Here is a 72,089-nt window from a genome sequence, read left to right on the forward strand (position 1 = left end):
ATTATCGTTGATCTTATAAATTTAGTAGAGTTATTTTGGAAAATATGAATTTCGTTTAACATATTTCAAAAGTTAGTGAGTTGGAAGTCATTTTCTGAATTACAAAATCACTTGTCATATTTACATATCTCTCGATTGTAAAGGATTTAGGATCTCCACATCAATTTTCCATAAATAAATTACGGATTACACTAAATACTTACAATGTAACAAAACTGTATATAAGAACTATTATTTCAGTATTCATTGATACTAAATAACATATTATCTTCCTTATCTTATTATCCTTATCTATAGCATATTAATATGACATTAACAATTAAAATTATTTTCTTATTTATCAAGTGTAAATAGTGGTGTAATGCAAATATGTATTTATTTATGTACTTCATTGATTTAAGTTTATATTTTTAATTTGTCTTAATTGTTTAGACATATTATATATTTCATAATTTATTACGATTTACACTTATTACAATTATATTTTGTTAATATCTAGATATGTAAGAAAAACGTAAGATTTTGTTGACTTCTCTCATTGGTCTGTTATTCCATATTTTCATCATAAATTTAAAAAAAATAATCTCTTCAACAAAAAAATCCAACGAAGTATTTTCACTAATTATAATATTTTAAAACTAATAGCGGAAGACCTATATTTACGAAAAATTCTTGACGTTGAATGTGATAAAGAGCATCATTTTGATCGTTTTATGTTTCGGTCAAATTTTAAAGTACATTGCAAAACAATTAGTTTCTGAAGTAAATGATAATATTCAAAAATATACTTATAAATAACTTACATAAAAATAAGAACTAAACGGTAAAAGAGTATTAAAAATGAATAGTGAGGAACATAATAATGATTTATTCTATTAGGAATATTGATAATGTTCTTCAAATTTTACAAAAATTTTGAGTGTCTAATTGTAATAACTAATAAGTAATTGTCAGTTCACAACAATCAACATATATTAATTACTATTTTTCACCACTTGGGTGATAAACAAACGTACAATGAGAGTTATAACATTGTCTATTACTAATAGACAATGTTATAAGTTATAAGTAATAGTAATAGACTATTACTATTAGTAATAGAAAACTTCTTTTCTCTTTGATACGGTGTGATATTCAAAAAAGGAAAAATCCTAGAATAAAAGAATAACTTCTTTCCGCAGAGGAATTTGGGCGTATTAGGCGTGTCAGAGGTATTTCATCTCAATCATCTCTCTTTATTAGAGTCCAACCCACTACTACCCTCCTGAGAATATATCTTGTTAGTTTGCTGATGGCTGTTTTGGCAAAGTAGAATTGCTTAAGTATACCAAAGTTAACAGCTGAAGGCACTGGAACAATATTTTACCTCGATATTTCTTTTTTTATACATTAAAATTTTCTTACTTAGTGATTTTCTGATCTACTCTCAAGTTTTAAATTATAAGTGAATTCCGAGGTTTCCTGAAATTGGATCAGCCTCCTATTTGTGAAGCCTAATATGGAGAAGCTCCGTCGTAGGAACGCCCCATCATTACTAGAATGGAGTAGAAGTCTTCGATTTACTTTAAGTGATCCGAATTTTAGCGTTTGTCCTGTTTCAATTACGTGGGATAATCCTGGATCATCTCGGAATGCCTCTTCGCTTCTATATCTTAAGGTAAACGATTATTAAATGCATTTCTGTACAGTGTGCAAACATGTCGTTAACAAGGTTTAGAGCTTTAACCTAGAACTGCTTTGGCTTGAATCCTCAGAGTTGCTCTCCGGACTACAAACTCATTACATCTCTTTTACCCATTTTCATATAATTCAAATCATTTCACTATTAAATTTGAAAAATAATACTACAAAATATAATTAAATACAGAGGCGTCGTTTTATTTTTTTGATATATTTGAATACATTTTTTCGTATGTAAGCCATATAATTTTCTAATTTATATATATAAATATTTTCAATTTATGTTTGATCGAAAATAATGGTAATTATACTATTTTCAAATTTATATTCATCCTTTATTTAAATTTAAGTGAACTTTAGTGTATACTTTTAATATAAACTTTAAATTGATTATTAAGAAAGATTCTTGCTTCTTCTAATTACTTTTTTATATAATGTTAAAAGGATATCTTATTACAGCATGTTTTGTCTCTCTCCATAAAGGTTAATCCCGATTGAGCTAATTATTTATCAAAAATTGAATATTTAATGAATTGATTTTGCGGTTTGTTCACTACAAGCCTCTGCCAATCAAGGCTAGGTTAAATAGTACAAGCAAGAGGTGTTTTAATATAACAGGTCAGTAATCTCGGTTTTGTTAGGGATGGGCGGCTTGGATTGACTATGTATCATTCACTATTAATATAACGATAAATACTATTACGAATATTTATTGATGTCATAGTCAACCCAATTATTGTGTTAATTATTATAATCTTCTCAAAAGTGCGCAATAATATATTCCTTATTATTTTATGTACCAAAGGCTTCATGCATTAACTTAAATATAATTATATTAGTTAAATATAAAAATTGGACTAATATATTTCTATCAATCTCCATCACTTTATCTGCATTTTCAAACAGATTCTCTGCAAGCATAGCATTAAAAAATATTAGCATATTAGCCCTCACCAACTATATACATATTTTGTTGAAAACTTGCTCAACAATATTGTAAGAAAATTTTGAAATTGCACCTTAGGATAAATGCCGGGGCTTATTTCTTGCTTACAGTCACTTGCATATGGTCAGATCCTGTCTCTTTTACTTTTTTAAATCTTGGGGTTGTAAAGCTGAGATATATTAGAAGAAGCAAAAATCCCCTTCTACCCTATACTTTCATTTATTTTGTCAGATTGTATTTTTATGTTTTTGAAATGGTTTTTATTTTAGGTATATATTGCAATTGCACTGTATAGATCAACCATAATTATTTATTATTGAATAACTATATGTTAATAGTTTAGCATTCTCATAATTAATCAATTTTATAATATTTGTTACACAGGATAATCTATTCTTATGATTCAAATAAAGGATTCATTGTCAAAAATTTGTGTTCACTTCATTAATCATATACCTTCTTCAGGATATGTGTGTGTATTTGAATTTTATTTGTTTAACGCTATACTTCTAATACAAAAATGGGAAGAAATCCTCTTCGTGGAAATTTACAAATTTTAATTTGTTTCCTTTTTCTTAATTAGAGACAACAGCTTTTGTATGATTGGGAGGAGAGAGATCTGGGCTCAAACAGAAATGTTTGTATGTTTAAACCTTTATATTTCAACGTTCCTATTTCGGGACATGGTTTTCTAAGACGATAGATAAATCGAAAGAATAAAACATATACATAATACTGCTTCTTGAATAGTGCCGTAGATAATGTTGAAAATAATGTTTTTGATGTTATCGATTCTTTTTCTTTAATCGAGGAAATATGTATTCTTGAAATATATGAAAAGGGGAAATAAATTATATTTATTTTGTTAACTCAATAGGTAATTTCCATCCATTTATTTCTGTGACCTTGAAGAATATATGTATAACACTAAACAAATTATATATTTTAAGATTTGTAATATCAGCTGTATTTAAAAAAATCTTTGTTGAGAGAATTTGTGTCAAGATTTTGAACTCAAAATAAGTGGTAATACTTTACCTAAATTTAAATGATAATAAAGTTTTCATGTAAAACAGCTTACAATTCTTACATATTGTGTTTAATTTTTAAATTATTAATATGATATTTAAAATTCCATAATGTTATAATATTCTTTGTAGTGGCCATTAGAAGTAAAACAATTTCTCATCTGACGGCTTTATTGTTTAACAAGTATATGCTTATGTCTATGTCTAGATTCTAGCCCATACACAGAATGAGATGCTTCACTTGTCATTTTGACTGCCCTTTCAACAGACTTAGAATGTGTGGCAGGTACGGTAGTTTAAGTATTAAGAGAGCCTCTCTAATTTATTTATCCGTCAAACTCTCAGAAAGAGATGGTTCACAAATACCTTGTTGGGATAAATTGATTAGATATGATTAGTGTTCAGCTTCTGTAACAATTTTTGTAATCTTTTTGTTGGTGGATTTTCTGATCTGAAAAAAAAATAAGGAAGTATTAAGAAATCAATATGTAAGAATAAATCTTAAAATAAAATTACAGTGTGTGTTAATAAATCTAGTAAAAACACACATTATCGACAAAAATTTTGACATTGCAGTTAGTCGGATTTCTGTCTTATCAGATTTCATGATAGAATAAAGCAGCATTATACTTTAAACTTTTAAAAATAAGTTCTTTAACTTCTTTAGACTGAAGTTTTGTCCTCTGTATGGATTTGAAAATGTAAAGTTGCTGGTTATGAAATTTATTATCCAATTTAATTTCCAAACCAGTTGACTGCGTAAACCTCTACAATATATTTAACAATTTGATACAACTTATCATGCAGTTCTGAGGGGTAGATGTTTCTGGTCCATAACCACATCAACCTGATTGACAAAGCCAACTATCTGGCATTATTTAGTGATCCTATTTGTGCAAGTTTGATATTAGAAGAAGAATCCCGGATTTCAAAAACGTAAATTCAAAAACTGGTGATATGAAGATTTTTGTTTTGGAAGATAAGGTCTTAGAGAGAACTAAGGATATTTTGGACTATTTCTACTCATAATTTCAGAATAATCTTGGAGGTCAACGAAGCAATTTTCATGGGAAACGGAAATAATATGACATTTTTCTATTGATCACGTCAGAAAATATTTTGTGTTATGTCAAAAATAGTTATAAAAATAATAAAGCACCGGGATCTAATGGTTTAGGAGGAAAAAAAATTTACTTCCTCCCTGATGTCTTTGTTCTGTTTTGAGTTTCGATGGAGAAGTGTGGGAAATTATCTCCTTCTATAACTTGTTGTAGAATTGCACTCATCCCTAAGAAAGGAGACTGTACTCAATTGGGTCATTGGAAGGTAGTAACAGTTTTGATCAAAACATATACAATCCTAGCAGGAGCAATTTCAAAATAAATTGAGCCTATCCTAAAGAAATGGCATAAAAAGAGGAAAATAACGAAAATATCTAAAAAAATTATGGCCTCCGTTGATTCATTGAAGGAGAATAAAAAATTTAGAGGTAATCTTTGCAGTTAATTTCCACAAGACATTTAATTCTATTAACCCATTAAGGACGATGCGTAGATATATCTACGTTCTACTTTTTTCTGATGCAATATTAATTCTTGCGAATATAATTACATTTTCCCCCTTTGTGTATGTCTTTATACTGTAACAAAAGATAATAATTAGTTTTTTACTTTTGATTTAATGTATTCGTTTAATTTTTAAGTCAGTTTGTAATAATGTCTAGAAGGAAAACGTCTCTTATCAAAGTGATAAATATAATTTATATTTTTTTTTTTCAACTTATAGGCAATAAATCTGTCATCGAATTTTTTTTATTTTGATTTGTTTTCTTCTTACATTTATTTCCAAAGTAATTTTTCATGTAGATATATCAACGCTCCGGTCGTTTGTACATAAAAAAATAACAATGTGTAAAAATATAATAGTATGTTAAAAAGTGAATAAATATTATAATTTTATTTATTTTTAACTGGTAGTAAATTTGCAAAAAAATATATTTTAAAAAGTATAAATTCCCAAATATGTCTCAATTGACGAAAGTATCTGTATATATATATATAAGAGAGATTGTGTGTGTAGATGTCCTTTTTACGTTTCCAAACCATTGAATCTAGGAGGGCGACATTTTGCATGAGTCCCTCTTTAGAGCTTGGACAGGCTAAAACGGGGTTGTTGATCTTTGGGAGGTGTTGTAATCTTTTTTTTGCAACTTATAGAGACTAGATAATGGGGTGAGTTATTTATCAGTATGAGATTGGCGTTTCAAAAAACATCTATACGAATAACTACGTTTTCTAAATTTGTGCAAAATCAAAAAAATTATAGGTTAAAAAAGATATCGGTGAAAATCACTATTTCGTTTGTTTCAGGTCCAGAAAAATGAACTTCCAATGGAATTTGGGATTAGTAAATGGAATAAAGTTTGTTGAAATTTGTCTGGAGATTCATTTGCATATAAATTTACCAATTAAAAATTGATGTTTAACTGAAATATGTGTCCTTTTCTGAATTTTTTTTTTCTTCATTTTTTCACTAAACGTCAATGTGATTTCCCTCTCACACCTTAGCCCGAGCAATGCCGAGTAATCCTTAGCTAATGATCCCATATTTTGGATAACATTATGCCAAGCAATATATGCGAGGTGCCCATAGGATTTGGTTTCAAAATGTGGGCAATATATTCGAGCAGTGGTTATCCTCATTCTTTTGATTTTTATCTGGGTAAGGAACCACTCATTGTAAAGAAGAATGTTGCAAAAATTCGCTTAGGAGTAAAAGTTGTTTTAAAATTGATTGAGAAAGCAAAATTTCCACCAAATAAAAGACATAAAATTATTTTTGACCACTACTTTACTATCATTTATTTAATGGAATTACTATTATCTAAAAGATATTTAGCATCAGGCACATGTAGGGACAACCGTACAGAACAATGTCCTATAGCTATGATATTCGTTCATCAGACAACTTTTTGCTTCTTGGTTGGAAAGATAACAAAGAGTTCCATATTTCCAAACATTTTTTAGATTTGTCTACAAACACTTGTCGAAGATGGGATAGAAAAAAAACAAAAACATAGATATCCCTGAATCTGATTGTATCAAAAACATAACCAGCATATGTGTTATGTTGATACGATGGATTGGTATGTGGGAACAAATCGAGTAAGAATGCTTCTTAAAAATGGTGGTGACAAATATTTTCCTATTTGGTGTCATCGACAGGCAATAAAGCTTATCAATTAATGAAACTAAAATCAATAAAAATGATACCATAAATGAAATAATTAATTAAATGAATTTATAGAAATATTAGTCATCTATTATTGCAAATGTAAAGGAACACCAAATTTGCAAGACAAACATCTACCATCAAAAAGACTGGCCTTTCCAGATTTGACAGAAAATATTACTAGATAGTCACACACAGAAAGCAAAAGTTAGAAAAGAATGCAAAGGGAAAACTCCTTTTATTTGTGTTAAATATGAAGTTGGTCTGCATCAAAAATGCTTTAATAATATTAGATTCAATAGAAAAATAAAATAAAAAACTTATATAAATTGGTTTTAATATTTGGTGTATTTAGTTTATGTATACATATATCTATATATGAAAGTGTAGTTTGTAATACACTACCGAAAGTTTAAGCATAAGATAAGAAAATACATTTTTCACTTTAGTAGTGTGATTTTTTTATGTCTGTACGGCCGATTTGTAGATATATCTACGTGCTAATATTTTGGGAAGTGATTCAATTTTGCTCAAAATTTAGCATAAAATATTTAGGAATATTAAAAAAAGTAGTCAAATTTTCGTTAATCTCGGACCATTTTTTAACTTTCGCCCTTAGGTTAAGCAAGAGCCATAAACTTTGGGCTCTCAAAAGTTTTTTCAATTCTATAATAGTCTAGCTCTTTTATGAATAATTTAAAGTTGAGATCAATGGTTGTCTAAGTGAGCCTATTCTTCTCAAGAGAAGCTGCAGGCAAGGATGTTCCTAAGCACCTTTTTATTTTTTGCCGAAATTGAATAATTATATAAGTCTGCGAAGGAGATAAAAGGGCTTTGGAATTTTCTTAAGTAATTCTAAACATTTACTTGATAGTTATGCGGATGATTCAACAATATTTGTCGAAGCTAACTCTGAACGTCAGTTGTAAGAAGAATAGAATTGATTCTGAAGTCTTATAAAAAATATTCCCACACATCTGGAAAACTTTGGATTCAAACCGTACATAGCCAAAATTAGGAACCTTCAAAATATTCTGCCTTTAATGAACTTCATTTTATCTCCTCTGATTATTAAATTTAATCTGAGGACATTTTTTGCCGTAAAGATCCTAACATAGTCCGAAAAATATTGATAAAATATGTAATTCCATCCCAATTTCGAAATCTTCTTCTTTATTACTATAAATCAATTCCAACACTTAGATCCGTAGCTTATCTTTCTTCATCTCTGGTCCTTAAGCATATATATATATATATTTTTAAATTGCATTACGAGCTTTTAGATCATTCAAACAATATATTCCTTATAATGACTTAACATGAAGCTGGATCGACCTCGTTTAGCCAAAGAAATAAATGAAAGTTTTAATAAATGAATATTTTATAAGCTTACATTTGTGGATGTAACTGAGATTTAGTATGAAAGTCGATTCTAAATTGTCGATTCAAATTTGGTAAGGGATTTAACAATTTAGAGTACTTTTGCTCTTTAGTATTTAAGATTTTTTTATTTTAGGTACAAATTTCACTTTATTTCACAAAAAATTTTACATTTCACTGCCTATGAAATATTATTACCAACAATTATATTCAAAAGTCTTACGTATTACTGAATATACAATTCCTTATTGTGTTTTTTAATTTTATATTGAATGATTCAAATTTCATTGAAGATATTGATCATGCAAAAATATCTTCAATTATCACAGTTAAAAATTAAATGTAAATTTGTTTACTTATGAAAGTGATTAAAAACGGGAGACGCTTTTCGATCAAATTGATAAGGGAGGACTTACTTGTCCATCTGATGTGATATTTTTAATTTGCACTTTTACGTTTGAATACTTTTGGAAATCAAAAAGAATAATTAAATTTTAAAAGACATCCTTCAAAATATTGTAACAAAAATGTTATACATTTTTTTATGAAAATTATAGAAGACGTTATGTTTTTCACATTCTGGAATCATCCCTTTCACCATTAAATACCTGTTATAAGAAGTAAAATATTTATTTGAATGGCCCAAAATTATGACCCAGAGGTTAATTTTAATACACCTAAACATAAAAATGTCACAGATAAATTAAATTGAAGAAATAAAATAGGAAATAAACAATTGATGGTCTTATTAAAAAGTGAATTCTAACCCATTAATCAATAAAAAGTCTTAAAATAGGAAGGAAGTCATTGAGGATAATGCTATTCGCTGACGACGTCTCTGCATTTATTGCTCGTTAACGGAACGAAGTAAAAACTACTTTACGAGAAATAGAAAGTCCAATTCCGAAAGGAATCTGGATTAAATGTCAACTTATGAAAGACTCAAGTACTTACATCTATGGAAAATGTACTTATCGAGGAGTTTCCTTCATATTCATACGTTGACTCTACATCACTTTTGGGTATTATAGTTTCCTGCCATAGCGAGAAAGAAGCATTACACGAAACGGGGATAAAATGTTAACCCTAATTACCAAAGCAGTCGAGGGGTTAGTCCCATTTAGGATAAACAAACTTAATAAAATGTTCATATGGAACTAAAAAAAAATTACCAAAATTGTACATCTTTTGCGATTTTCCCCTTTCACAGAAATCATTTGCAATATAACCACGACAAAGGAAGATAAGTTTCTATGGGAAGGTCGAAGGAAGTATATTTCCGAATCGAGGTGATTGCTTCAACCTCAAAGTGGGGCTTAGGACTTTTCAACCTGGTTTCCTTTTTTGTGGGGGAGGGGGGGGGACCTCGAAGATAAGCTGGCTCAAAAGAATTCGTACAAGTAAAGATTTTTTGGGCGATATTAATTAAGTCAAAGTACAAATAAACAAGATGAAACACTTTCAAGGAAAACATATTTAAAAGCTTAGTTGGTACTGGAAAATAATGTTTCAAGGGTGGTCAAAAACCTTTGTACAAGTTAGCAAGATCCTAGGCCAAGAAGAATCCTTGAACTATAACCCAAGACTGGATAGAAGGAATAAATATTATTCACTCCTTAATATTACTACTGCTGGAGAACTCACAGGAGGACTACTTCACGTGTCCTCAAGTATAAAGGAACTAGGCGTTTTGGACCATCAACTCCTTTATTTTTTCATAGCTCTGAAGACAATAAAAAATTAAAGAATAAGAACGGAACTACTAGGTCGGGGATGAATCTCAGCAGAAAAGCTGGTAACCAAACGTTTGGACGGACTAGGTCTCCTGAGGGTTGACTTCGATACAAAAATACTATTTAAAACCCCTTTTACTTCATCAAAGCAACAATGGCTCCACTACAGAATCGCTGCCTCATCAACTTAAACGAATAAGTCGAATAACGAGGATGAGAGTATGAACTGCACATTCTATAGTAAGAAAATAGAAACGTCAGCACATATTTTCTACGAGTGTAATAGGGCTAATCCTTTTGTAAGGATGTGTCGGATAAAATTAAAAGAAAAACTAAAAGTCTCGACGTCAGAAACTGATTGGGTAGTGGCCACCGATCCGAATCTTCCGAGGCCTTTTAAGGTGGAGGCCATCATCAGTAAAGTGCAAATTATAATATATTATTGCAGATGTAACAGGAAACCCATAACAACAAATTGGGAAGGTGTAATAGAGAAAGAATTCAACGTTTTAGCTAATTTTTCCGACAGGGGTGTTAATTCAGACTTATGGGTACAAGTATGGAAGGGAAAAAAAATAAAAGAAGCTGTGATTTTTATCGTCGTTTTTCTTCTTATTATTTTTTCATTAACTCATATCAGTTATATGTAAGGAGTGTGTTATATTCAATTAGAATATTTGTTTTTGTTTGTCGGAATTGTAAATGAAGGTATGCCTATTGGGCTTTAATAAAAGCAAAAAAATAAAAAAAGCATTTGAGGTTCAAAGGGTAGAATATTCTTTTTTTTTTTTTGTTATATCATATCGATCAATAATAAGAGGTAATAATAAAATTTTATAAAAATATTATAGGAACCATTTATTAAAATCTGTGATCAAATTATTTGTGTAGAATTCTTAAGTCTTGACAATGGTAACATTCCAATATGGTGATAAACGATTAAGCAATCCAGACTCACTAAGTTTTGAATTTTGAATGACATTCATATTGTCGAATGACATGAATGACTCACAAGTAGTAAGGAACTAGAGAGTAATGCTTGAAGAGTCTAGGATGTATTGTAATAAATAGCACGTACACAACGAATTCATAATCATAAATAAAATTGTAATCAGATGAGTGTGGTGGAGATAATAAATTTGTTTGCCAAGGACACTAAAGAACGCGAATCAAATAAATATTCCTTATAATAACAGACGAAGTGGAATTGACTTAAGGAGGAATCACGTGGAGATTTAATTAAGGAACTGTGGAGGGAGGATGGACCCGACTGGTGTTATTGATAATTGTGATTGAGCACTTAGCTATGTTCTACGATGCAAAAAGTCGTCTCTACAATGAGTGTATCTTCCATAATTGGAGGTGAAATCCACCTAGAACGGCATATGATCGTCTTCATCTCAGCTACTGCAAGATATGTTGCCTTCTCTTTGAGGGTTCTGGACGCCTCTGGATCAGGATTTAAATGTGGTTTCAAAAATATTATTTTACTAAATTGATGTTTCTTAAGTTGTGTCAATGTAACTTTTTTTTTTCTTTTCAAAATATGAAATGCCCCTAATTTCCTGAATAGAACCACTTTTTGGATTGAAGGAAGTAAGAGTTGATGTTATTACAAATAAAACTGAGTGCAACTTCGAATTGTTCATAGAAATATATTTGTTTATAGAATTAAATATCGTAAAAGAAATTTACTTACTTTTATATTTTTATTTACAAATTAATGAAGTTAAAGCCAGATTATCTTTCTAAATTGGACTGAATGAATATATATATAGAATTGTAATATTCATATTTTTTTGTAAATATCACTGTGCACAGTTGTAACAAATCAAGTTAAATATTCAAATTCCTTATATCATACTAGAAGAATACACTTTAAAATGATAAAATAAATAAATAAAATTTGGATTCTAGTTAGATTACATAACAGTTTTGATGATATTTTTTGAGGAAAAGTCCATCTGTAAAAGCTGTCTTTCATTACGCTTAACGGTGTGGTAACCCATAAAGGATACACAAAAACTGTATTATAAATATACAAATGATAATCCTTATCACTATTAATGATGTATAAGCTGTAAGGGTTTAAAGAAAAGTGTCGTTTTTCATCATTTTTCAGTCTAAAAATGGAAATATAACAAGTTCAAAATAAGGTACAGGATTAGTAGAAACATTTTTTTCAGTATAAAAATCCCTTTTATAGCAGTTTTGTTCGTCGTGCTTCAATGTGATGATTATCTTAATGATGAAAAATGACCGAACGATAATAGTTCCGAATTACTATAACCTCAAGATATTTCTGAAACCTGACGACCCAGATAAAATCTGGGATCAGTATTGGATTTTTTACTCGAAGAAAAGTTATATTCTTGGTTTCATTTTATGCGTAGAAATTTTGGCCCTATAATAGTTCTCCTGTGTAAATGATTAAAAAGAATTCATGAGCACTTTTTCCGTTTTAATTGCTGGTGTGTTTGTTGACTTTTCATATATCAAATATTATTAATTTATATTACCTATTTTTACTTTGGTTTGAACTCAAATTGTTTAATAATTTCAAAATATGAATTATTTCTTTCAACATTGTGAGGATCTGTATAAATTATTTTTTATTAGTATCGTAAGTATTATATCAGGACAAGGCCCTCAGTAATATATGTAAAGATATATATTAAACAAAATAAATAAAACTTTAAAAACAACTTATTAATTTTGGTTGCATGTGAGAACCGTCGAATATAAAGTATGTACTGTGTGACATTGGCTTGGGGAGTATAAGAATTTTTTTTTATAAAAATATTAAGAATGTTCTAAGTAACGTTTGGCTAATTATTTTATAAGATGCTTCATGACAATCTCTGTTATCAATGCATCATCTTTAATGGTTGTAGGAAAATATTTTAGAAATTTTGTTTACAAGTACTACCCTATTACATGCTAAATAGTCTCCCTGGATCGCCATTATCATATAGGATATAGATATTTAAATCAAATTACAGTAAAATATCTAGAATTGCCGAATCAGATGTTTTTTTAAAACCTTTTTATTAGACTTAGGATTTGTAAGCAATCGTTCAATCGCTCAAAAATTGCTCTCTTCGACCTTATTTTGTTTGAAAATGCCTTATTTTTGAAACTGGTATGGAATAAATAGAGCTTAAAAACAGCTTTTGATGATATTTTTCAGGAAAAATCCATCTCCAAAAAAAATTACTTCATTAGGCTCTCTTTTTGGAGTTGAAACTATGAATATGATGCAATCAGGGTTAGGAATACATGATTGGATATGTGATGGAGCCAGATTCTGACAACAACCAGTGAGAGGAAGGGGAAATTTGGCCCAAAAATGACTATTGAATAATCCCTCTTGAATCTTGAACAAAGGAGAAATACTTTTGCACCAAATATAGAAATCTTGATTTGTTGATGTAATACAAGGTTATACCATAACGTGTTTACGACTGATGTTTGACTTCCACCACGCTTTTAATATTGACGTCATAGTAAAGAAGTGGCTGTATGTTATGTCAAAATCTGTTTTTCTTGCCCAGCAGTTTGTACAATAGAGCAGATTGAAAATTCTAGTAAGCCCGATTACACGATGATCTAACCTTGGATATAATATATTAAAATTTATCAATAAATTATGATAAATATAAAACAACACTATTTACTTTACATAACCCTTATAAAACTGTAATTTTTTTAGATAAAAATTGCTCTATTTTGATATTGTTGGTCATCATTTTTCAAAAAGGGGGGCTTCTCGTATCGTCAAGAGAATATTTAAAAGACTGGGGCTGTAAGAAATGATAAATGTATTAGGCCTTAAATAATACTTAAAAACAAATTATCATATTCCCATCAAAAATGCTTGAGATATCGATTTCTCTATTTATTGAATATAATTATATTCTGTTTCATATTTTTATATTATCTATTATTGGAGACCTCATTAAATTTGTTTTATTTTTGGTCAAAAGTGTCTTAAAAATGTTGTTAAAATGGTAAATTATATTATCCGTGAAAAGTACGGCCAAGAACTCAACGCTTTGAATTGGATAGTAGCAACGTGATCAAAATACAAAGAAAGCCTGAAAATTTAATATATTTTTTCAATAGTCCAAGGGATAATATATCGTGTTAAAAATAAGCTTATGCATATTCCACAAAGGCTGGAAGAGTATGTACCCCATTCAATGGATGTCCTAGAAGCTGTCCTAGTCTGAGATTACAGGTGCATGAAGAAGTCTTGGATTTATCTTTAATGATTTTCTACCACATTATATTTATTATTTGTTTAAATTTAAATTTTAAATGGTCTTAATTGTCTTGGATTTGTTATCCTGACGCCAGATCCAATAACAGGTTTATTTTTTCCCACGTTACACCCCTGGTTGTTGTAAGTGAGGTCTTTAGTGTTATACTTGAAAAACAAATAAAAAATAATAGAATGGATGGACATCTGGGAAAGAGGGAGGGTCAAAACTATTTAGCCCAGAATTATCCAAAGTTGTCAAAATACTTTTTGTTTCTTAGAGGTACGGAATAAGATACCGTCCTGATACCAAATATACTCTCCATTGATTATGTGGAGAATTAGTTACCCTACCACTTTTCTTGTATCCACCATAAACTATTGCAGTATAATTACAGAATGAACGTAATAGGTATTGTGGAGAGGAAGAGAGGAACTTCTGTCATCAAATCCATTAACTCTTGAAACAGAAACTTACTATGAACATAAGTAGAAATATATTGTACAAACTCCAAGATTTTTTTAAATCCTTCTTGGAAACTTATTCAAACAGTTATATCGATTAAGTCGAGATACCTCCCCTTTTATTCCCAACAATATATTCCTGGCATTGCTAAGTTATTACCAAAAGGTTGAGATATTTGAATTTCAACTGTCCGCTGTCGCTTTCTCTAATTTCGAGATGGAAAGAGAAAGTATGACGTGCAGGCAAACTTATACGATATATATCTACCCATAATTGTATATTTTTATAACCTGTCCAAAAATTATTAAAAAATAGGAGTAATATATACTTCTAATTCTTACCTAGGGTCTTGCCAGAAAGTTGGGTCTAAAATTCATGGCACTTCGAGGAGGAGCTGTGTACTTATCTACAGAAGCTTTTTACTTGGAAATCAAAGAAAATGGGGAAGAAATTCTTCATATTCTTAATCCAGAATCTATTGAAATACTTCCTCGAGGAGGAGATTTGGTAGCTCACTTGAAAGGATTAATGGAACTTAAACCATCCAACTGGAAAGGCTTATCTACACTTCAAGATGAATTAAAAAGTTAGTATTTTATGAAATATTTTTAATTAATTATTTATCCTTCTTCATAGGTATTTTAGGAGATGATTTAATTCCTCGAGTAGGTGGTACTCCTGCTCAAATTCGCTTATTTGATAATTATACAGCTCTATCTATATTACCACAAAATAATCATTTTGTATTAAGAATACGAGATCCATTTCCATTAGCCGAAGAAAAATTAACAGAGCTTGGAAAAATTTGTGGTTTTAATTTGTTTGAATTAGTTGGACCAAGAGGAGGATACCTTATGGATTTGATTGTTCCAGACTCACCACTGTTCATGGTAAAGCTTAAGTTGTATTTATTTTCTGCTAGTCATTATAACTATTAATTTGTCAATGATTTAGTAGGTACTAAAGGGTAATTCAATGATTTAGTAGGTACTAAAGGGTAATTCAATAAAATTTGAAACACTGACAACCCAATAATAAGGTTTGGGATGAAGCTAGTAAAATATCTCATTAGCGTAACTATAAACTTTCATAGCTCCATTTGCCCCGGAACAACTACGAGTCTTTGAAATTAAGCCTTAATTTTCTGGTTAACATTTATTTCAAATAAAAAAATCAAAAATGCAGAACTTATCTCCATACGTATTTAATGTACTCTAATAATAATAGTATATTTATTATCTAAATATACTTCAGTTTCAATTTATTATTTAAATATACTTCAGTTTCAATTTATTATTTTTATAATTTTGAATAATTTTTCTAAAAACTGTTTTTATATTCAAAACGTAAATCTCATCACGATCATCAATATAGCAAAAGTTTTTCTAAGTATAATAAAATGCATTATATATCTTTGGACATAGTTATTTATTTACCAACAAATTTCAAATTTTCATTATAGTAGTATTTTAGCTGTTGTTATAACTCCTTACATAGAGGGATTGCATAATGAGAAAAGAATAAAATCTCAGCTTATTCATATCTCCTAGAAAAATAATGTTAAATTAAAAATCAAAAACTTTAATATATTTAGATATATATAAATATTTTTCATAATGGTGTAATAACTTACTTTTATTGATTATATTTAATTATTTATTCATTGTTAAAATATAGTCCAAACCCTATGATCCTCCGATTATTATATATCTTAGTTTACGAAATCTCAATAGATTATTATATAATTCTATATTTAGGAAGTAAATCTTCAATAGTTATTTGAGAAGGCGTATTTGAAGGTGTTATAAGAAGTCTTTAAATTAAGCTTATTAAAATTGTCATTTTTTGTACAAGTTTACTTTTAAGTTATTTCATCAAGCTCAAAACAGGATATAACAATGTATAAAACTTTTGTTAAACTGTAAACAAAAATTTATATCATGATTATTTATTCAATTACCATTAACTATCATAATACTAAAAATATTATGTTTATTGATAAAATAAACTTTTGTAAAAGTGAGATTCGCTCGAGTATTTAGCAATAGTAAGTTATTCTTATTATGACGACAGATTTTTTTTAGACTAAATGTACAAATATTTAGAAGTATTTTATTCCAATTGACTGCACTATGTAGTTTATGATAGTTAATAATGATTGTGTTATATTCAATGCTTACTGAGGTCTTGAGGGTGTGATTATTGGAGTGGTAGACTTGTAAAGCATATTAAAATAATATTTTGCCCAGAATTATCCAAAGTTGTCAAAGTATTTTTTTTATTTACTTTTCTGGAACATGTGGAATAGGATACCGATCTGATAACTAATATACCGTTCATTCATATAATTTTATTTGATCCAGCTTAAGATAATTTCCTTCCCTATCCACCATATCGGTGATTAACTCATCCAAATCATCCCTTCTGAGATATCTTGACTTATTTTATATCTTTTCCCACCTATTTTATTTCATCATCTTTGTTTTGTAAGTGTATTTAAACTCCCAGTTAGGATTTACTTTTACATAATGGACAAAAGGACGTCAACTAAATCAATGATTATTTGCCCATGACATTTTTTACTTCTTCATCACGAGATTGAATAAAGCGAACTACACCTTGTTAAAAGCCTTAAGTTTTCAAATGATATAATTTTCAATTATATTGATAATTATAAAGGGTTTATAAATAGCAAAAACACAAGGGGGAAATCGCATAGCTAATATAAAGAAACCATGAAAAAATAAGATTCAAATATATTTTTGCACAGTGTAATTAGAGGTGAATGTTTATAAAATATAAAAGTAAAATAATTAAAATTTAATAATGTATTTCTAAGATTCAAAATTATTGTGCTGGTGCATATTGAATAATCAAATATGGATTGACCTTAATTTAGAGTTGTGAAAAAAGTCGATACAACACTATAGAGACTTCTGTGATATATTTTGTGAATTTAACTTCTAACAATATTTGTTTCATTTCCTTTTTCGACTATAGTGATGAAAAAATAATATTATTTATAATTTTAAGGATGTGGACACTCTTTAATATTAGTCGCTCATTTTTTCTTTTTGTTACAGAATCTACCTGATCAAAAGCATTGTTACTTTTTGGCACATCATTTGCATGGTACATTCCTAAGTTGTGTGCCATTTTCTGATAGTTCACAAATTCCAGGAATACTTTCTTTGTTAAGACAACAAGCTCTATATAACTCATTAATATCATCTTGTGCTAGTAGTGGCATCAATCAACAAACATTAACCAAATCGACTATTGTTTTTGAAATTTCAAGTTTAAATTTGAATCAAATTACAATAAGTTTTGAAAATCCTCTTGATGAAAGTATTACAGCCCTAGAAATAGATTTAAACCGAGTTTTGAGGACTAAAATACACTCATTGAGCTTATGTAATCAATTTACGCAGTTTGAACATATTGATAGAGTCCTACAAAAGTTTTTATCTATTCCTATCCTTATGCGTACTGTAATTAAATATTTCTGCTCAAGAGTACAACTTAATGAAACCAACAGTGTTGGCCAAAACTGTAATAACCCTGATGTATTTTATAGCCGTCTCTATCATGATGCTCGTGAAGGAGATGATAAATTTGATAACTCTTCTTACCAGGTAAGGAGTAATACTCGTTGAATATGGTAATGTATTTTTTATTTTATGTAATTTTTTAATGTTATATCACTCAAATGATCGTACCATATATTTGTCTTTATATTATGGGATATATTTTGGATAATAGGCAAATAAATTAAAGATTAACTCTGGTTATTTGAATTTTAATGCATAAGCTATTCACAAAATATGTGTCTAATTTATATTTTTTCTAATTTTGTATCTTGTAATATTTATATTGTACTTTCATCGTTTCTTTGTATATATTTATGTCTCTGTAAATACATTTTTATCAACTACTTATACCGAGTTAAACTTATCTTAATGACTGCAAATTATAAAAACAAATTAAACATCGAACCTTTCTTTGTACATTTGCTTTTTTGTATGTATTAAGACAAAATGAATATAAATTAGTCTCACATTATACGGCTAAAATCATCATTATTTATTAATAATACTGGTGTAATTTTAAATTCAATATTTTCAAACAAGAGCATTCATTGCTAACACGGAAAGTTACATTCAAAAATAACAAGGATAAATATTATTTCAAAAACATAAATTTAATTGGATTTGCTGCATTTTTAAGGGTAAATGCCACCTCTATTGTGCGTGTAGACGTATTTGTGTGTATATATCTATACATCGGAAGAAGAGTTGATCTCAAGGAGATTCCCTTTAATCAACTAACTTAAGTTAATATATATACGTATTCGTGTAAACTTACGATAGATGTGGTAACCAGGCTTAACTCAATTTCAATTCATCAGTTGACAGTAATCTACTTTCATATAATTTTGTTATTCTTGTCATTATTCATTAACTTTTAGCTTGTTCAATGGATAATTCGTCTTGGATTGTTCCTTGACTTTATTTTTTTTATTAAAAAATTGTTTATAAAAATCATCTTTTTTCAAATTTTTCACTTAGAAATTATATAACGTACTTCATTTAACTCACTTGACATAGAAAAACACAATTTCAGTGAGCTTTGAGTGAAATTATGCACCCAGAAGTAAATTTTCCTGTCAATCTTGAATTTTTTATTTTATTTCTTGAAATACTATCTCTGTTGTAGTTCAAACTTGATGCTTTGAATACAGTTTAATACTCCTCTTTGACAAAGGATCAAAGTAACCATGAAATTGGGTTAAAAGTCAAAAACATATTTTGAATTGATGTGGAATGAAGTTAAATTTTAACAACGGTTGTCTTTTTTTCAACATAACTAAAGTAAAACTAAATTTATTATAGTCGTCATACTTAGTACTCAAAGAATGTTCTTCATATTACTACAAACTAAAAAACAATATGTCAATCGATGTTTTACATTTAAATATGGATACTAGAAGTGTGACTAAAGTCGTGATATCATAGAAAATTTTATTATTAAGAAGCTTAATATGACATTATAATTACAATATGATTCCGATGGAAATTTGGAAAGTGATAATAAAGAAATAACTTATATAAATTAGTGCATGTTTCAGTCTGCAAGGGAAATCATAATATAAAAAAATTTAATTGGAGTTATAGGAAGAGTCTGTGAATTGTAATTCAAAGGAAAAAAACTTGTCCTTAACATGAAAATCTACATCATTACTGCCTCTATCTGATAAAAAATGTTATCTCAGGGAATTTTTTTTTACATAGCCAGAGCATAATATTCTTATTTTCCAAAATAAGAAAAAATACCCAGCATATCATAGTTTCTTAGAAGTACCATGTTCATAACAAAGATAATATCTTAAAATTAAGTATTTAGATACAACTTATATTTTTGTCTAAAAAAATACTTCCTTAACAGATTTCTAATAATTTCTTAACTTCAATACCTTGACTTAATTTTCTAGATAAATATGGCAAAAAAAAAAAAAAAAATAACTTATATAACTTTAATAACTTATTTTACATGAATGCAAAATTTATTGGGGAATCCATTTCTGTATGAATTTATACAAAATTTCTGCTCCTAAAGCTAGTTTTGTGCATTTTTTCGAACCCTAAATTTATTGAGAGATTGACTATTTATTATATAGCGATAAATGACTCCCTTCAAAGAATCTGTCCATTTTATCTTTCCGTTCAATTTTCATTAGCTACTGTATATTTAAACAGGAAATATTCTACGACATAAATAATTTTGTAATCATTTGATACTTAGCAAACCAGTTACCAAACAAAATATCTCTTTAAGACATACAATATAGAAGGATTATGTATAATTTTGTACTGAATTGGTTGGTATAGGTACTTATGATAAATTATTTAAATGGTCTATTAATTCATACGTTGTCAAATAAAAAATAATTTATTAATTAAAAAGAACGTGGGAAGTGCCAACCGACTCCATTTTTCGTTACTTTGAGCTATCTGAACAATCAGATAATTAACATAACCGTATACGGCAGTCAACAGCGTACTAACCTTTAGTCCTTGTGAGGAGAAGAATAGAGAGACTTAATTCAGACTGGAACGCTTTGGATGTGAGTCCAAACATGATTTTCTAAAATCTATTTTGTGGGACTAGCATCGAGACTTCCTTTCACCTCTTCTACTTTTGTTTATGTATCGCCCCTATTGTAAAAGTAGTTGAGGCTTAGAGTTGGAGGTATTCCCCTCCCCCAGGAGGAGAAACTGAGACCCTCATTGGTCTCAACCTTCGCGAATATGAGGGGGGTTTTAAGATTCGTTGTAGCCGAAGTCCAGAGAATATACCTCAAAAGTTAACGCTCAACCTACCCAGGTAGGGATTGGAAAATAAGTTAAAAGAATGATAATAAAGCCTCGACTATTTTAACTATCATCTAGTTTTGACAAACAATAGGACTCTATAGCCAGTTTATCGGATTTGGGAAAGAAGGAAGGAAGACCTCTGCATTTATTTATATTAATTTATGTCATGTGTTTTTTAATCTGTTCATACCATATTTCTAAAATTATGTTCGTCACCTGTGAGGGTTTGGAAGAATAATAATTGATCACCAATAATATAAATCTAAGGAAAATTAAGATGAGTGCAATTAGTACGCCTTTGAGTCTTAAGAAAAATATATGGTAATATTATTAGAGTGGCAGGTCAATTTTTGATATTTGAGTTTGAATAATAATACGTCATACTACTGCTTACTTTTTATAATAGCTACTAATATTTATATAAAACTACTATTAAGTTATTAATTATTATTCAAATATTAATGTTGAACTGCTTGTAAAGTATAAAATAATTCATAGGGTTTCGGATGGATGTTAACCACGAAACATCTTGATAAATGGATCCACATCCACCGATCCTTCTCCTTCCTAGGAGTTCATATTTTTGCCATTTGGAGTAAATCTATTCCACACGACTTCTGATCCTGTCTTCGACTTCATGTTCAAGGGATCTCGCCTCTTTGTGCCTCACTTGGTGGATCATATTTCTTTAAATGCAAGGATCCTTCTCAACAAGGTCTGGGACTTGTCAATCGTTGTCCCTAAGCTCAAAAACACATCATTTTTATTTTGTCCTCTCGTTTAAATTTTTAATATTTTGTTTTTTTTATGTTAATTAATAAATAAAATAAATATAGAAATATTCTTAAATGAAGTGATGTGATTAAAAATATGATGGATAAGAAATGTATAATTGAATAAAAAATTAATAGTAGAAAGTAAAATTTTTGGATGTTACATTGTTTAAAGAGAACTTAAGGAAATGTTCATTAGGATATCTTAATTAGTGTTGATTTGACAGTTGTTCAAATGGGACAAGTTGTTTTTCCTTTTCAAAATGAAAAAAAAGTGAATTTCGTTTTTTTTTTAAATAATGGTGTAATCATAAAAGGTACTTTTTCAATGATCCCTGCATTTCTTTAAATATTTTCCTATAATTTACAAATTAACCTTACATGTTAAACTTATTTGAATGAAAACATAATAATGTATACTTAAGTGTAATTAACTTTTTTATCAAGCTTTCAATTCACCTATTTTTATAAAGTTGAAAAAAAGATAAGAAAAGTTAAAATTTAATATCAATTCAGTTCTCACTTTATTAAAATAAAGCAAGTAAATTATGTAATATTCCATTATTTTACTGTGTTTTCTTATATTATACTCCTAGTAGTTTTTTGTGTCCCAATACCAGCAAAATAACTATTTTCTTCCATTCTCCATATACAATACCCTCTTATTGGTGGCCTTGAAGGTCTTACAGATCTTAAGGGGTTTTAAAAACTTGACCAAGATCCCAATGTAGTAGTTAGCATTAATTGTTGTGCCATTAGGTACATAGTTCAAGTTGATCAGGCCTTTACAGTTGAAAAATGAGATCACCGTAATCTAATCTATTAGTGAGAGCTTTTTTCTATGTTTTTGATCCAATGACAGGACTGTTATTTGGTATCTAACATAATAAAGATATGGTATTTGATATTTTGAATAATCTAAAGGTGATAAATGAGTTTCCCTTATTTAAAAAAAATATAAAAAATGTCATTGAAATATTATATTTAATGAAAAAAGTATTTGGAAAAATAAAAAGGGCCCGCTGTTTTTTTGTTTTTGTTAGGCATAATTTGTAAATTATTTTATTTAAGTAGAAAATACTTAATAGAATAAATGATCTGATTTATTACAATATTATAGTTGTATGTTCCTTAAAAAAGTTAGTATTTTCCCTAAAAAGTTGATTTTTTTCTTAAAGCAAGATCGATTCCCCATGTCTCAAAGTTTTTTAATGTATGTGTTGTCGATTCGAAAATACACAAAAAAAGTTAAAAATCCAAAAAACGAGTTATTTTACTAACTGAATAAGGAAGAACGTATACTGAAAACGAATTTTAAAAAAAGGGGGAAGAAGAGGATTAGCGAGTTAGTCTTATTATGATTGAAGGATGAACATATTTTTAATTATAATTGGAAAACCAAATGTGTTTTTCTTTAAAATTAAAGGTACTGAAAATTTGCTACCTTTTCATTTCAACACCAAGAACATGCTTAATTTTTATTCAATTACTCAAAATTTGTATATAATTTATACAAATAATATTATATCCAAACAAGTAAATGTAAATTTTATGAATCTAAATAAATTAATACTGGATACTAAAATAAAAATATTAATAAAATATACTCTGATTAACTTTTGGTGAAGTTATACTGTAATCCAGTTTTAATTAATCTTTATATTTGCTTGCAAAATATGATGGTTATTACTGATAATTATTCTTAAGTTAGCAATAAATTTAATAAAATTAGACCCAATTTCAACATGAGTCATCATATTAATTAAATAGTTGGCGTGTTAGGTTTATATTTATAAAACTGTATCTGGTGAACTTTGAGAAAGAATGTATAAAAAATGAAAATGATGTATAAACAAATATTAATTTCCATAAGTTTTCTAGTGTGACAATATAATTGAAGTTAAATCACCCTTTAGGTAAAAAACTAAATTAACCTAGATTTAATACTCAATGGCAATACTTATTCAGATTTCTTTGTACGTATACTCTTGGATTTAAAATAAAAATTACAAATAAATTTATAACAACATAAATATATTAATGTTTGGGTTATTATTAGTAACATCTATATATAATAGTTCATATCATAAATAAAATAAATATGAATAAAAAATTTCGTAATGTTGCCATCACAACATAAATAGAAATCGAAAAAAATATTGTAGAATTCGTCTGACACGGTTTAATTCCTTCATCTAAAATATCATATGTCGAATTGCTTCAATCTCCTTAAAATATTAATCTGACAAGGAATTTAAGTAAAAAAATATCTCATAATATAAAATAAATTTTTATTTTCTTCGATATTCATTATTCCATGTTATTTTCCTTCGCATATTTGATATTTAAAATAATAAAATAGAAATAAATTTAACCAAAAGTCCATTATGGGTTTAATGAGTTAATTAAGATCCTATGAATTGTTGAAAGCAAATTTAAGGGCAAATTTTATAGGTATTAATAATTTCAATATAGCTTACGCCCTATCTTAATATTCTTAACCATCAAGTAATATCGTCGATCACAATATGCCAGTAATCCAGAAAAAAATATTACTAAGTTAGAAATGACGTAGAATACGTAGATGAAGAGAGAAAAAACTGATATCGAATGCCAGATGTTGGGGAAGAAGTAAACATTGGCAAGAAATCGTTATGTTGAGAATAAAGAATATGTATTAATTCTTTGTTATTTGTATTCGTTTCATATTTTATAGATTTAAAAAAATGTTGTTTCTTTTCATTACAAGAAATCAAAGGAACGACATTTTTCATGAGATATTTCATTTTTCCCTTTGATAAGTTTTTTTATTTATTTAAAATATACTCTTAAGGAATCGAGAGGGGCAAACTGGACAAAATTCCATGTTTTAATAAGTTCACAGAAGTAAGAGAAGAATTTGGGGTAATTATTCTTATTTTTTTTTTATTGATCTAATATATATTTATTGACGTTTAATTCTAGACTACAAAACCTATCTGACCACTTTTTTAAATTTACAATAATATTTTTTAAAAAATGCTGACTGAGTATCATATATCTAAGGTTAACGATTTCACTGCTAATAGTTTATATAGGTCTGAGTAAATTTTTAAATTTAATTAAGATAAATGGATTAATTACTAATTTAATTTTTTCAAATAAACCTCTGGTATTTCATAATTAAGAATTTAAAAAAACAAAAGATCTACATAGTGAGTAAAATGGCTTCAGCTATCACCTGACAAAACTTAATGAGTCTGAGATCAACCATATTACAGCTGATCACCTAGATATGTTATGTTCTGAGTCAGTGTTTAATTTAATTAAGGTAATTTTATTGCTTTATCAATAAAGTAATAATATAGTTTTGTGCAATTATAAATATATAATCGTAGATTTCTATATTTGCTAGTATATTGATTAATTACAAATTTTTGTAGGTATTTAATTAATTCATAAACTACATTTATGGATCTTGAAGGATTTTATCTCAAAAAAGGGTCAAATAGATTTGTATTCTTCAACTAATGATTTTCCATTTATTTTGATAAATTATTCTAATAGGCCTACAGAGGGCCTGGTGATGATACTTAAGAATGCAAAAAATTACGGTCATAGTAAAATAAAAAAATATAAGGTTTCCAAGATTTTTTTTTAACATTTGTCGGCATAAAATCTATCTAGTATACATATCAAGAGAAGAAGAAAATCATACTTCAATTTATCATAATTTTGGGTAACATAATTTTACTATCTTTGCAAGTCGACGCTTGGATTTAATAATGAAGTGAGTGTTTGAGACGCCGATGTTCAATGAGATACCTCATTTGGAAATATTTATTGAACGCACTTATCATCTTGATCTTATATCATTTGAGGTTTGTAGTTGATAATAAAGAGTTGGAATCTCTTTTGACTATTGTCTACTTCAACTCACAACTTGAAACTCAAATAATAATTATATTATTATTGAGAAGAATATCAAGTAAATTGGGATCTTTAACACATATTGCTCTTTGGAGGGTGATAAGAATAGTGATTCCTCAATATTTTTTAGTTATAAAATAATATTTAAGTGTATATTGAAAGGGTTAAAGGGATATTTCTGCATTCATAATTGATCACTCATTCTATTATATCTTTCTTTTTTGGGAAATGGTTTTTCTTTTCCTCTTTTATGATATAAATTACCTTAAACTGTCAACATTAAGGACGTACATAAGTATACTTTCGAGTTCCTTTATTTTTGTAATTTCAAAAAGCGAATGACGATACTTACGATTTTATTGGTCAATAATTTTTTTTCTTATCATCCCTTTGATGTTCTTTAATATAAACTTAATTAAATTTATATTAATTGTGAGTCATCAATCTTAGCTTTATCAAAGAAGAAAAATTAACATTGAATCTATTCTTTTATTATTGATGATTCAGATTTTCTTATGTAGGTTATGTGTTTGCAGTGATTCGATAAACCCGTACAATTGTATAAATTCTATGGAGATTTCAGTTTGTGTCTATAACTTTCATCTCAATGTGATATACACAGATTTTAAATTATTAAAAGATATATTTTTTAAACGCAAAACATCAATTTCGACATAACAGCGATTCAACTATTTATTAAGACTGTTTTAAATGTTTTTTTAAGCAAAATTTACACCATCTACAATTTTGCCTTCTTTTAAAGTTAAATATCGTTTACAGTCTAAACATCCATTACAATTGAAGCCCCTTTCTTTATTTCTTGATGATAATGAAGTAGGAAGCAGATTTAATATAGGAGTGCTTCAGGTAGGAAACGGATTCAAAATAGGGGAGGGCATGATCTAAGAAACTGATTTAAGGTTAAAAGAAGGTTTGAGGTAATAAAAGGATTTTTGGTTTGAGTAATTTTGAGGCTGGAAACATACTTATAGTACGAGGAAAGTTTGAGATAGAAAACATACTTACATAGTTGAGGTAGAATGTGAGCTTGAAGTACCAAGATGACTTAAGGTGGGAGGATAATTTGAGACAGGAGACATATTAAAGATGGGAAGAGAGCTTGGAGTTTTATGTATTATTACTAAGTCCATTTCTCCCCCCCCCCTCTCTCAATCTCTTTAACTATCTTAAGCGGTTTTATACTTTTTTTTTGTACTTTTATAAATGTTTTTACATATAAATATCCTGGCAGATTAGTTAATGCCAGGTTGTATGCCAATATAAATGAAGTTTTACACATACTAAGTCTCCTCCACGCCTTTTTACTCTCTCGGTCACGTCACAACGTTGAGTAAAAAGATGGCTTGATGTAGAAAACTGATTTAAGGTATGAGGTAAGAAATTGACTTAATGTAGGATTAATGCTCAAATTTAGAAACGGATTTAAGATGAACGAGATTTATTTAGATAGAAAACTTAAAGAGTTCTCCATAAGTTTCTTAAGAATTTTTTTATCTTGTTTTTACAATTGATCAAAGGAAATATATTTTTTTGTAGGTATTCTTTCTTTTCTTCTGTTAGTAGTATTTTTTTCGCTTAAATAGTTTTCAGGAATCGAAATTGATAATTTCTTAGATGAAATCGATTCTTATATATCCTTCAAGATTTTTTATTTACTGTTGGACCACTCCTTCATTCTTACCATTCCAAATGGATCGGAGGAGAACATAAATTTGTGATACTTTCATTGTACTAAAGCATTCAGATTTTTGTTTTTCTTCAATTGAACCATTTAGCTCTATTTTTTATTTTTTTTTTAGGTTTAGCATACAATTTTGGAGACGTAATATTTTCTACTTCAATTAAATCATCAAAGGAATCAATACATAACTAATTTTTAAAAGATTTAAAAATTCTTTTAAAACTTCTATCCATAAAAACTTAGAATTATTCTCTACTCTTAAATTAGTAGAGATTTAATCAACTTTTTCCTACACTAAAGACGGGTTACTGCATTTATTGTGAGTGTATAGTGTACATGTCTAAGTGTATCAATGTATATAAATGATATTTTTGTTCTTTTCTCTATATCATTTATATATTTACAATTAGACGTGTAGACGCACGATAGATCTGTTAACCATTCTTATCAATGTATACTATAAGGCACATAATAATAAAATTATTGTTCTGAACTATGAAAAACGGAAAAAATCAATGACAAACAAATTAATATGGAAAGAAATCACCCACTTACAGTTGTTGCATTAATTAATTTCAAGGAGCAAAAATATAATGTAATATTTCATGGTATGAAGGTGATGTAGTACAATTAGAACTTTTCTTGCAAGTTTCCTATAATAAGTATAGAGGAAGTATGAAGATATAAATATTGGTAAAAATTACAATATATAACTTTGATTGTTTCGCTTCATTGAACATGTATATGTGAAATGTCCCTGCTCCTTCACCTATAACGGGAAATAAATTGATTTTTTATCAAGGTAAGAAAGTTCGGGTTGTCTTAAAAAATAGGATGGATTTCCTAAACAAGGACGCCAAAGTTTCCGAATTATCGTAAAATATATGGCAAACGTCACTCCGCCTTCCCATAATTCGTAATTGTTGAAATACGGTTGGCGGTCTTCCAATGCTTTATAAGTGTATTTTTACTACAATATCTTTCATAATCAACATTCGGTATGATTGAAAATATGGTATATTTTGTCTTTCTACTCCAATGACTTGGAAATCAAACAATCTTGAACCCTGAATGAGGATGTAACCTTTTAGGAATCAAAACGTATGTTCAGTTAGGGGTTTACAAGAAAAAATACGATACCTTCCCCTTGTTCATAAATAGATATATTTTATGTGTTTTTTATGTTTAATTAAAATAATTATGTGTTTCTTGAGGCCCTAATTTGCTATTGCATTCCATTTCGCAAAAATTAAGAACCATCTCTTGTTCTTCCTTTTCTATACAACAAAGTGGCATGACATGGTGGAAAGGTCGAATATCGGCATAAGAGTTGGAAGAAATGTTGTCGGACATAATTAATAGTAACTAATAATGCTTAAAAACTTAATAAAAATGTGATTATCTAATAGTTATAGACTAATAGTCACTCCTTATGATTTATATAAAAAAAATATTTAAATAAATACAAATAATATTGTTTCTTGGTGAGTAAAGCTATGCCGTATTAACTCGTTTTATTCATATGACAACTTCGTTTCAATATATATCAGGGAAAAAATGGAAAATGAAAAATTCTTTTAAGCTGATACATTATGACCTATCACCAGTGTTGAAATTCCGGTGTCTTTTTTAGCTGCCCCTTTTTTTGGAATTGGTAATCCGGATAATGAATTTTCTTTTCCTTAGCAGTTGTCATTATTACATGTATTTAATTCTTTAGTGTTGAACAACCTTTCCTAAATAGATTAAATTATATTAAAAATCTGATTTAACATTTGTGTGTGCTCATAAAAGACAGAGCATAACAATGAAGATTTGTTGCGTAGTTATAATTGTAAGTCCTAGTTAGACTCAAAGTAGAATTTGAGATCGAAATCGTAGTAATTCTAGTAAATTTTCTTGTTTAATTCCTTTTCTCCTTCGTCCCTTGTCACAGCCGATTGTAGCTGATCTAATGAAACGTCATGATAATTACTCTTTCTCTCCTCCAGAACATTTTTTCAAATTGTCTGGGTTACCAAGTTGATTTTCATTTTTTTTTTATGTGTTTTTTTTTCACATACCCATTCTGCACCGGATTTTCATCATTACCTATCACTAAAGTTGATAATATTGTAGAGAAAAACGCGTGCAAGGAGAAAGGGGGGGGGGGAATACATCCTTGTTTAAAATACTGATGTGATAATCAGCTGCCTTCTTTATTATGATTTTTGAGGGTATAACGAAAGTGTTTATTAGCAAAATGTTTAATGAAGATATACTACATATAATTGACTTCGACATTTTTTATCCGTTACAGTAGATTTCAAAACGTCACACTACATGAAATTGTAATTCATTATTAACCTTATTCTCAGAATAATAGCTAATGAAGCGATAAAGTAGAGTATTTTAAAATATATTTGAAGTTCCAAGTTTAAAAAAGAAGGCTTAAATTAAATATAATATTTATACTAAAAATATACCATCATACATTTATGTTAAATATACAAAATTAAACAATTAGAATCATAAAAATTAATAATAACAATACATTATAAATACAGAATCTTGAAATAATAGATTGATCCAAATAATATTTTCTTGGTCTGACATCGTAATCCAGTTAAATATGTCATAACTTTAGGCGCAAAACACACGCAAGATTTGATTAAACTCCACGTTTAATCAAAAAAATAATCACCCCTCTTGTTCATGTGGAAGTTGCTCTATCCTTGTGCACAGGATAGATATATCTCTACCGATGAGATCGAACTAATTATTAATAATAAAGTAAATGTCAAAATCATAAAATTAGACAATAAATATACTAATAATAAAAAAATGTTAGAAATAAATCTATCTTAAAGATTTAGAGCACAAGCTAATTATGTAGTAATGTCCGGCCATATTACTCCTTATTAAGAGCATCAAAAAAAGATTTTTCCCACGTTATTTATGCTTATATAACAACATACTATTATCATGAACGATATGCACAATTGCTAATTATAATGCTACACCCAATCAACTACCCTGGTTGTTGTGACCATTTAAGCAGTTGTTTTTGCCTTTTATGAGTTTTTTGAACACCATTTCTTGGAGCTTATCAACCATAGCTATGCCTTAAGTGATAAAAAAGTAATATTTATTGGCTATGTAATATTGGAAAACCTAATGATCATACCCAAGTCTTTAAGTAAAGAAACTAGTTGCGAACCATCCAAAGCTACTACCCCCATTGTTGTGACCATTTAAGCAGTTTTTTTTGCCATTTAATGAGTTTTGTATCATAATTATTGATATGTTTAGCTAAAATAGAATCATGTTTTATGTTTAGATTAAAAAAAAATTTAATACTTACTGTTAGATAGTACAAACTTCAGAGTTCCATTTCGAAATTAGTAAATATTTTATACTTTTTACCGATAACTTGATCGTCATTTGGTGTGGATGTCTCAAAACATTTTTATATATATTTCTATAAATGACATCAGTACCAACATCCTCCATTAATTTAATGATGGTTCCTTGGGAAGGGATAGGTTTACCCGTGTATTTCTCATTGTAATTAGCAATGGATAAGGGTATATACATTCAATAAGCATCTTTGTGAGATCAGAGTTAAAGTCTGACTTGATGTCTTCACCGTTAACTTGATTTTATAGATACTCTTGATATGAGATGAGGATAATGAGTGGCGTGTAATTCTAGGCAGGGGACTAAAGGCACATTTACATCTAATATCTATATTATAATTTATATTATATCTATCTATTATTATATTAATATTGAATAATAAAGGTGGGAATGATAACGTTCTTTATTGAGAGAAGAAGATGTATATTATTTAATCGATGATGACATGCGTATTTATTTATTTCTCCTCGCACACTTTTCTATTCTTACCAAAATTATCACCCTTACCTATCACTAATATAATATTTAATAGGTTAAAATAAAAATAATGGGAAACGACAGGAGTTCGAATGAAAGAAGTGCTAATAACTGAATACTCTGTTATTAATTATAATATAATTAGACATTGTTGGATGATTCATACTAGATAAGACTCATGGATTGAGGAACAAATGCTTATGTCAATTTCGGACTATGTCTATGGAGATTAAGATTTGGTTCATAATTATGGTACGAAAAGGGTTCTAATTCAATGGTCATCAAGAAATTGCAAACAATCTCTTTTTTACTCCATGTAATGTCTATAATGTATTTGAAAGTTTAGTGCGTAAAATGGACGAATAAGTGGATAAAACCCCTCTGATAATTTTTACTATTTTTCAAAACTGTATTATTTGTGTGATTGTTAAAGGCACTTTACTAATAAACTCATACCATTGTCTGTTCGACACTATGTCTATTCTATTATTTGTTTATTTGACGTCTGTGCACCTTATAAAATATAGATTTCCAATTTTTTTTTTTTTCGGAATAGTCTTAAGTATATCTTGCAGAACTACAAGGTTCCAATAATGATATATGTATACATCCATCTTGCCTACTGATGTTACGGTTTAAATGTTGCGAGCACTTTATCAACATTTAGTAGAAGTTTTAAAAAGGAGTAAAGAAAGAATTATCTTAAGAGTAGAGGTGAAATATTTTTAATGAAAAAATTACCTTTAAAGATTAGGAGTAAAAAGAAACGGTTGTTGTGTGTGCTCTTTTTATCTTTTTGTTCAATATTTAATACGTGGTCGTATTGTTAGAATCTCCCTCCGAATAAGAATTATCGCCTATTTTAGGTGTAAATTATTTTAAAAATGTATAACAAAATAAATATATTTATAAAATTTTTATTGCACTAATGTTATTCCAAATATTGAATAGCATGTCTTTATAGGAGTAATTCATTTTCTTTCCCGAAAATAAAATAAAAAGCAGTTGATCTTAACAAAATTTAACCACATGTTACGCTCCGGCCTTCTCCTCGTGCTCATTTTTTTCTTACAATGATATCAACTTTACTTATGAGTTAATGTAGTCCATATACTTTTGTTCCCTAAAAAATAAACAAATAACGGATTTTTAATCGAAAAAAGTTTCATTCTTGAATTAAAAATATAAAGATATTTATGTATTTAGTGAATATTATTTAACAAACATTATTTTTTTTCTCAAATTATGTTGTTGGTTGTAATAAAAAAATTATTTTTGTGATTATTATTATATTATTACTGATAAAAATATATCAGCGCTGATATATACTTTTCTTTTCTACAGGTCGATTCTTTAAACGAGAAAGGGTTCCAGGATGTGGTGTGTTATCCTGGGGCCAACATCAAAGTTTGTGCGTCAAACAAACTTGCAACTAACTCATCACAATTAGGGTTTTCTTCTTGTTTGGAATCTCTTTCTTCAAGGAAAAATAATCTCTTTGACGAAAGAATACTTAAACCATGTGTGTCGATAACACCTGTATCCAATACTTCAACTATTTTACAGGTACAGAATACTAAGAAAATTGGTATTGAGATTATTCCACTTGGAAGTGGAGTTAATAGCTCAATTACTTCAAAAAAGTTATTAAATAAAACTTATAGAGATATAAAGCGTAGTCTATCAGAAGATGACAAGCGTAGCAGGTCTTTAAAAAAAGGGAAAAAACGTAGACATCCGTCTACACTTGCCATCGATAAATCACCCTCACTTAGTCCAAAGAATAAAAATTGTACATTTTCTTGTTCTTACTCAAGCAAAGCGATTGCTAAACTGCAAAACAAATCGATTGATTCTCTCAGGGAAACAATCAAACATAAAAGTACTAATAAAAATCTATTGGCTCCTAGAGACAGTTCTTCTAAGTCTTTATTATGTAATACTTCTAAATTTTTTAAGAAACGCAACAAAGATAAAGAAAAACAAACGCAGGAAGACGAGGTTAAAAGGCTCCTAGGTGGAGGAAAATTACTTAATAAGACTTTTCACATCCCTAAAATTAATACTGTTACATGCTTAAAAAACACTGAGCAATATGATAATCTAAATGACAAAAAGATTCCGTCTCTCATGTCACTCCAACCTTCAATTTATTCGAAAGAATCTCTAAATACAACTTTTTTGAAGTCAAGTGTTGGGTATGCCAGTATTAGTTCGATTGTAAGTCATAATACTTCTTCGAAGTCGAAACAATTTTTATCTAGAAGTTTAACACCTTCAAGAAATATTTCCCCTTCGAAGAAGTCATCAGTTGTTACTGCAAATGTTCCCATAAAAGATGTATAATTTTCAAAAATACTAGTGTTTGTAATTTTTTTATTCATGGCTAAACACAAGTTTATATATATTAAATATATATTTTTAATGTGATGTTGTTAATTTAAATTTTTATAACACCAACTATTTTTACAATTAATATCCGAATTCGGGATTATTTTTTTAATTTATTCCAATTTAGGCTGTTTTCTTTTAATATTAAGATTTTTTTGATTATATTGATGCGTAATCATGTTTATTATTGATCTAAAAATGGTTATTTTAATTCTTGAATTATCTAGCGTTTCTTATATAACTTTTTCTTCTTATATATGTTTATTAAGTAAAATAATAAATATTATCATGTGTGTATTAGATTTTTTTTTACATTCAAGTACTAATGGGACCATTTCCTTCTATAAATAGAAACATATGAATCCACAAGATCTCCTTATTTAAAACGAAAGCTGTCGGGATTTAATGATCAAACAGAACTCATAAATTTGCATCGTGTTCATTGCATTTGGTAGGTTCACTGAAAGGTATAATCCTCGGAAAAATACTTTTTTTTCTTCCAATGTCAACTTAACAGCAATCACTCCCAGTTTTCATTTTTTTATTTTTTTTGTGTGTGAACGAAGTCTCACAACTATTTCATTTTCATGATTTTGTTAAATTCCTCCCCGTAAACACGACTATTTTTAAAAAATAAACAAAGACGTCGTTTAATTTCCTTTTAGTAATTTTTATTGGTTGAATGCTGTATGATTTAAAGCAGCTGACTACCTATATTAAGAACTCAAAAAGGATATCATAAGGGATTTTTATATGAATCAGGGAGCTTTATTTAGAATTCGTGTAATTTCATACTCAGTAGAATATTATTCTAAATTATATTCATGCCACGGCTGCATTGATGACGTAATGTGCACATTTTGAGAATACTGGCGGTTCAAAAAATTCCTTTTGGGTTCCAAACGGTCGGGAAAGAGAAGAATAATGAGATATGCATAACCGAGACAGAAGTCGATAGTAATATACTTTCTCACATATCATAAGAACAAATAAAAAAACTATATTAATAGATACGATAAAATTTTTAAAACACCTACACCTTTAGACCCGATTGAATTTTATCAAAAGTTTGTTTCGCTGTTTAGTCTGGTGTTAGACTTATGCTTTGATGAAATCTTTCAAAAAGGGTACATCCTTTCGTTCATTTGTAGGGGTATGTTGGCATTATTACATAAAAAAGGGAAAGATTAATGTAACTTATAAAACTACAGACTAATATCACTTTTAAATACTTCGTTCAAGATACTTACTGGTTTTCCAAGTCAAAGACTGCTTAATGTTTTACCGAGATTAATCACTCAACCAGAAAGGATTTGTTAAAAATAGGCTTGCCAAAGTTATGCCAAGAAGTATTCAAGATGCAATTGTTGAATCAAATAAAAGAGAATTAAACAATGCAGTGCTTCTGATAGATTTTGAAAATGATTTTGATAGCAGTTCACACGATTATATATTAAAACAGTTAGTGAAAAATAAATTCCCTCGAAAATTCATTGACATCATATCTTTTACCATGAGAAATGCACCTTCCCACATAAATGGGCCTGGAAGCAACCTAAAATTTAATATAAGAAGGGAGGTAGACAAGGTGACATACTTGTATCAACTCTTTTTATAATAGCTTATATCAACAAATTAGCTCCAACAAGTTGATAAATAGATATGAGCTGTAAGATTTAAACTTAAAATGTATGCCATACATATTTTTATCAAGTGACCCTTACGCTCTGAAAAAGTAGATTCGCGAACTCCTTGAGACACTGGATGACTTCAAAAAAAGACTCTGGCCTATCGATTAATGTCGAAAAATCCAACCGCTGCAGATAATTTGCAGCAAACGTATCCAAATTTCTTATATAAGACCTCAACAAAGTTGCCAGGAATCAATGTGTCCTCAAGAGGTAGTCAAAGGTTGAGTCATTGGAGAGTCTGAGGAAAACTGTAACGCTCAGTACAGTTGGAACAATCTGAAATTGCAATAGAACGGGGGTCTTCTTCTCTTCATAAACTTTATTTCTTGTCCTAAAGGAACGAAACAGGGTGCAATTTGTAGTTACCTAAAGGACTCGAATCCTCGATGAAAACGATAACAAGTTACTAATAGACTCTTTCAATAATTTTTTATGTGTATTTTTCTATATGATACAAAGACATTTTAATATGTAAATAAGCTTGTTATTAATAATAATGGTCTATGGTGATATTTATCTTATTTTACTTATGGAAAAGCTACGTGGATGTGTATAAAGCTATATCCCAGTTCCTGTCAGGTGCTGGTCACAATATCCAATTTGAAGTCTAAAACAAGGGGCGAATTTGTTAAATGTTTTACCAATAAAAGTACAATTAATAAAGTTTATATTCATGTGTATTTTATTAATTAAAAAAGGGGTTTCATTGATCCTGTATATTGTTTTGAACTCGAGATATTGATTTTTTTTTATGAAAAATGATAAAAACGACACTCTTTTCTCATAGTGATAAGGAATATCATAGAAATTTATTCCATATTTTAACTAAAAAAGCTCTATTAAAGAAATACGCATCTTATTAGATTTTTGTTCGATTTTTTGTATCTTGAGCGGATCGCTATATTTTATGGAGTTGTACAAGCAAACACACAACAGAATTATCTTAATGTATACAATTTCAATATCTTATAATAATCCCGTAATAAATAATGCTATATTTGATATATTTAAATTTCAAGCTCTCCGTAAACGGATTTCTTCCTATTTTCAATTCTTGAATCTATTCTATGGATTGATAAGATTCCCCACTCAAGGAAGGAGTCGACTGAACTCTTTTGAGACTTAGGTTGGTTTTGTTTTTCTTTTTCAGATAATGTTTCAATCTGCCATAATTCCCGTAGATATTAGAATTCGAACATCTCTTGTTCAGTATAAAGTATCTCGAATCCCTTCTTATGTCTTAATTCTTAGAGAACATGGAAGTATTTCTGTCTTTAATGAATGAAAATTGATCAAAGCATATGAAAAGCACATCTAAATTAAAAATGTGTCACGTCATTTATCCAATTGTGCGTATGTATCATGTTTGATATGCTTTAACATTAAAATAATAACTAATGTATCATATTCAGGGCCGTACGTCAGTATTGTGCTTTGTCCGCTTCAGCGGACCAAAAAAACAACAACCTTACTCAACCGTCCACCAATCATATAGGTATGTAAATATAGAGGAATTAAGTCATAATTAATTATTAAAATCTATTATATATATGTAACTTATGACCAACTCATAATAGTACTGAGTCATTATAATAAAATTACATATTTGTAGCACGTCCACCCAAAAGGAAGCTAGATAATTTTTCTCAAAATTGAACATGAAATACATTTTCCAACAAATTATAGTTCATTTAAATGAAAAAATTATTCTGATTAATCCTTTGGAGGCACCACAAATTGTACTTAAAGTAGCCAAAATTCACCGGCACATTTATAGAATTAGTAAATTAATAAATTACATCTCTAAGACAATATTGGGGCCAAATTAAGTCAGATAGATAAAACGGAGGTTTTAAACTACAGTCTCAACATGCTGAGGAAGTCGTGAAGTGGCGAGCTTATTTGAGGTATCTTTTCCAAACTGTTGGGTTCCTCGCAAAGCAAGGATTGGCTTTTAGGGGCGATTCCGAAACAAGAGAAAAGTTGACGGAATCTAATGAAAACAATCGAGGAAACTTCTTGGAGCTTTTGTCCCTGCGTTCACACGACAATCATATTCTCAAAGATAAACTGGAGGCCGAAGTCAAAAAATTTGGTTCAGCTGGGGCAGGTTTTGGCAAATGGACTTCACCTGACATCCAAAATGAGCTGATATAGATTATAGCATCCAAAGTGACGGAAAATATAATTGAAGATGTCAAGACTTGTGCCGGCGATGATGACTACTGGTTCTCTGTGATTGTTGATGAGACATCAGATATGTCAAACACGGTACATGTTCAGTATGTCACTGGGATATCTGACGAGTGAAGGCATCAAGAAAGAGAGATTCCTCAAGTTTGTAAAAGTTACCCAGACTGACGGCAAATATTTGTTTGAGAAGCTTCACGTGGCTGTCTAGGATCTCGGCCTTAACCCCGCCCACACTGTCTCCCTGGCCGCGGACGGCGCCTCCAACATATCCGGCATCAAGAAGGGTCTTGCTGCCAGGTGGAAGGAAGCAGCCCCACTGTGTGTCTACATCCACTGCTACGCCCATGTCCTCAATCTTGTAGTCAAGGATCTTCTCTCAGATATAACCCTGTTGAGAAATACAATGGGGACAGGACAAATTTTATACAACTTCATTGAAGGGTCACCAAAGAGGTCAGTAATCTACAAGTCGGTGAAGATAACAAGTAAAGATGAGGAGCATGCCAAGGTGATGACACTGAAGAACCAGTCTGCTACCCGCTGGAGTCTCTGCTACGATGCTGTACACGCTATATCTCTAGGGATGGTCAGAATCATGAAGACCCTCATAATAATGAGAAAAGATAAAGATGTCGAGTTCAACAGCAACTTCTCTGCTCAACAGCATCTTTAGTCACGAATTTGTTTTCGGCATTGAACTGTTGAAGACACTCCTCAGACACACATCTAGCTTGTCAGATGAACTTCAAGGCAGAAAGGTTGACCTAACAAAGTCCCGGAAACACGTCAACATAGTGATTAGGACTCTTGAAGATCTTAAGAATGAGAAAATCTTTGAATCAATCTGGAAACTTGCTGAGTTGAAGTCGTTTGAGATGAAATCAGTATTTCACCAGGAGGACTCAATTGATTTGGAATTCAAGGAGGCGAAGATTCCAAGGAGAATAAAGTGGAAAGGAACAACTGAATCCTACTTCCGTGAAACACATTTCGATGTTGCAATCAATAAGATTGAGAGCAGATTTGCCACCGACGATACAAACATCACAATGGATCTCATTGCAATCTTCAATGACAGTGAAGTGGAGACCTGTGTCATTGAGCGTGTCGCCAAGCACTACAGACTTGAACTCGAGCAGCTCCAGTCAGACCATGCAATCTTCCAGCAATTCAAGGTTAATATTATAATGTTTCATTTTGCATTATATGTTTAAAATTTATGTTTCTCTAGGCAGATATTGACACAGAAGACATGGTTTCGTCACAAATTGCTGCCGAGTTAATAAGCTCGGGAGTGTTCCGCCTGATGCCGGAGCTATACAAGGTGATCGTTATCCTGGCCTCAATGCCCATCAGCAGCTGTGAGGCGGAGCGGTCATTCTCCTGTCTCGGAAGGCTCAAGAACCACATGAGGACCACCATGGACCAGGAGAGGCTCTCCTCCCTCACCCTCTTGAACATGAACAGGGTGATGGTGGACAAGGTACCCCATGAATCCACACCAAATGATGATCAAGTTATCAGTAAAAAGTATGAAATATTTACTAATTTCGAAATTGAACTCTGAATTTTGTACTATGTGACAGTAAGTATTTAATTTTTTTTAAATCTAACTCTAAAATATGATTCTATTTTAGCTAAACATATCAAGAATTATGATACAAAACTCATTAAATGGCAAAAACAACTGCTTAAATAGTCTCAACAACGGGGGTAGTAGCTTTGGATGGTTCGTAACTAGTTTGTCTGAGACTAGTTTCTTCACTTAAAGACTTGGGCACGATAATTAGGTTTTCCAATATTACATAGTCAATAAATATTACTTTTTTTTATTTTGATGCTCTTAATAAGGAGTAATATGGCCGGACATAATTAGCTTTTGCTCTAAATCTTTAAGATGGATTTATTTCTAACATTTTTTTTTATTAGTATATTTATTGTCTAATTTTATGATTTTGATATTTACTTTATTATTAATAATTAGTTAGATCTCATCGGTAGAGATATATCTATCCTGTGCACAATTGTATATAGCAACTTCCACATGATGAAGAGGGGGATTATCTTTTTGATTAAACTCCACGTCCCGCTTGTGTTTTGCAACCTAAAGTTATGACATATTTAACTGGATTCCGGTGTCAGAACAAGAAAATATTATTTCGATCAATCTATTATTTCAATATTCTGCATATATAATTTATTGTTATTAGTTATATGATTCCAATTGTTTAATCTTGTATATTTAACATAAATGTCTGATGGTATATTTTTTATTATGTGGATTATATTTAATTAAATATATATACTTGGAACTTCAAATATATTTCGAAATACTCTACTTTGTTGTTTCATTAGCTATTATTCTGAGAATAAGATTCATAATGAATTACAATTTCAGGGAGTGTAACGTTATAAAATCTACTGTAACGGATAAAAAAATGTCTAAGCCAATTATACGTAGTATATCTTCATTAAATATTTTGCTAATTAATACTTTCGTTATACCCTCAAAAATCATAATAAAGAAGGCAGGTGATAATCACATCAGTATTTTAAACAAAGATATCATATGTATTCCCCCCCCCCTTTCTCCTTGCACGCGTTTTTCGCTACAATATTATCAACTTTACTTATGTTCAATTCTCTATCTCTGGTAGGAGTCATAAAAAATAATTAGTTCCAATCGAATTCTCATTGTCCATTTAATTTCAATCGACACTCATTGATTGATCGATGGGGTCCCTCTCTTCTTGAAACATTTTTTTCACTTTCTAATTTATTTATTACTTGGCAGTTGTCTTGATAACTTAATTTATCTCAAATAATTAAACATTTTATCTTTTAAAATATTTGTGAAATGAATGGGCACCATAATTAGTTATTCCATAGTATAATCATCTTCAAATATATTTATTAATTTTCCGCAAAGTGTCCATTCGAAAAAGTGGGTTTCGGGAATAAGGTGTTTGGCAAAATGTCCCGGAACAATTTTCACATTAAGATAATCCCCAAATTAAAATATAATTAATAAAACTTATGTAAAAATATTTTTTATTATTACAAAAATGTTTTTATTGGTTCTGTATCTTTTTTTAACTTGATATATGTTTTAGGCGGAAAAATTATTAAAAACGATACACTTCTTAAAACCTTTATCATTTATTCATTATTGATAGTGATATTAAAAAAAATATTCCATTTTATTTAAAAAAATACCTATTAAAAAATATTTATATCCAAGGATTTTTGTTCCATTTAGTATTTTTGAGTGATTCTATTTTTTATAAGGGTGTTATAGTAAATAAACAAAATTATCTTAATATTGGCTATGATTTCAATGCCTTATCATGACGTCAAGCCCCACAATAAGTAATATCACACTTCGTAAAAATTAAAATTAAATAATTACTAATTATATTTTAAATATTAAAGTTCACTAATTTCTGTTAATGGATCTCTTCATTGTTTCGAACCCGAAATCTCCTTAACAAGGAAGGATTAGAATCTACTTCCTTATGAGGCCTCAGCATTTCTTGAGAATTATTCAATTGTTTAAAGGTGTTGCTTTTTGTATATTTTAGTGTTATGGTTATAACTTCATATTGTAGTAGTAGCTAAAGGACCGAAGGACCCTTTAGTCCTTAAGTAGTGCATAACAAACATATCTTTATTTTATATTTTTTAACATCCAGAGCCTTTTATTTGAATGTAAAAGTGAATAGATCTCAAGATTGTTTCAATTCTTGATTATATTCATTGCTATATATGCATGAAAATATTCCAACTTAAAGAAGTAGTCGACTAGCTCTATTATGAAGCTTAGCTTCGTTTGGTTTTCTTCATCGAATACATTTCATCCTATCATCATCCCCGTAGATACCAAAATTTGACCATCTCTTCTTGAGTATAAAATATATCAGATATCTTCCTTTTTACTAATTCTTAGAGAACATGAAAGTCTTTATGTCTTTAATGAATGTAGATCGATCTAAGCAAATAAAAACGACATCTAACTTTGAAATTTGTCTCTCCAATTATTTAAATGTTTTTGTGTGTTATCTGTGATTGTCTGTATGAATGAATGTATGTATCAATGAAAAAGAGTCACCAAGTGTACTTTATATAGTGCTCCTTGATATAAATGTGTGTACACATGTTATTTCTCCATATGCATGTACTAGTGCCAAAAACATACAAACAGCATTGTATAATCATTCATAATTCATGTACATTTCTATATATGTTCAGATGTGAATTAAATATAAATGCTGGTATGTTAAAATGAATTTGGTTTGTTTTTATTACTAAGATTCAAAAGATTAAAAGTACTAATCCATGATAGCGGCATATTTAAAAAAAATCTTAAACAATTAATACTATTCTTTGATTCTTGAGGCGAGAATACATATGTATTCATTTAAGTATTGAGTAGCTTCGTTTGAGTGTACACATGAGAAACGATGAGTCACATTAAGTATTTCTTGGGGTGTTATCTTCTATATTATTAAAGGAAAATCACTCTGCGCAATACCGGGTACTACAGCTTGTTTTAATATAATAGTTATAGTAATCATTCCAACATAGTTAATAGTTGCTATTGGATCAATGGCAAACTTTTCGTTTATTAATATTAAGAAAAAAGTTTTTCTATTGTCCTATATCACATAATTTTTCTCTATTTCAAATGTGTGTTTTCTAAAGTAATAGGTTTTTCACTTTTTTGATTAATGATTAGATTATTAAATTACAGTTTTTGTGTGTAATTCCTACCTACATCTCTTAAAATAATTTAGGCTTACAAATAATAATTAAATTTACTCCTAATTAATTCAAAAGATTTATATATTAATCTGCACTTTTTTCTTAATAAGATAAATTTGTGGCCCATAAAAGTTACATTTAATTAAGCTATCTACAATTAATAGAAGTGTGATTTATTCACTCTATTATTAAGCTATTCTCTATTTTCCATCCCAACCTTTCCTTTTAATATCGAGGGTTTTCTCACTTATAAGTTAAAAATTGTATGGCATTTTCCTCTCCATGTATGTTGCCTTACAACATACATCCTAGTTTGTCACTGTTTGACATTTTTAATGTATTTGAATTAATTATGTTAAACCATTCTGCTAGTTGTTTTTAAGACCCTCTAAGTTTCTCCCTTAACTTATAGTTATAATATATACAATATATTCTGATTTTAGTTTGTTATATGTGCTGTCGGTCACTTGAAATAACATGTATGTTTTGTGGGTTGCCAGGCTTGGAATGCCGGTCTGTTGCGTGGACCTCTAAATAAAAAATAAAAAAACTTTTCAGATATAAAAATGCCTCAAAGAGATAAGGGTCTGTAACCCATTCGCCCAGTCGTAAGATGGATTTTAACAGTCAGGGTATTTTGGGACCCCTGGTGGTTATGATAACGAAATCCTACCCCCTCCGTTCACCCCTTGGGTTGGGATTTAAGTACGTTATTTATCTAATTCCGCATTTATATATATCATTAAAGTATAATTAATATTCGTAATGCAGTGTACTACCACTAGTTTTAATATAATAGGTATAGTAAAAGGAAATGTATTATTTATAATGTGTATCTCGCGTTGTATAAGTTCGATATGTTTACACTAAATGGTATTAGAAAGATAATATTTCCAATTCAAAAAAATGTGTGCTTGTTTGACTCAAAAATAGACTCCAGCAAGGAAAAAATATGCCAAATTTTAGAGTCTTACTTTGATAAAAGCCAAAACAGAAGCCAGGCGGCGGAAAATATGGAAAGTGTTTATGGTCCTGATATTGTATCAGTTAATCATGTGCAATTTTGGTTTAGTCGAGTCTGTGGCGTGGTGAACTCGTTGTGTACATTATCGTTTTGATACAAAGTTGTTGTGGGTAATATCATTGTGAAAAGTTTCCTTCTAAACAATATGATTGTGAGTAATTTCATTGTTAGATATTATTATCGTATGTAATTTTGTTGTAATTATCTTATATTTGGGCAATCAAACTATTGAATGATAAAAAAAAATTCCACCATATACTTCTACCTGAGTATTATGGACCCCTTCTAATATCCAGAAATACATCCGGCCCTCAGTCGGTACATCTAAAGTCCTGGGCGCTAAGGCAATGACTCCTTCTAATATTCTATAATACACCCTAGACCACAGGCTTTGTAGTAGGACTACTGGCTTCTGAGGTAAGTTAAATTTATCTGCCTCCGGTTCCTGAATATTAAGAAACCCCTTCATATTGTACAGGTGAAGCTCTGAGCCCCAAAGCACTTTAAACTCAAACGCTTCTTGTTTCTAAGCTTCTATTAAGATATAATACACCACAACCCACGGGTTGTACAGGTGAACTTCTGGGCCCCAATGCAAGTTAAACTTCTCAACTGCCACTTTTTAAAGCATCGAGGAACACTTATAATACCCCAAAATATAAGATAATAGCTTCATTAATTTATATATATTAATTATATTCAAGAAGGGGAAGGAAGATAATAATAATTATACACAAACTCAACTTCTCATCTCTTTAGTATATTATATGTTAATTACTATTTTTATGTCATGTTTTCTTCTCAAGTGTTTTTAAACTTATTACAAAAAACTTTATTAACTCTTATGTTTCACATATTCTTATTAGAAGAATAAATCACTTTATGTTTATTGATGTGTTTTTTTTTTCGGGGGGATATTGGCTGTAAGTCAACGTGTAATAAAGTTAATCGATAAAATAAATTACCGAAGTCCGATACTATGATGATGGAGACATCAACAAAAATCCATGTAATTCGTACACCTTCAAGTATGACTTCAGAGCGAATATTTAACTCTTCGGAGATGGTATTGAGGCCCATAGGTAACAACATTTGGCTTCAGGAGTGATAAAAGTAGTAAGGTGCGAGCTTTTTTCTCTAATGGTACTTGAAAGTATCCGTAAGTGATGTCAGACACAGCAAAAACGAATGATGAACTATCCAGAATATGTACAATTAGATCAGCACTAATAAATGGATAACATGGACGTTTCATATATTTATAAACATTCGTGAAGTCCATGACTAAATGGATTTTTCTATTTGGTTTTAAGATGTAATGGCTGTATGCACAATGATCTGTAGGAGTGTCAACTCGAGAAATAATTTCAGACGGAAGAAGTTATTTTATCAGTTCATCAGCTGACCCACACATGTGAAGATGAATATTTCTAGGATTTAGTCATGAAATGGAATTATTTTATAGTCGTCCCATAGATATAACTTCATGTGCTATCCGCAGATTTACTTTTTTTCTGTTAGACTGTCGGAAAGGACGTCATGAAATATTTTCATAATTAGTATTTTTCCACTTTCCACTTATCTCTTTAGCAAGAGTTTGTCTGTTTGTCAATGTCGAATTATTTATAATTGATTACTTATTCCTTAGTTATACTAATTTAGTAAAGTTTTAAGGCACATAAAAATATGAATGGATCATTTTAAGGTCGTCCATATCTTACAATGAAAGTAAAAGGTCTTCAAAGAATGGTGAGGTGGCTATAATTTTTATATTACCTCAGAATATGCCGAATTTAGCTCTAAAACATATTTTATTCTCCACCAACATAGTTGAACTTGAATCTGCTAAAGTAAATACTTATTTTAGGAAACATTATACCTCCTGATGATATAATGGTGATTATTGTTTCAGTTGTTCCAGTGTCTGATATGACGTTAAAGCAGAAGGATCGTCTTTAAGAATATAGAAAGATGTGGTCGCATGAGGAGAAGCTTTAGCTGTGTTTACAACGTAATTAAGTATTTTTAAAGAATTTAGTATGGAAGGCTGATTCGATACTGAAGGAGTTGATTGCTAGTCTAAATTTGAAAAATATAATAAAACATTTTTAATAGAAGGAACTGTTATATCTTTAAATGTTGTCGGACTTGAACTTGAAAATTGAGCATATTTTTTTTGTTATAGAGGTGAGTTTAAATCATATTTAGCTGACATTGTTCTACATGCTGTTATATTCTTTACTTTATCTCGAACAAAATCTATAATGTGACCCTTGCAATTACATTAAGTAAATTTATTAGACTTCCTTTTAGAGCAGGAATTAGTCAAGCGCTCCAAGGAGCAAACACAGTATTATACTAAGTCTTGGTGTTACGAAGGAAACCAGTTCTGGCCCTCTCCCAGTTCTGAAGGCAGCATGCTATCTTTGTTTGACGAGAGATCAGATGACTTTTTCCCACATACAATCATATCCCCGTAAATAGTTATAGAAGGTCTTAGGAACGACCTCCAGGTTTTATGTAGGAACATCCAACTTGACAGAACATCCTCCAGAATAGTCAGTGTATCATAATTCTTCAGACTTATAGCTAACTTCGAGTCTATAAAATTCTTGAAGTATGTTACATTACAACATTTATAAGAACTAGAAGATTTCAGCGCCCTCTAGTAAGAGAAATCAAATGGCTCAAAAAGAAATTGAATACAATACATGAATAATAAAAAATATTTTATTGAGCTTACACACACGATTAATTATTATAAACAAATGGAATAACTACTTTAATTTACTTTATTTCTCATACACATGCTTCGGCTTCCGAAAGTAGAAGAAGCTATTCTATTTTCTTTAATAATCGCAGTTTGCATTCTTAAATGTATGTGCATTCTTATTCTAATATTCTTAGATACAGTGAAATATAAAATTTCATGACATTTGGGGCATTTATAGACGACTTAATTAATGGAACCGCTACTTCTGTTATTGAGTTTACAATTTTTTTCATTTCTTTGAATTGATTCCATACGAATTTTATAAAGCCTCTATTTTTACAAATTCATCCAAAAATTTCTTGGCACAATATATTATTCCTCAATGGGACGGCATATAGTTCCTCAACGAAAGCAAGGTATTGAAATTGTTCGTAGACTTATTAGTGTCAATGAAAAAACTTTTGCACTTTTCACAGTGAGAATGATTTTGAAAGGTTTTTGAAGACAGTACCCAACCAAATAATGTAGAGAGTTCATTTCAGCCATGTCGAGTGGATTAATAAGGATGAATTTATTTTCTTCTCGAAACTCGTCATCTTCATGTTTTTCAAGATTTTTTGACTCTTCCAAAGACACGAGGAATCTAGAGTCGTCATCCTCATAGCTTACTCCTTTCTTTCTGTACAAAAATTGGGTAAGAGTAACGATTTTTGAGCACATTCTTAAGCTCCATATGAGAGGGAATTTTTATCTCTATGTTTAGAAAAAATATTTTCGAGGCAATCTTGGGTGAATCTCGAACCAAACACAAATGCAAAACCAGCTTGAGAAATTAAATATTCGGACAATTCGAGAAATGAGGTAGTCGATAAAACTATTCCCTTTTGAACGGGTTTCCAAGTAGGCTTATGACCATCACCAATGGTTAAAGATAGGATGATTTTGCATAAATCTTGTGGAAATTGGACTGACGATTCATACTTATCCATTTTGACTTACTTAGCAGTCCCTAAGGACCATGATGTCATTAAGTCAACCCAACGTCCAACTTGCTCACAAAACCACGCTGTAGTTATATAAGACGCAGGATAATCGAATTTTGATCAAAAAACAAAGAGCACTGCCAGTTGCGTGAATCAGAAGGTATAAAGCCAACGATACTTTCATTTTTTTGAAATTTCCTGGATGGATATTTTTAGTAGAAAGGCAAGAAAGGAGTTTAAGCTCTCAATCACATTGAAAGACCATTAAATCCCGAAAAGGTTGCAATGATATTAAAGGTGAAGGTAAGTTGTAAATAGAAACTATTTTTGGAGCCAATACAATATTCTGACCGTTAATCAAATAGCAACGCTCTCACCTAATTTCTTTTAAAATACAAACCCTATCATCTATGAAGTGAATATATATATATTTTAATTCAGATGATCTAAAACAATGGAATAAAATCCGATTCCTCGGCGTTTATGTTTTTATGGATAGACTACACGTGCCCGCCATATAGCTTCTCCATAGTTTACATCAGCTATAAAGGACTTTTGGTATGCCTTCCTACGCCGGATTACTCCTTGTACCCTATTTCTAAGACACTCTCCCTCTGTTCCGGATCATCTACCTCTAAAGCTATTATTATATGAGGGTCTCCTAAAATTTGAGTAACTTATTGAGTGATTTGTATTTCAATTACCTCTTCAATTACCACTATCCTGTTACCCCTCAAAAGACACTACCTCAATGTCCTTGGTTATTTCTAAAATAACCTCATCCACTGTTCGTGTTGTTATCTTTTTAACCTTCCCTAGAAGGGTGTTAATGCCCTTTCGGTGATCTGCTTTTCGTGTAGAATCTTGCATATGTTTAGGGAACTTCGCAATCGTACAATTTCTCACTACATCTCTTACTAAGTTTACTAGTGTAAATACTATTGGACTTTATCATTCGGAAATCTACATTGGTAACCTTGTGTATGAATAGCATCCCTTGATAATTAATATGATAAATATTATTACCTCAATGTATAAATAAAAACAACAATATTTGTGATGATAATAAGACTATTTATTTAGAACAGAAAAGCAATTTAGATCTGTTCCAGACAATACCAAATAGTATTGCCTGAAAAAAGGGATAATTATTCACAGTGAAGAACTCCTTTTGTGCCAATTTAGAACTATTTCTCTCTTTTGGCGCTAATAGACAAAAGGAGAAAATTGGACAAGTTGAAAACTTGCAATAATTATTCGACAAGTTCAAACTTGTAATTATTAATTATTCTAACCTGGTGTATATAATGCAAATTGCAATATTGTGCTAAATTTATAGATTTACTACGACTGTATCCGGATGGGACGTTTAGCAATCTTAAGAGATATAAAGGTTTCATAAGGAGAGAAAAATTCATTTTAGGGAATATATGGATCCATAGAGTTTGTTGAGTTAACATGCGCATCGTTACCCAACAGTGGGTAAGTATAATTTCTTTAATTGGACAAATTCGTTAGTCTTTGATAAAATTGTGCTGGTGTTTGCAAAATTTCCCACAAAGCTTTTACGCGGCACACAACTGTATAAGTCCGAAATACAACTCGACTATCAATCCAATGAAACCCAGAAACTACATTATATAACATGCTCGAAATAATAGATATATATACTCCCCCCATGATCGGAAAACAATCGAAATGCATCTCAAACCAGATGGTTGATCCTCAAAACCTTGCCATCCTAGTTGAAACAGACCGAAGTCAGATATTGCAAAGGAGTCTCCTGGCTAAGGTGAAAAACTAATACTCCAAATAAAACTGATAGCACGAAAAAACGGAGCATATGTAAATGGGGAACGCCTGCTTGTCCTGTAGCTACCAGCATCCCGAGTCTCAACTTGGGTTGAAATTCATTCAGCTGTACTCAATATGAAGGAGTTTGGATTCCATGGGGTTGTAAATCCCATATACAACCTTTGGTAAGAAGGTTATAAGGCTTCTGGTCCTCGGCAGGTCCAACTACTGCTTGGTTTTCCAAAATGATTTAAATTTATCCGTGTGTTTCTGTCAGCTGTTCACGGATGATAACTATATGTCTGAATAAAAAGTTATAACAAAAAAACCTCTTTGAGGGGTAAAATCGGGTGAAACCTCTGAGGAAAAATGTGGTCCAACTTCCTTGCGAAGGTAGTTCATGGGTATTTATTAGATTTTTGATTCTATGTATACAAGGAAAAAATACTCTCAGTATTGAAAAAAAAAAATTCCTTTACTAAGGATTAGATAATAACCTGGATGGTAACTTCTCCTTCCTGCCCCTGTAAGGCTTTCACTTTTAGTAGAGTTTTTCTTTGAAAGCTCCACAGTGAAGCCTGTAGAGTACTCTTCAGCATTCTCTAAGCGCTGAGGTGGAATGAGAACAGACTCAGAGGTTGCAGTTATTGCCTCCTTGCCTGGGTAAGTGTCATTGGTTTCTCCTTCATTGGAGTCCTGGGCGGGTTCACCTACGAGGGAAGATCGGTCGGTCCCTCCCTCAGGAGTGATCAATCCCTTTGTTTGGGTGACCTTCAACATTCGCCGTCCGCTTCCGACACATCCATTATCTGAATTCAGATTTCCCAAGTCTTTACTCTTTTCTTCCATCTCGACGGGAAATTGTAAAGACTCAAGCAAAGCTACTTGCCTAACGGATCTAATGATAACCATGTCTGACAAAGGTAGTTTTATGAAGACGGTCGAAGCAACAACTTGGTTACTGCTGTGGATTTCTACGATTTTTCCAATTCTCCTTTGATTTTTCTCTAAGGTGTCTGGTTTAAGTAGAACAACATCCCCTTGTTGGAGATTTTTTTGGAGAGTAGATTGTGTAATCCACTTTGAAGGAATACTTAATTCTCGTAAGTATTCCTTTTGCCATATGGACCAAAACAAATTCAATATCCGTTTTCTAGTGATCCACATGTCAGAATACGTTACCTTATCTGAAAGTGTGTTTATGGCGTTGATATTTCTGCCATACTGTAGGATGTTCGAAGATATACTTTGGTCCCCATCTAGATTCGTTCTAAGTGGGCGATCATTTTTGGGCCCAATTAATTCAGAAATAACCGTTTGGAGATCTTTAATTGGTAATTTATTCATAATAAGCAATTTTAATTGCTTTTTGAAGATAGCCACCATACGTTCTGTGACTCCATTGGTCCAATAGGCCTCAGTGGTACTAAATTTCTATTCAATATATTCTCCTCTTGAACTTTCTTAAAGTCTAGATTTTTAAGTGTTTGTAGTTGCTTATTTGCTTATTAAATGAAGAGTATTATTCGAGTACTTTGCAAACTTTACGTTCTTCCTATGCCTTACAATATCCTTTACCTCTTTGTATCCACTACAGATTTATTAGGAAGTAGGTAAATATGACTGTGTTATTAGGATATACCATTGGCTTAAGTGCATTATGAATATAATTTGCCGTAGCCACAGCCATAGTGCCATAGTTAGAGCAACAAGTTCTGCTCGAGCAATCGCCCACATATCTTCAAGCTAATTTATATCACGAAGAGTTTTAGGTATTAGTAAGCTTTTTGAGTAAACAAGTTGACTCAGCTTTTTCCTTTCTTCAGTTTTCTACAACGACATAGACAGCGACACCCATTCCTACTTTGGGGCATCTCTGAAGAGAGCAAGACCCTTCATGCTTCCTGCGTTATAACGCGGGAAACAAAGATCTTTCATCAAAAGGATTTGATCACCCCATTTGGTAAATACCTTAACGGCCTCTTTAGCAGCTTCGGTGTCTTTATACTTAAAGTTTTTGCCCCACTTAAACTTGTCTTCCCATAATAAAGGAAGAATCAGTTTAAATTGCATTATAAATGGTGAGACATAACCTTGTGTATCAAAGATTAGACTAGCTAGAGATACAATATCCCTTCTTGATAATGAAGCACAATCATGATTAAATTTTTCAAATTTACTTGCAAGATCATACATCAATTCATCTGTACATGTGTCCAACTTTAAACCACGAACTGAAATCTCACCTTGTGGAGGAGCAATTCGTTCAGGTTCAATCTCTGAAAGAATTTCTGGATGTGAAGATGATATCTTAGGGCAATAAAATTTATAAAAAGCCACAATATCCACCTTAATTTGAGCCAACTTCTTTTTGAAGACAGAGTAAAGGCGGAGAACTTACGTGAAAGGGCCTTCACTAGAAATTTTTTAATCCAATGGCTTTCCTTGCATCGTAATGCAGAGCATGTTTCCTTTGTCTCTCCACTGTGATGGTAGTAGGGAGGTGTTAACCTTGGGAGAGTCGGCTCAAATCCAGGCGGTGATGATTCGACGCTTTCGTTCCTCTCACAGACAGCTCCTCCAACTTATCAGATGCTTCTATGAATGCCATTATAGAAGGGGCATCGCCGATATTATAACAGCATCTACAAGCGATGTTTGTGAGGATCCTTAGATCATCAGCCTCAATTCTAGCTATTGCGAGCTTAAAAAAGAATAACTTCACACCTAACATCGAAGTGGCTATTTCAGAGTTGGTGAGATGCTCATCTATTCTTCGAAGAAGAGCATTTAACCTCAATAAGGCCACTCGGTAATCCGCAAACACCTTTTCATACTCAAAGTAACGAGATGCAGCAAATGGAAATTCTCTTTGACGAATGTCTTACTTAGAACTCTCAGTGTCGACCTGAGTCTCCTCAATGTTAATCGAAGCGAGCTTTCTTTACAAGAAGAGATACCATAAGAAAGGCCTGTACCTGTCGAGACATTGATATTTTCTTTTCTTTCTAAAAAAAAAAAAGAAGGAATATTGAATTTAGGTTTATTCAAAATTCAAATGAGATCAACCGAAATTGATCCCAAAAAAAGTAAAAATTAAATTAAGACTTTGGTTCTAGTTATAGGGTTGATTCAGGAATAAAGATTGGGGATAAACTTACAGGAAACAACCCAATAAATTATTCGGAAACAGGATGCTGGACTTGCAGACTTAATTCCCGCCGATAAAAAATCAGATTCTAATCCCTTGAAACAACAATTAGAGTTTCTAGCACTTTTGAAAAGCTCGAATGGGTTAAACAGCGATAGGTTCTTAAAAGATACTTCTTGAAAGAATAACAATAACTCGCTATCATTTGCACATCCCTTAGTGTTTTGATATGGTTGTGGGGTTTCCCCTCCAGAAAATCTATAGCAAAGTCCACAGACTCTTTCTCCGATAAACTCCTCCACCTCACGATCGATTCCATGATCGTTTGTACAGAAGTAGATGCATTGTTTCCTTCTGTGTGTACTGTTTTAAATTTTATGAAAATTGGGAGAAGAGTGTGAAAGATTCAGAATTTTTTATTTTTATTTTTTTCTGTCAGAGATAGAAAGAGTTATGTTTCATCCACGTTGTTCCAGTTATAGTAATTTATATAACTTGTTTTTATATGTAAACATTGCATTGATTCAGTATAAGTAAACATTATAGTATTGCAATTACTCCAGAGCCCTATAAGAAGAGTTGCATCACGAGATTTTATTGTAAAAATCAGGAATTTGTCCCTTGGGAAATGAAATAAGTGTCATCCCCTCAGCTCAGAAACGATGTGTGCAATCCACGGTGCACGACAAGAGGGCGTACTTAGGATATTTTAACAAAATATATCGCCTTTGAAGAGTGCTTCACCTAAAATATTGTATTAAATTTTGAAAGTTTTGGCCCATACTCAAACACATGAGGAAGTCAACTATCTTCAAAACGGATACCCCAGTGACGTAACTCTACTTATAGGGCTTTGTCCCAAAATGAACGAATGAAAGGTAAAAAAGTGAACAAATGAAAGGTAAAAAAGTGAAACGAATGAACGACGATAACTGGATTAACGTGAGGATTCCCCCTTGAGGCATTTTCAATGTGTGGAGTTGAATCTTGAAATAATTTAAATCAATACCTTTGATCGAGGGAAAGATATAAAAATACTCCAGAAGATTCTTTAGCCAATATTATACAAGACCTCACCTAATGGTTAATTACCCAATCAAGGGAATATATTCGAAATAATTCATATATTAAGAACTCAAATTAATTCACATATAAATTGCATATTGTAAAATTAAATTAATTGACTAATAATACAGTATGTCCAAAAATTGATGGTGGTTTAAAAAAAATAATCATGAAATAACCTAAACATGTGATTGCTTTGGCGAAAAACTTTATTTGCTTCCCAATATGACGACCTTTAAGCTTAATACATTTTTTTATGCTTTTTGGCATCCCTTCATACAGATTATTCTAAGTTTATGGAGGAAATGTTTTCTCAAGCTTTTGCCAGTTTTTTTAAAATTCATCATCTGAAGTTGCTGGCGCTTTTCATTGAGTTCCCTCTGGACCAAGGCTCACAAACTTTCAATTCGAGAAAAATCAGGACTGTTGGCAGTAATCCAAGTTGTCTTAATACTTTTGTGCCTTTTCGGAGTGGTGAGCAGGGGAAGATGGCTCTTGAAGTGTCAGACAACATTGTCCTCTTCAAAGGAGGTCCAGTTTAATAAGTCGAACCGAATCGAACATGAATCTTCCAAATTAGTGAATGAAGACTTTTTCAACAAAGTGGATAACTTGGATTTTGTAGAAGGGTAATGCAAAAATGTCTAGAGGATATAGTGGTGTATTAATTAATAATTATTCTTGATAAATGAAACCAAAGAATGTAAAATGCTAGAACATCAAAATCTCCGAGAGATATGCATCAGAATGCAAATGATAACTCATGATTGTTAAAGTGAATGAACAATTTAGAGTTGGAGACAATTCATCTTCATAATTGATCAAACATAAGATAATATAAATTTTGACATACAAGAATCTCAATGAAATACAGGATCGTATAGGAAACGAGGATTTAACTTTCTGGAGTTAGAAGATAGGAGAAAAAATTTCATTGATATCTTTTATATTTAATCAGTAGTGATAGAATAATTTGAATGTAATCACAAAATTCCCAATTCATTGTAGTATTTACAATTAGAGATGTTATGAGTCTTGCCAAACTGAATAGGCAGAGAAAGTCCTAGTGGTCATTCTTGCACATAAAATAGTCCCTATAGCCCGTAGTTAACTTAATTCTGAAAAAAATAAAGGCTCAATATCAGTAGGTTTTCCAATTTTTCCCAACAATGGAATTTTCATATTATAATTATTGGAAATTTTTAACAGATTTAAAAGCAAATTCAACCAATCAATGTTAAGAACACCGATTAGGGGAGAAGACGCAGAAACATCAGACAACAAAATACAGAGCATTTTGTTGTGTTAACAAATAACGCTTTGATAACACAATTGTATTTTACAAAATTTATACGATCAATCTACAATAACTAAATAATAGTACATGTACGAAGGAGGACTTCAATTTAGATTATAAACTGATTTAAGAGTTAAAATGTAGAAAAAGTTTTTTCTCATGAGCAGAAGCTTCTGTACCAAAATCACGAAATTATGCCATATGAGTTGACATTCTGTTTTATACGTGTTAAGTTGATACGTAACAACTCATGCCAAATACTAACTATAGATAATTATGAATATTGTGATGAATTAACTTTAAACAACATCAATTGCAGAAGCTAAATGAGAGTTAAGTCATACATATAATGAAATAGAATCTGAGCACAATAAGTTTTTATATATAAAAATAACATTTAATGATAAAAAAGTCGAGATTTGCACGGATAGAATTTTTAACAATACTAAAAATAACCAATACATATACAATATTAATAAAAAAATAACAAGCATTCCGAACTTCATTATTTGCTCCAAACTCAAGACTGTACAAACTTCCACTGATGCTTACATATTTGCAGTATATAAGACTTAAACGAAGAAATATAGGACAAATAGCCAAACATTCTAAAGCCGCTTAGGTCCCCACACAGGAGCAACTGGGACGGCCATTCCATTGTTTCCACTTAAAGTAGGAAATGCTTCATCACTAACACCATGCCACCTAATAAAATAAATTAATATAAAATCTTTTCTATGTTTCAGTAATGTTAAATAATAGAAAGCTGTAACATATACTAACGGGGCCCCCTTAGCAACTTCAAAACCCCTACTAGGTTTTGGAGTATCAGGCATAGAATCAACGGATACAGGTTTGATATACTCTTCCATCCAATCATTTTCCTGAATATCTTGTAAGTATTCTTCTTCTAAGTTTAACAAGTGATCTTTACAATCTAGAACATCATTTTCTTTTCCAATAACCTAAATTTAAATTAACTAAGTAACATAGTCATTATCCATCTATGAGAGATATTAATTACCACTACTTGATTTCTGTCAACATCACCGTCACGGGGTAACTTAATATCAACCCGGAAATCTGACATAATTTTTCGTATACCAACTCCGCGTCTTCCTATTATTTTAGGATGAACTCGATGATCAACATTTACACCTTCCTTTATCATAGACTCTATGTCATGGACTATTTTAAGTATAGCATCTTTTGCCATATTTACTCTATCTTCATAACCAGTAATAGTTATAACATCACATTCAGAACTATCCTTTTTAGGGAGTTGTATGTTTACATCATGTTCGGAACGTAATTGCTGGATAACAGACCCTTTTCGACCAATAATTTTTGGATGAAATTCAGGTTTGATATTAATAATTATCTCAAAACTTTTCAACATTTTATCAAGCTTCTCCTTTTCAAATTCCTCCACGCGCTGTCTGATAGATTCACGAGCTTTTTCAACGTTAACTAATGTACCAACAACAGTAATGCAATCAGAATGCTTGTCAGAAGGAGGTACAATAATGTTAACATCGTTATCAGACATAAGCTGACGAACTCCTGTCCCTTTCTGACCAATCACATACCTATGAAACTCAAAAGGTACATCCACCTGAATAGTAATAGGCACAAGCTGCTTAAGGGCTTCGGCAGCTTCAACACAATTTTCTGACTTTCCCGTTATTCGTATTACATCAGAGTTTTCGTGAGTGGATTCCATATGATCAGTTTTTTCAGGAAACTTAACCTGGACGTGAAAGTCCTGACATACCTTCTGAATTTTTGAACCCCGCGGCCCCATAACAGTACGATGATGAGCTTGAGGAATAGCACATTCTATAGTTACTTCACTTTCCAAATCCATAACAATCTCATTTATGCGATTACGCGCAGCTTCAACACAATCTTTCGCACCTTTCAGAGTGACCTTATCACTTATGACACCAGAACGAGGAAATGAAACGATAACTCCTCCGAACTCATCTCCTATATTTCGTAATACTTCACCCCTTCGAGCAACAAAATATCTATGAAATTTTGGTTCCACAATCATAGAGTCTTCCACAACGTTATCCTGATTTTAAAAAAGAACAACTTCAGTTCTGACCTATTTAGTCTAATAATAAAATAATATTACCAAATCTTTAACTTTTTTCTCTAATTCTTTCTTAGCCGCAGCAACGGCCTCCTTCGTACCTAATATAGTTATCACTTCCTTGTCACCATCTTTATCATTAGGAAATATGATCCTCGCACCTGTTCTGTCCCGGATACCTTGAATATTAACTCCAGCCCTACCAATCAGAAATTTGTGATGACTTGGATTAGCACGAATCTCGTCAGAGATGGAACTTAATTGTTTTTCAGAAGAAAGATCTAACAACATTTTTTTGGCTTTCTCAACATCCTCTTTGGGGCCCCGGATAACAACCTGTAACTTATGAAAAATTAAATCTGGAAAATCCGTGATTCGAAGTGTTTTACCTTATCAGACCCGGAATCAAAAGGAGGGAAAACCACGGATACTCCTCCACAATCGTCCATTATAGACTGAATCAGTTTCCCACCAGCGCCAATAACAGTATTATGGATTTTAGGTGGTATAGCAACTTCAGATACGATAATATTCTCAATTTCGGATTGCAACTTGAGCAATAATTGATAAGCTTTTTCAACGTTACTCTTTCTACCAGTAAGAGTTATTACATCAGAGTCTGACCCTGGCACAGGTATATCAACTCTAGTTTCAGTTTCTGCTCTGATTTTTCTAACTGTTGTACCACCTTTGCCTATGACATACTTATGAAATTCTTTAAACATAGGCACTCTCACTTGATAGCTCGTCTCTAACAATTCTTTATGAAATTTATCAAGAACAAGGCACACTTTATCAACATCATCCTTGGGACCTCTAACCTTCACCAGCTCAGAAGAATCTCCCAGATCGGGGAAGATAATCTGTACTTGATGGAAGTCTGCACGAATTCTTTGAATTCTTTCCCCTTTCGGCCCAATTAATAGTCTATGAAATCTACTTTCAATAATCAAATCCTCTTCTTTTTCATTTTCCATTTTTGATACCATATGACGCAAATCCTTTTCTGCTTTGGCGACCCCCTCCTTGTTTCCTTCAATTCTAATGGAAGCACCTTCTTCATCGGGTATATTTATCGTAACATCTAATTCGCCTTTCAGCTTATTTACAGTTGCACCTCCTTTACCAATGATATACTTATGATACTTGGAGTCTACATTGACATCTGCATATGACATAGTGTTGATCAAATGTTGAACTTGAATATTTAAAATTTCTTTAGCTTTATCGGCCTCTTCAGGAGGTCCTTCAATTTTTATCTGTTCCATAGAATCCACGAATTCCACATGAACCTAAATATTAAAATTTTACGAAACTACTAAGATAACTTCGGCGTGTTCATTAATAATTAAGAATTTCAGAAATGAGTGATTAACTCTTGCGACAGAGGTCAACAGACAACTCAGTAAAAAATTGACATTACGGATAAATGGAAACTATTTACTTCGCGACATTCATATCTTTACTAAGTTAGTGTTTTAATCCATCTCAGATGACACGCACATTTATCATCATTCAGTATGAATTAGGATACAAAGCGATTTTAATAATACCTTAGGTAAATCAACCTTAAGCTTTTGAATGGAAGAACCTTTTCTCCCGATAATATACTTATGAAGCCAAGATGGACAATTAAGATGGTGAGTTATAACAGAATTCGCTTTCTCATACACCTTATTAAGAGCTATAAATAATATAAAAATATATATTTTCATCAGTTAGATAGTTACTGAATATTACCAGTTCCTAGTTTATCTTGAGGACCTCGAAGGGTAATAGTGTCACTTTGGGAATCAGTAGGGGGAACCTCAACAAAAACTCCAGTTTCAGCGAGTATATCATTAAGGGTTTGACCTTTCGGACCAAAGATATATTTGTGTTGCGGTTTACGTACTTCAACACTAACCGTCGCAGCCTTCTTTTCCTACAAGTCATATTCTAAAAATTAATTTAACAACAATAAATAGCATTACAATATCTTTATAAATTTGGTCAATTGCCAGACATATAGCCACGACTCCTTCTCTATCCCCTGCGACATATATATCGTCCTTCATAACACTCGGGTGTGGAATATTAACCCGAACATTAGGATATTTAGTTGCTAACGCCTTAACGGTTTCTCCATTTGGTCCATGAATAAAAGGGTGATAAATTTTAGGAATTGAAAGAACTTCTACAGCATGTTTCATTTGTTCATCAGATATCAGTTTTATCTCTTGAAATGCTCGATCGATTCCCTCCTTGGTCCCACTTACAACTATTACATCACTATTTTCATTCACTAGCGGTACTTTGATTCTAGTAGAAGTTCTCTCCTCCATTTCAACTTTCTTTGCTCCTCCTTTACCAAGAATAGCTTTATGATGACTCTTGGGTATAGAAATAGTTTGAGAAAGTTGTGTTTGAAAGTTTACTAACAATTCCCTTTTAGCTTTGGCAACAGTATTAGGTTTCCCGGTAATCAGAAAAGTTAAGGATTGATCCTTAGCTGAACTCATCTCAACTTTGGCATTGGAGCTAGCTGTAACAAGTTTAAGGATTTTAAGAGACTCGTCACCACCAAAACCACCTCCCATTTCCTTCCTCTCTTCAGTAGGAACACGGAATACCTGAAAGTCATAACATTGACTGATAATCAAAAAAAAAAAAAAAAAAAGAATAAATAACGAAAAAAGAATGACTCAACTTAATTGCTCAATATATTAAGAAAAAATTGATTCAATTTTAACATGAAATAATGAAAATTTGGGGATTTTTTGAATAAGTTCAGAAGTATATGTAATTTGAAACACTAGTAAACAGTAATGTGTTGTATTTAAGCGAAGACTAATGTTTAAAATGTTAAATCCAAATCTGGTAAGTTTTATTATCTTAAAGTACCTTATAGAATTAGAATAACTGCCTTAATGGGAAATAAAAAATATACTTATTTCAAAATGTCATTTATTATATTTCAATCTTATCTTGAACTCAATATCACATGTAAAAAAATGAATCTGTTCTTTTAAATACTCGCAAATTTTACTATTTTAGGGCTAAATAATCTATAAGCTTATATTAAGATAAATGTCAATTCATATTAAATCAGAATATTAATATATTTACAGAATTGGTAAAAAAAACTTGTATTTGCATAAAATATAATTAAGATTTATTAAATATTCTTTATGAAAAATATAGATCTATCGTCTCTTTGATATATGAACAAGGTATGTTCAAATTTAGGTTGAATAGTCCTACGTCTTATCGACTAGACGGGAACAGTGCCACGTACAACAAGTATACATTTATTTAGTCATCTTTTACTCAAAAAAAAAAAAAAAATCCTTAGAGCTGTATATTAATGAACAGTTATGTACTATTCGTTATACGGAACTCAAGTAATCCGTGGACCACTGACTCTTTAACCAAACCATTGGGTTTGGAGGATTAATACATTCTAAAAATAGCAATCTATCAGGATGAATGAATTGGTCTAAAATCACAAAACTTGTTTAACTTCATAAACATTACACCTCTGTAAGCCATTTAATGTGAAATTCTAGATATATATATGAAAAAGCAAACCTCCCATCTAAAGCCAATCTTTTTTCATTAGTGAGATATTATATTTAAGGTAAAAAAATTGGTTAATGTCACTTATACTTAATAATAACATAACTTTAGTTGAATTAAGTGGTTTACGAACTACAATCAAAAACTGATGGGTCTTATAAGTCATTTGTATTAAATTAATCACAAAAAGGAACTCAAAACTGGATTTAGTTAAATCTCTGAAATTTCCTTTTACAGTTTTTCAATAATAGGTTATTTAACATACAAAATTGAATTCAAATCAGATGAAAAAAATAACTATTGTAATTTTTTATGAATGACCATTACACATATATATATATAAGAATAATTTATTATATCATAAAATATATATACCTGGATGGGAAAATCTATTTTCAATATAATTTTTTTACATTAGCTTAGTAAGAAAAATAAAAAAGATTAAGTGTCGAACTGAAGGCTGAAGTTATCTGCTTTTATTTGATTAATAGAACCAATGAATACTAACAACATAAGGAAGAGAAGGGTGACCAGAGTACATACGCTACGAAGTTCTCATGAGTCACCCTATGGACTTCATTTACTTTAATGGCGCGATTGTTCATGGCATAGATAACTTTTAACATCAAGGTTTGTGGTAGATACTTCTACCTCAATCGATCATTCTCCATAGCCCAAATAATACATTAGTTGTTCCTAATCTTTTATGGTTTATCCTATACTCTGAATAAGAAAAGGAGTATTATAAATAAACACAATGTAACCCTATTCCAAACATTAAGGGAGGGATTCGAATCCATGTCCGAACGAAGGTAGATCTTAATTGCCTCCATACATGGTTTATTGGTTCTGTGGTACAATATTATTTATAGCTGGGAAAAATATGCATTTGATGAGTGTAGAAATCATTATTTTTAAAGAAAGAACATCTCATTACAAAGTAACCACTAGTACATGGAAGACTAAGGATTTACTGCGGGGCTACAAATGAAAGTCCTTGTTAAACTTTCAGTACAATTGAAGAATAACAACTTCGTAATTCCTGCCTACAACATTGCTAGCTACGGAGTGGGGCTTGTGTATATTTCCTTCATATCATAGATGATCGCAGCAATTCAAAGAAATTCCATTTTTTTAGTTCCAGATTACTTAATTTTAGCCAAAATTGTTTGTAAATATAAAGCCTAAAGTAGTTAGTTCAAAAATTAAAGCTTATATAAAGCAAATGTAAAGTTTCAATACAATTATATAATCTGAATCTAAAAAAATGTATGAATGAGTGTAAATTTGTGTCTCCACAATTCTGAATTAATTATCTTTTCTAGTCATTTAAACTAAGTTTTTCACATCCCGTCTTCGGTATTTCGCTTATAGAGTTCACCCAAACTTGGAACACATCCCCAAAACTTTTTTGCAATTATTTAATATATGTTGACGGCCATTTAATGAAAATTTGAGAGAAATTGAAGTATGCCATGTTTAAATTTTTTTTAGCTCAAATGTTTTACATCGTGACCTGAAGGTCAAAAAGACATTTTATTGGGTAAAATATTGAATAATTTATGTGTAAATATCTATTCAATTAAGTTTAAGGTAGATAGATATCATTAAAACATTAAAAACGGGTGCTGGCATCTTAACTCGTGATACATAAGTCAAGGCAGACTAAAATGTAAGATTTTCGAGTTTCTATTCAATATTAAGCTATATGCAAAATTTAAAAAAAAAAGGAGATGGTGCCGTCAAAAATATCCCTTTTTTTGATTGATTTGGCGTAAAATGACTCATATGTTGTACGTCTTCTCAAAAATGACTGATAAAAACTGTGTCTGGAGAATAGTACGATCAAAGTAGTTGCCTCTCTGCCATCAATATCCTTAATGAAGCACAAACACTAGTTCCTCACTAAAACAATGAGATCATCAGTGCTGAAAGTTCGTAAGTATGACATGAGAATCTTATTTTAATCCTTAGAGAGCATTGGATACACAATTTACTTCTTTTGTATAACTACCTTGAGATGCGATTATAGGTTATAAGTTCTGTAAGTAACTATACACTCAGTCGACACTATATTTGAGTAATTAAGAAGACTCTTATAATACTCCATACGGAATTGTTGGTGCCTTAAGAGTCCTGCCGTAGAAAGATTTAATGATAAAAGGAACAAACCAAGACAAAATAGTAACCCAACGTAATCAATACGGGCTAAAACGTTGAGTGATTTAGGGAACTGTTATAGATTTGATAATTGAAAAGAAAGCGACACATGTCTATATTAATTGTGTCAATACATATGCAAGTAATAATGATTATTCATATAATATATACCATTTCACATGGCGCAGTCAAAAAGGAAGAACCTTATTAATTAAAATTCATAGAATTTGTGTAATTATTTAATTACAAATTAAATAAAAATAATGGTTGGAGAAGTCAAGGATGGACTACCAAAGGTCCTAATCTATCAAGACTCTTCATTGGAAGATTGGACAAGATGTCGTCAGATCGCAAATCCATTGCGAGTGTTAAAAAAAATTAGTAGTGAGGTTACAAGAATCCCAATTACAGATCAGGGTATGCGAGCTAAATTAGCTGTTAAAGAGCATGGACTTAGTGACCTTATAGAGGAGTGTGCAGAATGGGAGAATATGTCAATAGAAGGTTTTTACAATCTCAAAATTGGAAGAAGTGGTTGAATTACAAAAATCTATTCAAATTAATCGTGAAACATTATTAGAATCAATCCATAATTTAAAAATAAGACGAATTATTTTCAACATGTTACTACAGAGTCGAGGAGAAGAACCCGAATAAATGTTTCATTAAAACTAGGATCTCTAGAAGTTTTATAGAATTCAAGAACTGGATGAATGCTTTCCGTAGATTCTATTCTTCCAATTTAATGGCAAAATTATCGTCAGATGAGCAGCCAGGATATCTAGATAACTGACTTTTTTTCGTCTTGTCGGTGTAATCTCGAACAGGTCCTGGATATGGGCGACATTCAAAGTATTGATGATTGTTAAGATGCGTTGAATGGGCATTACCAAGAAAAATTCTCTGTCCCGAATCGACTTCAATAAATGTATCCAGCCGTGGGAAGAACATTTTGCTTCCTTCTTTTTTACCGAGTAAAGGCACTAACACAGGAAGCAGAGCTCCAAATTTGCACAATGGAAGATTATTTGGGGATACGTCTTGTAGGACTACAAGAAAATAATCTCCAAAAAGAAATACTTTAAGTAAATAAACCTGCTCTACAAAATATCCGTGAGAAGTGTTTGTAATGGGAAAGTGCAGATATCAACAAGAGCTATTGAACACTCAAAACCATATCAACACGTTGAATTATCACAAAAAATATATTTCAACGTCAGTGCAAAAATTTCAAAGATGTGGAGGTAAGAGACATAGCCAAAATGAGTTTCCAGCAAAAAATAAAGAATGTAATAAAATAGGACATTTTGGATCAGAATATAGAAATAAGAAGAATTTAAAGTATGTAAAAATCTGATTTCAAAAAATAAAAGGACTGCCATTATTAAAATATAGACAATAGGAATGAAGCAAACAAAGTTCAGGAATCAGAGTCCAATGATTAAAATAAAAATTTCTCCAACGCCAAACACTGAGTGAAGAATTTGAAGTAAGTGCAATACCCGATACTGGAGCAACAGAGACGTTAGTTCCATTTAGTATTGAAAAAGCAGACAAGTTGAAAATAGATCGAAGTCGAATGGTCAAGATTATAGCAGCAGGAGATCAAAGCCTTGAATGTCTAGGGACCGTGAGTATGATGGTCAATTTTCAAGGTCACAAGGTAAACACTGAAGGATTTGTGTCTCCTAATATCGACGAATTGTTACTGTCATGGTATTTATTGCGGGACATATTTGTAATCCCAGGGGATTTTCCTAATAGCATTAAACAAATTCATAATCGTGTTTTATTCAGTACAATCAGTAAATACAAGCGATTTTGAAAATCATATTGTAGAGATCAAAAAGAAATATCCAGTTGTATTTAATACAACATATGATTTAAAACCAATTAAGGGTTAGAAGATGCATATTTATTTGCAAAATAATATAGAAATTAAACCTACTTAAACACTGGTAACACGTCTAATCCCACATGTATATAGAGAGGCGACTTTAGCTGAGTCACGAAAAATGGAGATACCAAGGAATAATTGAATCAGTTGAGAAGCCAACAGAAGGGACAAGTCCGATGCATATTGTTCCAAAGAAGACTCTGGGTGAGGTGAGAATTGTGGTGGATTATAGAGGATTTAACAAATTTGTAGATAGGCCAATTCATCATTTTCCAATAACAAACAAAGTAGCAAATGCCATTAACCCACATGCAAAGATATTCTTAATGCTGGATACATCCAAAGATTACTGGGAAGTTCCTTTTGATGAAGAAAGCGATGCTCTAACCACATTCATAACTTTTTGGGGAAGAAAAAAATTAACTTGAGCTCCAATGGGTTTAAATGCTTCAGGAGATTAATACTGCCACCGAGGTGATTCTGCTATGAGTGGTATAAAAAAACATGCATAAAATAGTTAACTGATATTTTGGGATATGGAGAAACATGGAAAGAAGTCAAGAACCTCTTGGATAAAATTAAGAAGAGATGAGGTTGAATCCAAATAAGATACAAATTGGAGAAGATGTAAAATTTGTGGGTCTCATAATAGGGGAAAACGGTGTTAAAGCGGATCCATGTAAAATTGAAGCAATAATTAAATTCCCTGAACACAAGAATATTTCACAGCTTCTAAGTTTATTTTGGGTTGGTAAACCAATTAACTCAGTTTTCAAAGAATGTTGTACTTCCTATGAGTCAATTACAGGGATTAATTAGTTCCCAAAATGTATTCCAATGGTTACCTGATCACTCAAACGTGTTTGAAGAAGTAAAAAATATGTTGTGTACATCACCAATCTTCAATCACTATGACCCACAGAAGCAAGTAACAATAATGACCGATGCATAAAGGCTATATAGATTAAAATATGCAAGGAAAAGTAGGACGTCAACAACTGGTACTTTGCAGGTCAAGATTTATAAGTGAGACTGAATCAAGATACACAACTCATGAATTGGAACTACTTGCTATACTTTGGGCAATCGACAAATACAAAATGTATCTTTTAAGAAGATAATTAAAAATCATAAAACCGTTGATTGGTATTATTAATCGAACTGATATGGGAGCGATCAATAACTCACGAATACTGAGATTTATTGAAAAATTAGCACCTTCCACCTTCGACATAGGATGGACGAAGGGGAATACTCATTTTATCGCAGATGTATTGAGCAGAGCTCCACTTGAGAAACTTGTGGAGAAGAAATGGAAGGAGCCAAAATATGCAAAGCAATTTGTTATAAAATATTAAAAGAGGTCATTAGATGAAATGCTTGACGCAGCAGAAGAAGACGAAGATTAAATAATGGTATGTGAGTCATTACTAGAAGGAAAGGACGTCAGGAAGTTACCACTAAACCATCATCGCATCTTTACACTAGAAAATGTGGTTTTTACGCATACCCAAATTGAGATATTTTAATTCCTGATCATCAAAAATATAACTACTTTAGGAAACGACATATTATAAACTAAAATACTCCTGGGGCATTTTATGTGAAGTGTACACAATCTCACTTCATCATCGTCACCGATTTTGTTAATTTTTGGTCAGGGTGTTCATCCCGATAAAAGAACTATAATGTCTGAAATCTAAGACTATGCGAGAACGAGGGCCCGTTAGGGAGTCCCTCAAAATTTGGCCTTCTCGAAGGATCCTCAAACTCCCTTGAAGCATTACTCGGCTCAGAGTCAACTGATTTCAAAAATGTTCACTTCAAAATATTCACAAAAGTGCTTTAATTTAACTTACTGAATAATCTATTAACGGAACATCAATTTCAGGCATTCATGCATGAAATTGTTAGGTACTCAGCAATGGTTGCTTAACCTCCTCTACAAAAATTAATGTTTAGTTACGTATTCTGCCAGCGTACAAAAACTAAACTTCATTTTCCCATAGATTCCGTCCGCTGGTTCTTTACTACGACTAGTGGCAAAAAAAATGCCCAATTCAGCGATATAAAAGTCCACTTCATCACCTGTCAGGTTAAAGAAAACTTAACATTGTTGGAATAGACCAACACAGTCGTCTACAAGTTATAGATAATTTTTATAACTCCGAATGCGGCCTTCTAATACATAATTAGTTTCTACTGGAACAAACGTACCTCGATGATACCACGGTAGTTGTAGCAGGATATAAAAGTAAATGAGTAATTACAAAGATTGTCACTTTTTTCTCTCGAATTGAAGACTTACAGGAGTATTGTCGCCTGTTAAGAATACTGATGATAAACTTGGATTACAAAGCTGTAATTTACATCTAAGTCTTCAATATCAGCAAATACAAATTCAGTATATTAAAAAAAAAATGAATGAAGTTTTTTTGAAAGGTAAAATAAGAAATTTACATTTATGGTAAATATAACATCTTGCAATAGGGATAAATGAAGGTGATTCGCATGAGATCCCACCTCTATTTTTTTTTTGCATACATATATAATTTTAAGTAGGCTAAGTCTGTAACCAAAAATTGTTATGTGGGATAATATTGAGAGTGGCTTGAATATGTTTCTGATATTGTCATGAGGCTTTTTTAAATCCTCCATTTATAGATGTATCCAGAGCTGGCACAACTCTGAATCATAGGAAAGCTTTGTCAAACCTTGCAGAGTAGAAGATGTAGGCTAATAAACACACTACCTGGCCACATTGTGTGTGCCCTTTCAGTCATTTCATCAATCATATGATGTTTTTATAACATTATTACCTCATTAGAAGCAAAATGAAAACAATTAACAAAATAAGTATAATTTATACTAGTGTAACTGTGGTGGCCCGTATTAAACAAAGCCTAGCGTAATATAGAGTAGTAGCCGTTAAAAAAAAAAGAGGCCCCTATTATGAACTAATAATTCACTACATTAAGGTACATCTACTTTGAAACTTCAAGAAACATGACAAATAGATGAAAAAGCAGTCTCATGTGGCCCCAGTTACTCTTACACTACGAAAATGAAGTAAAAAAGTTTTATAGGCAAATATCCATAAAACATGGGAGTTGTAAGCATTTTAGGTATTAAAATAAAAAATCCCTATACGAGGGATTGTATTAAAAGGATTAGGGTCATAGAATATTTAGTACTGTATTAGTGAAAAACTACTATTGTTGGGTAAATGAAGTAATAAGGGTCTATCTAAATATCCTTGATGAAGGAGTTGAAATCTACGGATACTCTTAAAGGGGGAAAAAAAGGAGCGTGCAAGGGTTGGTCTAACGAGATCCCTGCTCTGAGGCAGGCCAGCAACCCACTCCGTGTACCTGCGTAACCTGCGTGGAAGGTAGTTTGGGCTTCTTGTTCCACTCTCCGATGGGATTCCCAGAGTTGCCACTGGCCGAGCCTGAGGGCAACGAGGGAAACAAGTCATCGTACGTGTTGGTACTCGCCTCAACATGGGCATGCCCGTTCCTCAGCGCTCCTGCCTCACACCCTTCTACCACATCGCCCTCCGGCACCACCAACACCTCGCTCCCGACATCACACTCCCGGACACTTAAAATCACATCACATTGCTTTTCAACCATTGGGGACTCCATTTTCTCGCCAGGTCGTGCCAGTAGAACTGCAAAAGAGAACAATGAGTGAGTGGAGGCCCACAGCAATTCCACATGGCCCTTCCAACATGAGGACTTACCCTACTGCTTTCCAAAGATATCCGTCCAACAAGTAGCTCGAGTTTCAAAGGTTGAGACTCAAGTGGAATGCCAAATTGAATCGTCACAACAAACTAGAGGATTTTCTTCAACAGGCCAACTAATAATTAGAGACCGGAAACTTGCTTAAATAACTTCAAAAAGGAAAAGGGAGAAAAAGGGGAAAATTAAAAAAAATGGCCAAAAAAAATACATAACTCGCAACCTCAAGAGAGAAACATAACTAAAGTTGGAAATCCTGGGGAAAAAGGTAGGTCCAAATAAAAATGCCCATGATCATTTAGAAAAGTATAGGCTAATATTGTTGGAGTGGCATATCAACTCTTTGAACTAAATGTTTTGAATTTGATGTTTGAATTTTAATAGGAATCAACTGTTTAATTTTTATCATTGCTATTAATATTATAACTAGTGATGAAAATCCTGTGTACAATGGGTACATTAAAAAAAACGAAACAGTATATCAACATGACAACTCTGACAATTTGAAGAATGTTTGGAGAAGAAAAAGAATAATGGGGCAGGTTTACTAAAATCTACCATCATCACTTTCTCTTTCTAATTATTCTTCCTTTTTTTTCTATCTCACTCTTTCTATACCAAGAACTTTTTTCCCCTAGACTCAAGTAGATATTAATCCTACTGAAACCTAATATATTAAAATACAACATACAATACATAAATACATCATCATAATTAACATGATCATCTGGATCTTTCAAAGTTTATGTTATTGCTTTAAAAAAATTATATTTTTTTTTTTATCTCAATAGGTGAAGTATATTGGATGTTTATCGGAAGTTGACTTATTGATATTATAGAAAAAATATGCTTGTTATTATGGATATATGCTTTAAACGTCTATCTCACTTAACTTGTTTAATCTAAATATTATGAACTTTAACTTTAATATATATATCAAAAATTGTTATTTTATTTATATCAAGGTGGTGGAAGTGGTCGTTACAACATATCTTGGCTTTATATTGAAAAAATAAAATTAATATCATTCCTTCATAGCTACTTCATTGATTCATACTCATTAAAATTTAAAATAAAAATTTCTAGTATCTAATTCATGAATTTCCTTTATCTATACTTTTCTATGTTACATCATATTTAATATCTAGTTGAGTCTAGGGATAAAAAGTCCTTGGTATAGAAAGAGAGAGAGAGAAAATGAAAGGATGAATAATTAGAAAGAGAAAGTGGTGATGGTAGATTTTAGTAAATGTGCCTACAAGGACATTTGCTAAAATGACTCAGATGTCGATCCCCAATTCTACTCTGAGCCCAACAAGGACTTACTATTATTATAAGTATAAGTTTGCCTGCAAATAATTCTTTCTCTTTCTATCTCAAAATTGGAGACAGCGACAGAGAATAGTTGAAACTCAATTATCACAACCTTTCAATAATGAGCAAATAACTTCAGTACGTCAAGCGTAGAGGCGCGAAGCGAAATGAGGAAAATATTGACGGAGGAAAAGGAGAAGGATCTCGACTTTTTCGAGTAATTAACACTTTGAAGGGTCATGAAAGTACATGGAAGGTCTTTCCGTGTGGAATAAGTTAGGTATTTGGTTCTTATAGAGTATTCAGAGGAGGATAAGTTCTCAAAACAAGGGGAATGTTTTGCGCGGGAGTCTTAGTGTAGAAATTCGGACTGTCATTTTTCTTCTTGAACATCGATGAACTCGGATTAGAGTGAATTCAAAGCCTAATTGAAGTATTTTTACCTTATTTTATAGTCTATAATCAGGGTTCTTAACCCTTATTCAAACTTAATTATTTGTTACCTAATAATAAGTCTTATATTATACTAATTAACATTTGATTTTGTAATGATTTTATCGATCATAATTGTTAAAATAAGTTAACAGGTAGGATTATACCATCATAGAAACATTTACTGTATATTTATATACGTAACAGCTATACAATATTAGAAAATGAGTAATAACTAAAAAATAAAAAAGTCTATTATTAATAATGGAATTTAAATTAAGTTTCTTATTTATAAGATATGAACCAATAAAATATATTAAATCTTATTATATAGTTTAACTAAGTGTCACTGAATTGTGTTATAATTTTATCGATCACAATTATTCAAATAAGTTTTACGTTTTACCGGGAACAACTGTCATTTCTGACAATTGGGCAGCCTAGAGAATGAGTTAGGTATGGCACACTTTACTGTTCTGCATAAGTATAACTTTTTGGATCCATTAATTGAAGCTCATACTCAGACGATTGAGTCATTGTGGAGTCTTTTTTAAGGGTATGCTCAGACGGTTAGGAGTAATGAATACCTCTAGAGAGCTTTTTCATACATATCTCAACGAGTATATATGGAGGAAGTGCTCAATGATACTAGTTCCTTTTATAGAAATCTAGATGGCATTATGAGCCAATATACAATATAAGGTCCTTTCATATTTTTCATTTATCTTTTTTAATGTTCATTTATGCACCACTTTTTTTTTCTGTTTCCTGACTTAATAGATTTGATGGCATATATGTTATTCATATAGTTGATAATATTGTAGAGAAAAACGCGTGCAAGGAGAAGGGGAAAAAAATACATATGGTGTCATTGTTTAAAAAACTGATGTGATTATCATCTGCCTGCTTTATTATGATTTTTGAGGGTATAACGAAAGTATTTATTAGCAAGATGTTTAATGAAGATATACTACGTATAATTGACTTAGACGTTTTTTATCCGTTACTGTAGATTTTATAACGTCACACTCCATGAAATTTTAATTCATTATGAGCCTTATTCTCAGAATAATAGCTAATGAAACGACAAAGTAGAGTATTTCGAAATATATTTGAAGTTCCAAGTTTAAAAAAGAAGGCTTTAATTAAATATAATCTACATAATAAAAAATATACCATCATACATTTATGTTCAATATACAAAATTAAACAATTGGAATCATATAACTAATAACAATAAATTATATATACAGAATATTGAAATAATAGATTGATCCAAATAATATTTTCTTGTTCAGACACCGGAACCCAGTTAAATATGTCATAACTTTAGGTTGCAAAACACAAGCGAGACGTGGAGTTTAATCAAAAAGATTATCACCCCTCTTCTTCATGTGGAAGTTGCTATATAAAATTTTGCACAGGATAGATATATCTCTACCGAGGAAATCTTACTAACTATTAATAATAAAGTAAATGTCAAATTAGACAATAAATATACTAATAAAAAAAAGGTTAGATATAAATCCATCTTAAATATTTAGAGCAAAAGCTTAATATGTTGTAATGTCCGGCGATATTACTCCTTATTAAGAGCATCAAAAAATATATTTTCCCCGTTATTTATTCTTATATAATAACATACTATTATCATGAAGGATATACACAATTGCTAATTATAATGCTACACCCAATGTAACTACCCCCGTTGTTGTTACCATTTAAGCAGTTGTTTTTGCCTTTAATGAGTTTCTGAACACCATTTCTGGGAGCCTATGAACCATAGCTAAGCCTTAAGTGATAAAAAAAGTAATATTTATTGACTATGTAATATTGGAAAACCTAATTATCATACCCAAGTCTTTAAGTGAAGAAACTAGTCTCAGAAAAACTAGTTGCGAACAATCCAAAGCTACTACTCCCGTTGTTGTGACCATCTAAGCAATTTTTTTTTGCCATTGAATGATTTGAGTATCATAATTCTTGATAATTGGGTTTCTTTTTCTCTTCTAAATCATGGGGCAGAAAGTAGGTTTTCTGGTCTATTGTTTCAAAAGTATAACCCTTCCCCAGTGAGGGTCTAATAATGGATCATCATATATGTATTATGCGAATATCTGGGGGCATCCGCAATTTTTTTTTTTTTGGGGGGATTTCAGTGATTTTTTTCCAAAAATTTTAGAGATAAGGAATTTTTTTTCCAACCATTTGATCAATCGAACTTTTTCTTAGAAAAGAGATCCTAAAAAAAAAATTGAATAATTCAGACATATGGTTTAATAATATTTTATTTAAACTTGGAAATGATTCAGTGAAAGACTCTTTGAAAATAATTATATTTCCCAGCACTAGTTAGTGTAATGAAAGAAAGGAATAATGATGGCCTCTGTGTGGAAAAAAAGTGTAATCCTTGGACCAGCGAATTTAGAAGATATGTGAAATATTTTCGAACACTTGTTTTT

General features: G+C 30.9%; 3 protein-coding genes and 2 long non-coding RNA genes across 15 annotated transcripts; 2 read left to right on the plus strand and 3 right to left on the minus strand.

Annotated features, from left to right (window-relative positions):
• The first annotated feature begins 1,319 nt into the window (after nt 1–1,319).
• Nucleotides 1,320–34,047, plus strand: LOC121127336 (uncharacterized). 6 transcript variants are annotated; one of them, XM_071891868.1, is made up of 7 exons: nt 1,320–1,657; nt 3,210–3,263; nt 15,071–15,311; nt 15,362–15,615; nt 17,809–18,360; nt 32,704–33,579; nt 33,878–34,047. In XM_071891868.1, the coding sequence occupies exons 1-7, from the start codon at nt 1,499–1,501 to the stop codon at nt 33,890–33,892; spliced, it is 2,151 nt and encodes a 716-aa protein (XP_071747969.1). In that variant the 5' UTR covers nt 1,320–1,498; the 3' UTR covers nt 33,893–34,047. The 6 variants fall into 6 exon arrangements, with proteins under 6 accessions (XP_071747969.1, XP_071747968.1, XP_040578613.1 ...); XM_071891870.1 differs by having other exon boundaries at nt 1,326–1,657; nt 32,704–32,925; XM_071891867.1 differs by lacking the exon at nt 33,878–34,047 and having other exon boundaries at nt 32,704–33,789.
• Nucleotides 29,622–32,790, minus strand: LOC121127337 (uncharacterized). Its single transcript, XR_005867791.2, has 3 exons — nt 32,659–32,790; nt 30,650–32,482; nt 29,622–30,587 (listed from the first exon to the last, which is right to left on the minus strand). It is a non-coding gene; the product is annotated as an uncharacterized lncRNA (long non-coding RNA).
• Nucleotides 34,048–36,721: 2,674 nt separating the features above from the next.
• Nucleotides 36,722–39,972, plus strand: LOC139906657 (zinc finger MYM-type protein 1-like). Its single transcript, XM_071891890.1, has 4 exons — nt 36,722–36,936; nt 37,054–38,809; nt 38,866–39,219; nt 39,272–39,972. The coding sequence occupies exons 2-3, from the start codon at nt 38,264–38,266 to the stop codon at nt 39,199–39,201; spliced, it is 882 nt and encodes a 293-aa protein (XP_071747991.1). The 5' UTR covers nt 36,722–36,936; nt 37,054–38,263; the 3' UTR covers nt 39,202–39,219; nt 39,272–39,972.
• A 14,825-nt stretch (nt 39,973–54,797) lies between these two features.
• Dp1 (satellite-binding protein 1 Dp1) lies at nt 54,798–68,330 on the minus strand. Of its 6 annotated transcripts, none has more exons than XM_040722011.2 (10): nt 67,881–68,330; nt 67,516–67,808; nt 58,494–59,132; nt 58,261–58,444; nt 58,074–58,204; nt 56,910–57,812; nt 56,563–56,856; nt 55,447–56,499; nt 55,206–55,387; nt 54,798–55,127 (listed from the first exon to the last, which is right to left on the minus strand). In XM_040722011.2, the coding sequence occupies exons 2-10, from the start codon at nt 67,780–67,782 to the stop codon at nt 55,031–55,033; spliced, it is 3,750 nt and encodes a 1,249-aa protein (XP_040577945.1). In that variant the 5' UTR covers nt 67,783–67,808; nt 67,881–68,330; the 3' UTR covers nt 54,798–55,030. The 6 variants fall into 6 exon arrangements, with proteins under 6 accessions (XP_040577945.1, XP_040577944.1, XP_040577946.1 ...); XM_040722010.2 differs by having other exon boundaries at nt 67,507–67,808; nt 67,881–68,057; XM_040722012.2 differs by having other exon boundaries at nt 67,633–67,808; nt 67,881–68,037.
• A 2,391-nt stretch (nt 68,331–70,721) lies between these two features.
• Nucleotides 70,722–71,613, minus strand: LOC139906875 (uncharacterized). Its single transcript, XR_011782981.1, has 2 exons — nt 71,483–71,613; nt 70,722–71,419 (listed from the first exon to the last, which is right to left on the minus strand). It is a non-coding gene; the product is annotated as an uncharacterized lncRNA (long non-coding RNA).
• Between the last annotated feature and the right edge of the window lie 476 nt (nt 71,614–72,089).

Source organism: Lepeophtheirus salmonis, chromosome 12 (genome assembly GCF_016086655.4).
Source record: "Lepeophtheirus salmonis chromosome 12, UVic_Lsal_1.4, whole genome shotgun sequence".
Classification (NCBI taxonomy): Eukaryota; Metazoa; Arthropoda; class Copepoda; order Siphonostomatoida; family Caligidae; genus Lepeophtheirus; species Lepeophtheirus salmonis.

Excerpts from the sequence above, each read along its gene's own strand:
- LOC121127336 (XM_071891867.1), top strand. The coding sequence starts at position 1,499 with ATGGAGAAGCTCCGTCGTAGGAACGCCCCATCATTACTAGAATGGAGT. Across the intron at positions 15,616-17,808 it reads CAGACTCACCACTGTTCATG|AATCTACCTGATCAAAAGCA; the intron begins GTAAAGCTTAAG and ends TTTTTGTTACAG. Across the intron at positions 18,361-32,703 it reads TTGATAACTCTTCTTACCAG|GTCGATTCTTTAAACGAGAA; the intron begins GTAAGGAGTAAT and ends TCTTTTCTACAG.
- Dp1 (XM_040722010.2), bottom strand. The coding sequence starts at position 67,782 with ATGGAGTCCCCAATGGTTGAAAAGCAATGTGATGTGATTTTAAGTGTC. Across the intron at positions 58,445-58,493 it reads ACCAAATTTATAAAGATATT|GAAAAGAAGGCTGCGACGGT; the intron begins GTAATGCTATTT and ends TATGACTTGTAG. Across the intron at positions 55,128-55,205 it reads GAAGTTGCTAAGGGGGCCCC|GTGGCATGGTGTTAGTGATG; the intron begins GTTAGTATATGT and ends TTATTTTATTAG.
- LOC139906657 (XM_071891890.1), top strand. The coding sequence starts at position 38,264 with ATGTCGAGTTCAACAGCAACTTCTCTGCTCAACAGCATCTTTAGTCAC. Across the intron at positions 38,810-38,865 it reads CAATCTTCCAGCAATTCAAG|GCAGATATTGACACAGAAGA; the intron begins GTTAATATTATA and ends ATGTTTCTCTAG.